This window comes from Neofelis nebulosa, chromosome 11 (genome assembly GCF_028018385.1).
Source record: "Neofelis nebulosa isolate mNeoNeb1 chromosome 11, mNeoNeb1.pri, whole genome shotgun sequence".
NCBI lineage: Eukaryota > Metazoa > Chordata > Mammalia > Carnivora > Felidae > Neofelis > Neofelis nebulosa.
In genome coordinates, this window is record NC_080792.1 from 69,866,149 (window position 1) to 69,938,237 (window position 72,089).

Here is a 72,089-nt window from a genome sequence, read left to right on the forward strand (position 1 = left end):
TCTTTCTTTCTTTTCTTTCCTTCTTTCTAAATATAAGACATATATTTATATGTATATATAAATACATACACGCACTACGGTTGACCTTTGAACAATATGGGTTCGAACTGCACAGGTCTACTTCAAAGCAGTTTTTTTTTTTATAAATATAGGACAGTACTGTAAATGTACTTTTTGTTCCTTATGATTTCCTTAATAACTTTTTTTCTAGCTTACTTTATTATAAGAATACAGTATATGGTACCTATGACAAAGGAATGTGTTAGTTGACTGCTTACGTTATTGGTAATGCCTCTAGTCGACAACTCCGTCCTATTAGTCTATTAACCAGCTCCGTAGGCTATTAGTAGTAGGTTTCTGGGCAGCCAAAAATTATATGTGGATTTTCAACTGTGCAGGGGGTCAGTGCCCCTCACCCCGGCGTTGTTCAAGGGTCCACTGATATACATACTTGTGCACGCATGTATGCATTAGCTAAAAGGAGTTAATTAAGTTAAAACCACAGTAAATCTAACAGACTTGGATTAACACGATGGTCAAAACTGCAGGAAATATAGTATTTTGAAAAAGAATAAATCCAGCCAATTACAGATTTATGTTTATGCCAGCACTGTTACCACAGTTTTGCAATAATCATTGATCAATCAGGGTTTTATGACAAAACTGTAATTTTCCTGTGTTTTGCCCTCACCTAAAAGTTTCCTCGTTTGCTTAATTCCCAGAATGTGATTCCGTAAATCTTTCCCTCCACGATATTAAGTAGATAATAAGAATGCCATGTAAGATTTGCTTATGGTTTAAACCACAGTTGCAAATGATTTATAATTAGGGCCAAATCTAAGACAAAACATTATTAAAGTCAAAACCTGCTGTAAATTGGCCCAGTCGGCTTGGGCCTTTAGCAATTTATTGGGGTTTAATGACAGTATTTCCTCTGGTGAGATCCAAGGGGTCAGCTGACAACAAGGGGAGATATTTATGAGTAAGGGGATGCTTTGGAAATCACTGGGGCGTCCCTAGTGGCATCGGCCCAAGGGAGACATCACTCCACAGACACCCTCAAAGACAAAACCTTCAGTATGGTTTTTCCAGGCAGGTCCCCCCCAGAAGAGGGGCTCAGAGTCCACCCTGCTCTCTTTGTGGCTGATGGCCTTGCGGTTTTCTGTTCATGAAGGTATTTGGGACAAGTCCGGCCATTAGTCATTCATGCAATGTGTGTTTATTGAGCAACTACTATGTGCAGGATACTGAGGATACAGCGGTTAGCCAATGAGGGAGATGCTTTCATAGAGTATCGTGGGGAAGGGACAGACAAGACCTCTTCCTGGTGGTGGTGGTGGCAGGGATGCGGGTGGGAGCTGGGAGGAAAGCTGGTAGGGGGTGAGGGATGAAAGTAAGAAGTGGGAAGAATGCTTGTAGGGGTTGGGAAGGAGGGTGAAAGGAGATGGGAGGGAGGTGGGTAAGGTCCATTTAAAATGGGGTGGTCGGGGGCACCTGGGTGGCTCAGTCGGCTAAGCATCCGACTCTTGATTTTGGCTCAGGTCATGATCTCACGGTTCGTGAGTCTGAGCCCTGCATAGGGCTCTGCATTGACAGTGTGGAGCTTGCTTGAGATTCTCTCTCCCTCTCTCTCTCTCCTTCCCATTCTCTCTCTCTCTCTCAAAATAAATACATAAACTTTAAAAAGTTAAAAAAAATAAAATAAGGTGGTCAGGGAAGTCTTCCTGGAGGAGGTGGTATTTCATCAGAGTCATGGGTGAGGGAGTGAACCATGCTCCTGGGATGGGAAAGGACATCCCAGGAGAAGAGATCAGTGAATGCAGAGGCCTGGGGAGGACAGTGTCCCTAGCAGGAACCCAGTGTGACAGAGGCAGAGTGAGCAAGGGGGAGATGAATCAGGTCCAGCTAAGGCACTGGGAGGACCTTGGCTTTCACAAGGATACAGAGGCTGCCAGGAAGCCTAGCACTTTCAAAATGATAGTTCTGGCTGCGGTCTGGAGAACAGACTGTAGGGGGCAGAGGGGAAGCAGAAAGGTGAGACGGGAGGCTTTCCTGTCTTCCAGGTGTGAAAGGAAGGTGGCTCAGACCAGAGGGTGGTGGAAGAGAGGAGAGAAATGGTTGCATCTGAAATATTTTTTGTAGTTGGGCTGACAGGAATTGTTGACGAATTGGATATTGGACGTGGCAGGAAGACACGAGTCAAGTCCGAGTCCTAGGTCCTTAGCCTGAGCAACTGGGTGTGCAATGGTGCATTTCCTGAAATGGGGAAGACTGGGTGTCGTGACAGGTTGGAGAAGGGGTGGTGCGGCATCAGGACTTTGGTGATGGATGCGTGAAGCTTCAGATGCCATTAGTGTCCCGATGGGCATGTCAAGGCGGCAGGCAGATATATGAGTCTGGAGTTTAGGAGAGAGGTCAGGCTGGAGATATAAATTTTGAAGGCATCAGCCCAAGATGGTTTTAAAGCCATGAGATCACCAGGAACTGGGGACAGATATGTAGAAGAGAGGGTCTGTGGGCTGAGTCCAGGAGCCTGTAACATTCAGATGTTGGGAGAGAGAAGCAGCACCCAGTTCAGGACATTGAGAAGGAGCTGTCATGGACACCAGGGGAAATCCAAGAGGACGCGGTGTCCTGGGGGAGGAGGGAGACCAAGGGTGAGGCCATCAACTGTGTGGAAGGCTGCTGAGAGGTCCACAAGACAGACGATGGAAGCTGTGGACACTGGCTTCAGAAACATGGTGGTCATCGGTGACCTTGATGTCGAGAGTTCTGAATTCTTGGATCGCACTTTGGCATTTCGCCAACCTTCATGCAGAGACATTTAAGAACAGCAGTATCTAAGTCGCCTTGTTTCGTGGAGACGTGCCTTTGAGGAATGTCTTCCACTGCACCCCAGCTGCCTAGGCACGGGTGCCATTTCTCCCAGGGGAACACCAAAGGAATCTGCTTCTTCTGAGCGACTAAAATTTTCCATTGGAAACACGTGGGTTCTTATTTCCTTCTTTGCTTTGGCCACCAGTTGCCTGGCAGTGTCTTTAATGTGCCAAACTGACTATTGGCCCGTTTTATTCTTTTCTATTCTCACTTTCCCTTTGCCCTGGTTACTTTGTCTACATTCTTTTGATCCTCCTCATTATAATGTATGTATTTTTCTCTAATGTATAATTAAAAAAAATTGTTTTAAATGTTTATTCATTTTTGAGAGACAGAAAGAGAGAGAGAGACAGAACGCAAGGGGGGTAGGGGCAGAGAGAGAGAGGAGCCACAGACGCCGAAGCCGTCTCCAAGCTCTGAGCTGTCAGCACAGAGCCCGATGTGGGGCTTGAACTCACGAACCGTGAGACCTGAGCTCGTGACCTAAGCTGAAACCAGGAGTCAGATGCTTAACCGACTGAGCCACCAGGTGTGCCTCTGTAACGTTTAATTTCTGTGTGTCATCACAGCAAATCTTTTTGGAATCATAAGGAGGGTAAATAATATAGCAGATGCCCAACATTCTGACCATTTCATAGAACCCACTGGGCCTTAAAAACATGCATGCATCACGGTGGAGAGGAAATGGACTGGGGTGTGGACCCAAGGGATATTTGTTCTAGCTCTGGCTTTGCCATTAAATAGCTGTGTGACCCCAGCTAATCATTTGCCCTCTCTGAGCTTCGGCTTCTCCACGTATCAAACACAGGTTATCCTTGGGGTTAGCAAACACGAGGCCTACATGCACTGGCCACCTCCCTCACATAATCTCCGGGGCAGCCTGGGAGGTAGGCGCTGTTATGATGCCCCTTCTACTGTTGAGAAAACAAAAGCTGTCTTGTCCGAGGTGGGGATTTGAACTCTGGCTGTAGGTGACCCCAAATTCTTTCTTCCATGGTCACCTGCCCCTCAGGATGAAGCACAGGCAGATGTCACTCCTTTCAAAACGAAGGGACAAGATGGCTCTTGGGATTTCCAAACGTGGACCCTTTTAAAATTCATACACACAGATGCTGGGGGTAGGGGGGGGGAGACGGCCAGAGGGAAAGACGCGGTGTCAGACGGCTGTTTGCATATGACGAGCTTGGTCTGCTGTAGCGGGTGACAAGTGGGTCACCAAGCTCTGCGGGCGAGAATGTTTTTTTGGGATCCACACTGGGCTGGGCACTCTTACCCAGATCTCTTTCTTCAATGAATAATGATGAATGAGTGAGTGAATGGCCACCCTGTTTGTTTACCCCTCCGTATGGTCAGACCAAACTCTAGGAAATACCCTGTACGTTGCATCTTTCAAAAACTCCTTGGCAATGAAGAGCCTTCAACATCCTGCCTGCTTTTCCCTCCAGAGCTCCAAAGGCACTAATAACACCCCCTATATCCCCACCCTCTTCTGCCTTTGGAGCCGCGTCTAGGGGATTTGCTGCAGCAGCAGGAACGGGCTGACAACACCATTCTTCCTGTTTCCCGGGAAAGCCTTTATTTTGCTTTGTTCTGCACTTGAAAGTGACCATGCAAAGACTGTCAAGAAAGGATCCTTCAGGCTGGGCTGTTTGGGCCACAAGGCATGTTGGGCAGGGTGGGGGAGAGGGAAGGAAGCCAGCCTTGGGGACCGGGGAGGCTGGATTGGAGTCTATCCCCACTGCGTGGTCCTGGATAGGTCATCAGCACTCACTAAAATCTAGGTTCCACTATCTCACATCAAGGAGCGGGCCTCACACGCTCCTGGGGTCTTTTCTAGGTGAAACGCACGCATTTAGGACTAAGTTCACAACGAGTGCCTTGCACGGAGCAGCGGCAGAATCAATCCTTGCTGGTCTGATTCCCTGGTCCTCTCCTGAGTGCATCTTCTGAGAGAGGCAGGAGAGGGGGCACCGGGTCCCTGAGCTGGCGACAGGGGAGAGGAGGGGAGGGCGGTGTAAGGAGGTGGTAGACGAAGGACTTCAAGATAATGAGAGATTGCATCAACTCCCCCCCACCCCGCCCCCGCCCCTAGCTGTCTCTGCTTCTGGAAGCCAGCAAAAAATAAAGCGGGGTGGGGGGGGGCAGGAGGGAGAAAAGAGGCATTTATTTTGGAGCTGTATCAGAAGCTGGAGTGTCAACCGGCTGAAATGCCGCCTTCTCCTGCGGGCTAACGGTGTGGGCGACAGCCTGCACATCCAAATGAGGGAGCGATTAGACCGCTCGCTTCTGAAGATGGATTTCTTGGTTGGGGGAGCCGGGTGGGGGCTGGGCTGCTGTAGAGGGGACGGCAACATTAGGCTTTGGCAAGTTAATTAGGGTTCAGGAGTCCAGCCAGCGGGGAGAGAGGCTGGATTTGCATAAAGCTCATTTACATAATGTTCTTCACAAATTGTGCAGCCAGAAGGCTGCGGGGCTGGCAGGGAGGGGGAGGCGGTTAGCGCCGGAGGCGGCAGCAGCCTTAGGGGGAAGGGTGAGGCTCCAGCGTCGGGGGGGGGGGCACACTCCCTCCTGCCCCCTCCCACCCCCTACCTCGGTCGTCCCGATAGATCAGTCCCAGAGGCCTCCCCGTTCCTTTCGGCCCCGCCCACCTCCAAAGTGTCTCTCTGATCGCGACCGTCCCTTGCTCAAAACCTTTCCATGACCCCCTCGGGATTAAGTCTAAAGCCCTCAGCCGGCCCTGTGGCCCGGCCCCTTCCGGAGCCCATCCTTCTCTTGTTCCCTCTTCCCACCTAAGCTCAGTTCCCCTCAAGGGCTGTTGCAAGTTTTTGCTCCTGTCGCCTCTTGCTGTCTTGAAATGGCCGTCCCACAAAGACCAGCCTCTTTGGAGCACCCTCCTGCCCCCTTGTTCCAAATGCCCTGCTCTTGGAGCGTTTCCTCCCATCCCTGTGCCCTCCTCAAGTGGACTGAAAGCCCCCTTTTGTGTGGCCAGAACTTGTCATGTGGTGTAGTACAGGGAGGGTCTCTTTCCCCATCAGGCTGGGACCCCCCCAGGAAAGAGATTTGTTTGACACAGCCCTGTATCCAGCTGGGCAGGGGCACGCAAACAGCAGGTGCCCAATAAATGTGGAGTGGGTGAAGAAAACTGGCCATCTCAGCCAGAGATGGGAACCAGGTTCCTGTCTGCCTGAAATGAGCCAGACCCATCCTTTTAATTTCTGTATCTACGTTCTTTCTCACCTTAATCACTAACCAGATGTGTGTTCGGAGCTGCGGGGGACAAGGACAAGCTACGCAGAAGGGTGTGATGGTCTCTGAGCTGGACCCTTCACTGACGGTGGCATCATAAAAGTCGGACGGACCAAAGGGGAAAGAGGCATCCCTGTCTGGGCAAACAGCATCTGCCAGTGCAGGGAGGCTGGAAACTGCACAGAACGTTTGGGAGGTGAGGGTGCGGGGGTGGGGGGTTGAGCCGGCCGGAGCCAGAGCTGAAACAGGAAAAGTTTGGGGGGTTTCAAATTCTGAGTTGAAGGGCCTGAACTGTGTGTGGTACATTTTTGTAAGCCTCTGAAAGCCTGTGATCAAGGACAAGTAACCAGTGCATCTCCTGAACACCTGCTCTGTGCCACTGAACATGTGATCGCCTTTACCCTCCGTTCACCAGTAGGTATTATTCTCCCCAGAGTTACTGCTTTGGAGGACCGGCAGGCTAGAGGTGCTGGCCTGAGCTCTCAAGGATGGGAAGTGGTAAAGGACTTTGAACTCTGGTGTCAAATGCCAGCCAGCCTCCTGATTTGGATTTATTTGTGTTTGAGAGAAATACGTAAAAGGAAAGGGAAACGAGAGAAAGGTAGAGAGTGGGGGGCAGGCAGATTGGCAGAGAGAGAAAGTGGGTGGGGGGGGAGAGAGGTGGGGGAGGGAAAGGAAGGTGGAGGCCTCAGAGGGGGGATGGCTCAGAAGATCAGAAGGAGGAAATTCACAGGTGTCAGAGGCCCTGGAGAACCCCAGGGGTGCCTCTTGCTTTAAGACGGCTGCTGTCGGATACAACTTTCTATGATGTTCTAGATCTGCCCTCCAATAGGACCCGCAGTCACTAGCCTTATGTGGCTACTGAGCACTTGAACTGTGAGGAACTGAATTTTAATTGCATTTAAATTTAAATTTGAATAGCCCTGTATTTAAATGCCTTACCCCAATTTCAGTGTGAATAGCCATTTGAAGGTAGTGACCACCGGGAGAGTGCAGTTTTAAGAAGAATCCTTTCTTAAGGACTTTCCGAAGTCCAAGGGCCTGGCTTGGGTTTTCTTCAGGTCCCTCTGGCCTCCCAGCCTGGGCCTCTGCTCTGAATCAGGCATCCCTCTCTCTCATGTTCCTGGACATCCCACCCACACCGAGGTTTAATTTTAGCTGATTTCTCTCTCAAGGACAAAGTATATATTTTTATTTAAATTTATGTCGCCTGAACCATTTCCAAGTTTTACTTTTAGAACCTGTCAATATTAGTGACATGTGGCATTTTAGGTACTTTTCTGCTGGTGGGGCCTAAATTTATTGTCATTTTATGTCACTCGGCAAAATGCACAAAATGCCAGAAGTGTTATAAACAGAGACGATTTATGTTCGGGTTAGGTGAGGTTAAGAGAATGAATATAATCCATTTTTTTTTTCTCCCAGAGACTTTTATGCGAGTGTGCAGGGCCAGCAGGTGCACATTTGACACTCGGTGGGAAGTCTTTTCCAAGAACAGGAGATGGCAGATATAGACAGGGGCCCAATTACAGCTGCTCTGGACCCATCACGCCATGACCTGCTGTGTGGATACTGGCTCCTGGTCCCAGGCACTCAGCATGGGGCTGTGTACACAGTAGGTGTTCAATTAAGGCTTGTGGAAGAAAGGATGGAGAAGGAGAAGGAGACATCAGTGGGTATTCTCATGACTCCTCCAGTCAATCTTTGGGAACCTTGTCATACCACTGCTCAAAACCTTTCAGTGAGTCCCTAGTACCCTTGAGTCTGGCTTACTAGGTCCTTCAAGATCTGGCACCTGAAGGTATTTCTGGCCTCATCTTCTCTGCAGGTTTCATGTTTTCAGTCCTTCTTGCCTTTGTACGTGCTGTTCCTGCCGCTGGAAGTGCTCCCTGATCTTTCTCCTCTTGGTGCCAGAAGCCTCCACGTCCGGGTGATGAATGAAAAGATAGTCCCCTGTTTGAGCAAACTGCTTCCCTTCCTTGGATCTCTGATTCTTCTTCCGTGGAATGGGGGAGGTGGGCTGGATGGGTCCTAGGGTCCAGCCAAAGTCCGAGAGGGTGACGGTGCTGGTCAGATGCGTCTGGCGGGCCATGAGCAGGGGGTTTAGCAGTTATTCCCTGTGGTCCTCCATCACTACCAGCTCCCCTGTGCTGCTAATTCTCTTTCCACCATCCGTGCTCTCCCTCCCAAACTCCACTGTTGGTGTAAGGTTCTGAGGGTCCTTCTTGTTCCAGCCATGGTGACCGTAACAGAAACTCGTCCCGTCCTGCAGGCTACCCAGAGCCCTGGCCCTGACCTAGTGGAAGTCTTGGGCCAGCCTGGTCAGAGATCTTGAATCTCCTGTTACAGGTGAGAAGCCTGAGGCTTGGAAAAGGGGAGGGGCTGGCCCAAGGTCATGCGACGAGTCAGTAAGGAGCCAAGTGCCGATCTTGACGTGTCCAGCATCCCGCCCCTGGTGGATGCTCAGCCAACATCTGCCCGCAGTGGGAGGGGAGGGCATCTCCGTGGGGTCGCTCAGGAGCACAGGTGTGGCCATGAGGCAAGAGACATCATTTTACAAAATGAATTGAATCGCATAGTGTGTTCAAGGTCCATCCATATTCTAGCACGCTGTTAGTACTCTGTTCCTTTTTGCATGGGTGAGTCATGGTCTGTTGCACGGACAGGCCACTATGTGTGTGTCCGTTCATCCGTGGATGGGCTTTTGCACTGTTTCTACTCTTTGGCTTTGGGACCAATGCTGCCACAAACATTTGCAGACAAGTTCTTATCGGATGCTCAGCGAGAGAAACCAGACCCAGAAGATCGACTACTGTATAATCCCATTTAAAAGAAATGCCCAGAATAAGTAAATCCGTATAGAGACAGAGGGCAGATTAGTACTTGCCAGGGTCTGAGGAACAGGGAGGAACTGTTTCATGGGTATGCACTTTCCTTCTGGGGGTAGTGCAGGCTGGTGCCCCACAGACGTGGTGTTTACACAACCCTGGGAATCGGACCCTTTCTTATGGTCAATTTTCTGTGATGTGAGTTTCGTGACTAAAAGCCTCGCTCAGGCAACTTCTCTGCCGGCTCCAGGTCTCTCTCCTTCCGTGTCTTGCTCCAGCCCTCCCCTCCTGCGTTTCCCCCACTCAGCCAGTCCCTACCCTCCTGCACTCTCTGAATTGATTTTTCTCACTCATCTTGGCAGGTTAGTGATCACCGTTCTCAGCAGAAATCCCTTCCATTTCATTACCCCTGGTGAGAAACACAGGGCGGTGGGGGGTAGTAGCATGGGGTCTGTGTTTCGCTTCCCTCACCATCTCTGCATCAGGTGAGACGTCAGGGCAGGTGTGGTCTCTGCACTGGACACCCCCAGGGAAGGAGGTCAGTGGACTCAAAGGGGGTAGAGACCCCTTCTTTGCTCTTTCCAGCCTCCAGAGCCCTGTCCCATGGCTGCTGTCTGGCTCCCTCCTTTCTCTGCCCTCAATCAGCACGGCATTTTGAGGGCTTCCCCTGACTCGCAGAGTGCATTTCTATGCATCGCTCCATTTAATCATCAACACCACATCTGAGAGGTTGGGACTGTCACCTCCATTTTCCAGGTGAAGAAGTGAGGCTGGGAAATATGGAGCCGCAGGTCTGCAGGTTCTGGCAAGGTCGTCCTGGACTGTGCCAGACTTGGCTAATTAAGGATGGCTCCATCCGTCTTCCTGCCCTGGTGGGGTCCTGGCAGAAGGAGCCTGGCATTTGGGATGCCATGGTCTGGGGTCCCAATCCCAGCGCTGCCACTCACTGGTCATGCAGCTGTGGGCAAAGAGCACCATCTCCCTGGCTCTGCTCCTTGAGCTGTCCAGCTGAGGGGGGCAGAGATAGCAGAGGACGAGCTCCTAAGACTGGGAGCCCCATCATGCAAGCCGGGGCTCCCCCGGCACTGGCTGTGGGACCCAGGGGAGGCTGCATCTCCTTTTGGGGGCCCTCTCCCCCGCCCTCAAATCATGCTTAGGAATAACACCCTGCTCTCTGGATTGTTGCAAGGGTCATGAGCTAGCTCCCAAGCAGCTTTTCTGGCATGTGAGCCAGCATTTAATAAATACTCTCAAATGAAATAATACCATTATATTTCATTGAATCTAGGAGGCTCTCACCAGGGTGAGATGTACCCTGAATTCACAGATGCTACCATGTGAAAAAAAAAAAGTGTGCTGAGAATAAGAAACACTGTCTTGTGTGAGGCACAATGCTGAGCAACTTACATGCATTTTCCTATCGGATCCTGATGATATTCCTAAAACATGGGGTCTACCTTCCCATTAGGTAGGTGGGAAAATGCAGGCTCAGGGAGAGTGAGATCACCTCCTCTATGTTACATAGTTGGCAAGAGGTGAAGCCAGGATCCACTCAAGTCTGTCTATCAAAGCCAACGTTCAGATGAAACAAACAGATATGATCATATGAGCGTGTTTTGCAACATAGTTACAGTCCTGTTTAGGGTGAAAGACAAACATCATCATCATCATCATCATCATCACGCCCACTAAGCATTTTATGATGAGGATTTCATTTAATCCCGGCAACAACTCTGCTATAATCCTCATTTTACACGTGAGCAAACTGAGGCTCAGAGAGGTAAGGCAACTTACCTTAGGTCACACAGCCAGGAAATGGTAACCCATATGAGCTCCACGGCGGACATCTTAAACCTGAACCTGAAATTGGGTGCAGGGAGATGAGCTGGAAGGACCCTGTCAATGCTTGGGGGTCTCCCAACTGCCCCCTGTCTCACCCGGGCTCTCAGCCGTGGGTCCCCTGGGCTCCCACCCACTTCTCTCTGACTGTTCTGTCCTCAGCCACTCTCCCTGCCTGGGGGGGGGGGTGTGTGGGGCTGGGGCAGTGGGCACGGGGAGAGAGTGCACAGTATGCAGATCGCTCCATTAAAATTTTATGTGGATTCAAAAATTCAGTGTTGACTCTGGTGACGCAAATAGGTATGAAAATTCTGAGGAAGGCACACTCATTGTTACCGAAATCAAATGGTTGAACGGCCACTAATGAGGCAGACAAGGAGCCTTGCTCACCCTCTGAGGATTGGGGAGACAGAGGAGTGATCGCGCTACATTATTCATACCCTCTTGTTTGAGCTTCAAATCTCAAGGAGGCTCTGGAAGGGGAAGGGAGAGAGGGCAGAGGCGGCGGAGGGGGTGGGGGGAAGAAGACCCCACTCTGCCAGCTGCAGAAGGCCAGTGACTAATTGACAACTACTCACAAAGCCCCCTTCCCTAGGGCACCCCTCTTCTAGCTCATTTGCAGCGCCGGCCCACAAGCACCTGCCGCGGTGCCCGGATCTCCCCCGTGTGGCTGTGTGTGAGTCCCGGACGGCAGGGAACTGGCTTTCCGGGCCTGGCTCTGTGAGTTTGGGCTGGTGGCTAAACCTCTCTGAGCCCCAGTTTCTTCCCCTGCAATGTTGGGGAGGCCACGTGGCGCCTCTTCTCACCTACGTGGAGGGGAGGTGGCATTTCTGAGGTTCAGATGCTGCAATGCAGTGCTTCTCGGATGCGATGCTCATGGGAGCCACTCAGGGGTCTTGCTGGATGGCGGGTTCTGATGCAGCAAGGCAGGGGCGGGGCCTGAGATTCTGCATTTGCGTCCAGCTCCCATTGGCAGACCCTCCTTGGAGAAGCCAGTGGCGCCATAAAAATGGGAAAGCGCCTTGCAGGGTCACTCTGCTGGTCTCAAGTCTTCTGCGCATTGGCATCTTCCAGGAGTCTGTGAACACACAATGTCCACCCACATCCCTTGGAGGTCAAGTGTAACTGGTTGGGTCCAGGCACCTGTAGTCTTAAGCCCCACACCTCTTGGTTCTTAGATGTAGCCCAGATTGTTGTCATTCTTATTACTAACACTCTTCTACTGTTTAGCCCCCTCATATTAACTGCCCATTTTGCAAGCTCTCCTCTCTCCTAATTCCCCTTCAGCAACCATTGCCACCATGTCATGGATGCGGAAAGGGATACATGTCTCCCTTGTCACTGAGCAAAACTGTTGGCCAGAATGAGCCTGAAGAACCAATCGCTCTCTCTGAGTGGGAGGAGAGGTTGTACCCCACAGGACTGCCCTCCCTCCATGAAGGATGCACTTGGGGCCCGCTCTCTAGAGGGGGTGGGGCACGAATGAATGGCAAGTTGCCCTGGCAATGCCCCTTCCGTTCTTTCTGAGACCGCTGCCCCATCACACGGACGACGCGTGCTCTAAAAGCAGAAATGAGACTCCCGAGGAGGCTCGGAGGTACAGCCAGCTCGCGAGGGGAAGGGATTGATCTCTGCCAGCGAAAGCTGTGTGGAATGTGCAATCCCACCGCTGACCACGCACCCGGCATAACTAATAAACAGGTTCCCCAGTACTCCCTGCATTTCGTAATTATTACTCGGCTATAAAAATCCCTTCTCTCTCCTGCCAACGTTATCTTAGTAAACGTTATGAGCGCTCACGAGGTTAATGCAGGGCTGTAAATCCGCGGTGGGTCGAACAAGAGAGACTTGAGGAACTGTTCATAAATCTACCGGAACGGCTCCCGTTTGTTTATTTAATAAAATATCATTTCCTAGAGATGCACGGGGCACTGTGGGGTTCACACTTTGGAGGGCGCGCGGGGAGGGGGCGAGGTGAGGTCTGCAGAGGACGGCTGGTCCTTGCGCACGGGCATGCGCACGGGCATGCGCACAGGCGGAGCACGTGGCTGCGTGGCGCGCGGGGGCAGCGCTGAGGTCTGTCATGGCACCAGCCGTTCTGAAATCGGTACCTGTTCCTCTTAAGGCAGCCTGTTCTCTCGGAATTATTTAATGGGCCTCGTCAATACTTGACACGGTGCTTCAAAGCCCAGGACATGTGTAATGCTGTTTGCACAACACGAACACCTCCCCGAGACAATCTTCTGGGATTTGTTAGGGGCGCTTTGCCCCACGCTGGGCTGTTAAATCAACAAGAAGTCAGGCTTCCCTACATGGTGTGGAAATGAAATGCTAAAAACATGGGCATCGGAGGCGACAGACATGGGTTCTACAAGCAGCGTCACCCTTTACCAGGAGGATAGCCTTGGTGCTCACCTCTCTGGCCTTAGTTTCCTTCTCTGTGCTGTGGAAGTTGCCATGGGCCTCTGTGCTGGGGATTAGCATCCCTGCACCTCTGTGCTGAGAATCAAGCCACTCACCCAAGGAGACAGAGAGTGTGATCTGTTGATGAGGATCTCAGAATCTGGGGGCCTGGGTTTGAGTCCCGATTCTAACATTTAACCAGATGAGTGACCTCTGTGGTCAGGTAATTTCACCCCTGGATTCTTGTGAAATGATTTTAACGTCTGTCTCTTGGGGTTCTGAGTATGATGTGAGGTACTATGGATAAAGCGTTTGTATAGGCTTGGCATGTTGTACCAGCTCGATAAATAATGGATAGATGAGGAGTGGAGGAAACAAGAGAGAGGTAGAAATGAGGGTGACCAACCCGTCTTAAACAGTCTTAAGTCTTAAATCAGTCTCAGTCTTAAAACAGGAAAGTCCCATATCTTGGGGACTCTCTTTGTCTGGGAAAAACTGGATGGCTGGTTGCCCTAGCAGGAATGGATAAGTCAGTGCTTGAAGCACTCTTAACTCCAGGTTTAATTTGGCCACAGCTATTGATGATTTAATAACAGCTGGCTGATTATGGAGGCTTCATCTAAAAGACTCTAATTCCCTAAGGCTAATTGCTGAGCGTTTGATTAACCCAGGGGCTCTCATTAGAATCACCTGAAGAGCTTTCCAAACATACCAGTGACTGGGCCTCACCCCAGACCAGGGTTTCTCCATCTCACTACTATTGACATATTGGGTTGGATTATTCTTTGTAGTGGGGGGCTGCTGTGTGCAGTGTGGGATACTGAGCAGCATCCCTGGCCTCCACTCTGAAGATGCCAGTAACGATGCATTAGTCTCCTGACAACCAAAAATGGATCCTGGGTGGCAATATGATCCCCAGTTGAGAGATGTCCTGGACCAGTTCAAGAATCTGGGGAGTGGGGTAGGAACTGAGCTTTGGTATTTTGTAGGAAGTCCCCTGTCCCTGGCTGACCATACCTTTCAGTCAGGGCCAAATTCATTGTGAATGTGGGTGGACGCTGATATCCAAGGTAAACTTCGGAAGGGGCCGGAGCTGATTTGGGGTTCAGCTCAAGATGACCGTGGAAAGAGGAGGTAGGCAAAGGCATTATGTGACAAGAGGTGCTGAATTCCGGCCCCCAAACGTCTCCTCTTTCACCTGCTACCCAGCTCAAATCTCACCATTATATACGAATTCCTGTAGGAAGTTAAAAGTGTCCATTTGGGTTCTCTTTATGATGCTTCAGGAAGGCAGGACATGACACTTTATTAGTCATTCATGACTTCTTCATGGTGGAGGCTGTGCTGGTTCACAAAACATTCTGGCATGTGGAATCATTTGAGTCTTACAGCTCTCTGGGGTATTTGCACACATTTCAGAAAAATGACCTTCAGAGAGGTTAAGCAACTTTCTCAGAGTCACACAGCTGGTTGGCAGCCTAGCAGAAAGCAAAACTCAGGACAAGTTACTGATTTGCAGTGACTAGCCTGCTTTGTCTTTTGTTTCTTCCTGTCCCTCAGAGGGCCAGACACTGGTTGAAAAGTGTGGCACCTGTGTTGCAACTTGGCCAAGAAGGAAACATTCACTGGGTGCTTCCTATAGGCTAAGCCTTGTATTTGTATTATATCCTTGAATCATCTCAAAGTCCTGGGGCAGGGATTGCCATAATTCTCCCTTTGGGGGAGAAGAAGGCTAAGGTCTGGAAAGAGAAAGCAATCTACCCAAAGCCATGCATCTGATAGTAAGTGAAGGAACAAGGACTCCCAATCAGGCTGTGGGGACAGCATTCTATGGAGACTGCTGGCTATAGAGAATAAATGAAAAATTTGATACTTGTTCAAGTTTGTCAGCTCTTGAAAATGAGAGGCGCTCCATTTTTGGTAACATTCTCAGAATTACTTAGCTCCTAGTGGAAGTGGCCACCAATCAGATGTGCCTCCCTGGCATTCTGATTAAACATTAGGACAAGTACATATTTCCGCCTTTTTTAGATTAAATCAGATGGGTCAGAGGAGAAAAAAGAAAAAGAGGGGTGTTTGTGTGTGTGTGTGTGTGTGTGTGTGTGTGTGTGTGTAAGGGGGAGGGTACAAGGTCTTCCATGTTGATTCATGGGAGTAGCCATCTTCACTTTGCTAAAAAAAAGGGGGGGGGTCTATCTTTAACCCGGAAGGGCTCAGCCCAGCTCTGCTGTGATTGGCTGCCACACACAGGAAGCAGCTACAAGTCTTGAACTGAGGCAGGAAGTGACTCTGAGTGAGGTCAGCGGGTCTCATCTTTCCTGCAAGGTGAAGGGTAGTGACAATCTAATTGTGGAAAGCGATTACAAGGATCATAATAGTACAAATTGAGAGTGAGTTTTCTGACTGCTGGGAAAGGAAACATTTTAGGATTGGTTTCCTCAGAGAAATCCATCATTTTGATTTTAACTGTGGTGGTTAACACCACGTTCACGCTAATTTTAGAAACATTCTGAGACAGGAATAGGTTGTCAGGCAGTAGGTAACTTACATTTTCTAGTCTAGAGTAGATAACGGCTAAAACATTGCCTTCAAGAAAGTTTTATGTCTTTAGAGCCACAGCAGAAATTTCTAATGTAAGCACAGAGATTCCTGGCCAGGGTAGAACTGTGTATCAGTTGGAATATTTATGTTGATTGCCACCAGCCGCAGAAGTGAGAGAGGAGGGAAAGGTGGGGTTAAGAGGAGCCACGTCTCACATCACAGAGGAGACTCGGAGGATAAGATGGGGTCCACTGGTCGGGTTAAGTGGGATGGTGATGGAGGCAGGAACAGCACCCGCAAAGCTTCTCTAATGTGGGACTAGAAGCAAGGATCCTACAGTAGGGATTAAGTAGACTGGATTCACATTCTGGCTCTGCCTCTTACTAATGGATGGATGATTTTGGATTTGTTCTTACCCTGCTTTGGGTCTCAGTTTTCCAGTCTTGTGATGGGTATGGGGGGAGATGGCCCATAAGCAATCTACTAGCTGTGACCCTTCTTGGAGTGTGTGTGTGTGTGTGTGTGTGGCACTTTTGTGACTCATCCAAGGCCCTTGGAGTGGTTTTCTATAAATGTGGTACTTCACATGATCACCTTGGGAAGAGATTTTCTCAGACCTCAGAAGTTGATGGTTGTTACGTTGACATAGTTGCTTCTCTCCCCGGGGACCATGGCTTAGGTTCTTGAGTAGGGGGCTAGGGTCAAGAGAGCATTCAGAGGCCCACAGGCCAAGTCAGCTGGTCTCTGCTCATGTTCATTCCATGTTTTGGGATACATCAGTTCCTCCCTGAATTCACAAAACAAATCAACAGTTAAACATGTGAATGTTGGTTCCATCAGCCAAATTGATCCCAAGACTTTCTTGGTGCAGTGGAAAGGCGTGGGTTTTGCAGCCAAATGGATATGGGTTTAAATGGTGGCTGGGCCACTTGCCTGTGAGCAATTTACTTAAACTCTGTGAGCCTTAATTTACCCACCTGACAAATGGGGATTATAATAGGCAACATTAGATAACAATAGAGCCAACCTCATAAGATTATTATGAGAATCAATGTGTTAATTCATGTAAAACAGTATAATAGGTATGACTTGCAGGAGGCATGAGGAAGTGTGGGAAGTATTAGCCCCACTGAGGGGAGGTGTGTGACAATCATAGAAAACTTCCCATAGGAAGTTGTACCTAAGGTGATTAAACTGGGTGTAATGGATGTAAAAAACTTAGTCCAATACCTGATGTGAATTATGTGCTCAGAGAGAAAGAAGAAGAGAAGGAGAAATGGGATTTTCTGAGGTTGATGGGGAATCTTAGATGCCTCCCAGCCCCCTACTGATTCTGATCCACCTCAGTCCTGAATCTTCTCCTCTTCCTGCTTCTTCCTCCTGCCCCATTGCTGCACGCATGCTGGGTGCTGGCCTCTTGCCCTGAATCCTACTTCAGGGGCACCCAGCAGGCACAGACTTGACAGGAAAGGGAGAGAAGCAAGCTGGAAAGAGGGACTTGAAGAAGATTGATGGCGGCATTGTTGTCATGGCAACGACAGGATGGGCTCGAGGCCCCACTGCCTGGAGCAGCTCCTCCAGCTCTTCCTGGATTCCAGAGTCTTTGAGGGGGGTCCAGAGGCCTGGGTAGGGACCCTAAGAACACAGGTGGGGCCTTAGGGTGACAGCCAGTGAGAGGGAGGCCCTGGGACCCAGGATGATATTCTGGTAGCACCTGCTAAATTGATGGACTTTTAAAGAAGACCTGTTCAAACCCCTGAATTAAAAGACGGGGAAACTAAGTACTAAGGAAGAGAGTGGTGAGGACACATGTTTCCTGGGAACCTACTGTGTACCTATCTGGTACTTTAAGCCAACTTCTAATCACTTGTGTCTCTTTTTCCACCAGACTGTGTGATCTGGGGGAACAAGGTGGCATCTTGGATAAAGGCTAGGTATCAGATCTGATTTAAATTCTTTCTCTGTCACTTACTAAGTAGGTGGCAGTGCATATTGTCTCCCTTCTCTAAGCCTCAGTTTCCTCATCCACAAAATAGATAAAGATTATGGCATATAATATTATCTGCCTTACAGGGTGGTTGAGACTTTTGAATGGCATAATTGATATAAAATGCTTCGTGTAGTGCTTGGTAAAGCATAAATACTCAATAAATGTCACATGTAATAATATTACAAGACTATTTAGAAAAAAGAAAATTCACATTTTACTGGCTAAAAAACCCCCAGTTATTTGAGTAGCTGTGGAGGGGCAAGATCTAGTTTACTTCTTGAACCATCTGATGTCCCTTTGCTTTACTTACATTTATATCTATATTTTTCTGCGTCTTAGAGAGCAGAGCCCTATGGGCTAATGGGAGCACATAGGTCACCAGTCAAGAGACATAGGTTAATAATAATAATAGTTCTCATTTATTGGGAACTTAGATGTGCCAGACTCCTCGCTGAGCTTTTGACATGAATTTTTCTAACAGCTCTTCAAGTTAGGTGCTCTTATTATCCTGTATTATGAGAGGAAACTGAGGCTCAGAGAGGTTACACACATCATTCAAGGTCACACAGCTGGTAAATGGCAGAGATGAGACCTCAGTCACCACTGGAGATTTTTACTGAGGATGGCAGGGGAAGTGTATCGGTGCTGCTGACCTTGGTCCTGAAACATTAGTGACGCGAGGGACTGAGCTGTTCCTTAGAATGCGCGTTCATCGGTGCCTCCTGCTCTGCCTCCCCCAGGACACAGGCGAGGGAAGAGGCAGAGAGAAAAGGCACAGAAGGGAGGACACAGGGAGAGAGTGAGAGAGGATTAGGGTCTTTTGGAAGGACAAAGCTCCTGACTGATCGCTAAGGGAAATAAAAGTGACTTGATATATATTTTGGATAACAATGTCGCTTTGGAAAGTGCTGTAGGGGACATTCGATCCTCTTTCTCCTTGCCACACTAGTGGCCAGTCGTTTGTTTTCCTCACAAATGGGGTCGCATTGTCCCTACCTCACAGATTTGTTTTGAATAGTCAAGGAAAGAATAGTGAACAACCCAATCATAGTGCCTGGCACCTATGAGTGGTGAGTACATTCTCTTTAGCCCTTCTCCTGGTCTCACCAGTAGCCTCTGCCCATATTTCCTCTGGCTCAGGCAGGAGACCTGCCAACCAGTCCTTGTCCTAGAATGTGGGTTTCCCAGGGAGAATTTCTGCAGCCCAGCCACCCAAGTTCATTTGTAATGCGGGCTTTCCCGGCCATAAAGCTACAAGCTACTTGGAAGAGTTAGGAACCACATTTCTTTGCATTAAAAAGTGCCTCGAGTGAGCATCGTGTTCCAATGGTGGCATGTAAATGCCTCTTTCAAGAGGGGAAATTGCTTTGAAGTTACTATTTCCCTGGCTTTGATAATAATCTGCTTAATGTCTTGTGTCAAACTAATTACAGCATAATTACCTTTTTTAATAACAGGTACTTTTAATTGGTGCAGGGTTAAACAATTCTGTTGTAAAACTCGGTTGTTTTACATTCATGGCTATAGTTTACAAAGAACTGGGACAACCTTGTAATATTAAACACTCCATAGAGCTGGGATGGGTCATGAATGAGGGTGCCTCCATGCCTCCTCTCCATGACACTGGACCCCTCTTCTTGCCTCACCTGCTCACAGACAGAACTTCATGTGCCAAACTCTTGGAAGGGAAGAAGAAGAATGCTTAGGGCTACATGTATTCACATACATCAGCTGGCTTCCTTTATAGCTGTACATGCACAGAAGCATGTGAAAGAAATATCACAATCTCCATCATATGGATGTGTAAACTGAGGCTCAGATAGGTTAAGCAACTTACTCCAGGTCACAATGTCAAATGACTGAATCAGAGTTTGAACCCATGCCCCTTGCTTCCAAATCCAGTGTTTTTAAAAGATGGTATAATCGAGCAGTTAAGAGCTTGGTGATGGGTCTGGAATTCAAAGTACTTAGACTTGATCCCAGCTCTATATCATAATTGTTGTGTGACCAAGAGTAGTTTTACACCTCCTGTTTTTTTCATCTGTAAAATTGAGATGTAGAAATGGTATCTCCTTCATGGGACTAATAAGATACTATAAACTAACATAGGCTAAGTGTCCAACATAGCAGGTGCCCAGACAATGGTAATCCCTCCTATCCCCTCTGAGCATTGCTCTGACCCTGCTTTTCTCCCTCCAGATTCCTTCCTTATAGAACCCCCAGTACCCCATAGATGTATTTCCTCACGTCTTGGCTGAAAAAGTGCACACACTCATCTCATTACTGCAGCTTTTTGCATTTCATTAAAAAACCTGACAGGCCATTTCATAATAATTTATTAGCACAGAGTCAATTTTTATTAATTACAATCATTAATTTATCAGTGTTCCCGTCATCTGAAGTTTGGTCAGAAGTGAAAGGCGAGAAGCGCAGAGAGAAAAATGGGGAGAGTGGAAGTTGCAGGGATCAGGATCCAGTTGGGTGGGGGTGGGGGTGGAAGGGGTTGGTAGGCTCAGTGGGATGGGAGCCACCATCTTGAATGCAGAGCCCAGGAGGGTGGCAGCATCTAGCATGGGAGAGCAGGAAGGAGTCTGGCCATCCAATGATGCTTCCTTCACTGATGCAGAAACAAAGGAAGTATATGAGTGACATATGGTAGGGCTTCACTGACCTCAGGAACAAAATCGTCTAAGTTCTGGCTTGCTCACTGAACTTGGGTTTTCATTTTTCTAGTTGATGTCTGCCTCTCCCTCCAGGTTGTAAGCTCCTGGAGAGAAGTGACCTTGTCTTAGCTATCACTTGGTCTCCAGAATCTTGCAGAGAACTCAAGAAATACTTGCTGAATGGATTAGCACATGAATCATGTACCCAGCCCCTGCCTCTTTTACAGAGGCAGACTCTAAAGCCCAGAGGGGACGTCTGAACCACCCAAGGTCACACAACTAATTGATAGCCTAATCAGACTCAGGAATTAAACCTGCTGGCCTTTTCATACCTTGCATGTCTCCGTTTTTGTGTTTTGGTTTTTCCCTTCCAGTCTAGCCTTTGTGCTCTTTTTTTTTTTTTAAGAAAAAAGGTGAAATGAAAAGAAAAAGTATGGATTGAGAACAAGGATGAGGCTAACTCCTCAATGAGGGGCAGAGTTTGTTTCTGTCTGGGTCCTAGTCTTGCTTCAGCGAGTCTTGTCTCTGGTGCCCACATCTTAGCTCAATGCTTGTCCTTCTCTGGGCAAGTACCTGCTCAAATAGTTTTACCACAGAATCATTGGGGGTGCTGGGGAAGCACTCACATGTGGAGTCCACCCTGGAACTGTGACCCATACATACCATTAATGCTGAGACTGAAGTATGGGAACAGCTGCTCTTGGTCCTGACTGCACCGAGTCAACTCCTTGGGCTACTGCTCCTACATGCCAGATCTGGGTGGGGATGCTTCTCCTATCCTCTTCCCTTTCTGCTCTTACACTCCAGGATGGAATCTGGCAGCAGTGTCCTTCTCTCTTCTGTGTCCCAATCCCAGTATACCAGAGCAGATGACTGTCCTGTTTAAGAAAGACCTGGGGCCCCAGGACCACACAGACTTTGGTTTGAGTCCCAGCCTAGGGCAGGTGCTGTTGCTGTTACTGTGCCTCGGTTTTCTTATCTACAAATGGGCCTAATAATAGTGTCCTGCTCCATGAATTATTGTTAAGACTGAATATCAGTGCACATGCCCCAGCTAGGGGTGAAAGTTGGTGATAGGCATGGAAAGCTTTCTTCAAGAAATGGTAGCATTGCTATGGCCTTGATAGATGAGTAGGGATTAGCTAGGGGCTCTGTTAGGGATGAGCTCGAAGACATTCCAGAAGAAGGCGATGCCATACACAGAGGCATGTGGGTAAGAAACAGCATAGTATATGCAGGGAAACTCAAGCATCTTGATATGCACTGAGTGTGAACTGTATGGAAGAGAGCACTGAGGAGGATGGCAGGGACCAGATCATGCTAGAACTCTCCAGGCCATGGCAGAGTGAGTGCCTTTTGTTCCGAGGACAATGGGGGGCCATGGGCAGGTGTGAAGTACGGGAGGTGGCATGATGCTAAGTTATGGAATTCAAATATAAGAGAGAGATTTGAGGATGAAGTGTGGAAATAGCCAGTGAGGAGTCTGTAACAGCTATCCTGAGTGAGAGATGACAGTGGCTTGGTCAGAATGGGGGAAGGTTGGTGGCCATGAGGATGGGAGGGAGAAGTAGGATTCAAGAGTTTTTAAGAAAAATCCTTTGTTGGGGATCTTCTCTGTCTACATCCCATCCTCAAAGGTCAAACCTAAAGCGTGGCCTCTTGCATGAAGATGTTATAAGTCACCAACCTTCCTGAGCTGGGGAGATCTCCCCTCTGCTGTCTGTAGCTCTCAGTTATGGCATCAAGAGATCATGACATGTCTAGGTCTTGTCCCTTCCGAGAAGAGTCTGTGCCAGCTATATTCTGTTTCCCGACACTTAGCTCAGGGCTTGGCCCAGGCTTGGCATGAGATGAGTAACCACTGGATGGAAGCATCAAGTAGTGTTTATGCCTTCATCCTACACCTTGCTTCCTGGATCCCAGGACCTGGAAAGGATATGAAATACCTCATGTGTCACCCTTCAGAAACCTTGATGGTATCCACTCTGTCTCTTGCCCAGAAAGTAAACCTTCTTGATGGTATTAGTCTTTCTCTTCATGAACAGCTTAAAAAAAAATCCCAGGACCCTAGCTCAGTTCATCCACCATGACCCTATCTGAGCCTCAGTTCACTTGTCTGAAATTGAGGATGCCCACACCAGTCTTGCCAGGTGGCTGTTTTCCGAATCCCTTTAACATGTGAGCATTCCTCTGGATGGAAAGGGAACTCCGAAGGAGCAAGCTCTCCTTTCACAAATGATTGCAATTCTTCATGCCTGAGCTGTGGGATCCAGCAGGATTGCAGCAGGAATTATGGGGCCAAGCTGTTCTTGGCCAGGGAAGTGGCATGGGGCAGAGGCTGAGGAGGGTGTGATTCAAGATTAATAACCCAGTTATTGGGGACACTTTGTTCTGACCTGAGGATAGCCATCACTAGCCAGGCTGGGGACAGATGGTCACCTGCAGATTCAGCCCCTATGGGGTTTGTTGTGGTACAGGGTTATCAGCCAGGAGCAGGGTCAGCCAAGTGGCCTTTGCAGGTTCCATTGGTGGGGGGCGGAGGGCAGAGGTGGTCCAAGAGCTCCATGAGGCTTGAGGCTCCCTGGGGTCCAGGGAAAAGGCAGGGACCCTGAGGAGAGGGGTTTGCAAAATCAGAACAAGGGTTTGTGCTTGGAAGACGTGAACAGTGGGTGAGATCGTGGGTTTTTAGTTGGATTCATGAGCTAGGTTCAAATTCTGGCTCTGTGGTTTTGAACTCTGGAATTTTGGGTAAGGAGTTTAACCTGATCTAGCACAGTTCCCAGCAGCTGGCTGGCTCTCAGCTCATAGCAATGGGCATGACGAACACATTCAGTGAGTCACACAGCAAGTTAACAGCTATACCAACCTCTAGGTTTTCCCTGGAGCACACCCATAAATTGTTAAGAGGCATTTATCTTGGTGGATCCTATTTGGGTAATGATGTCGGGGCAGGAGAAGAGAGAGAGGAAAGAAGGAGGATCCTCATAATGTTGATGTCAGGAGTCAGGACAGACACTTCCCTTTTATCAGTTGATGGAGTGGCAGTGTGCTTTGTGCTTCGGAACAACGGCTGGACATCCTTTTCCTGGCTGCCCTCTCATGGCTGGTGTCTTCGAGGGGCCAGGTGTAAAGCTATTCATGACATGTTGTTCCCTACCCTGGAAAAGTGTCTGGACCTTACCTAAGAGATATAAATCTGTCCAGTTCCAAAAGGTACAGAAAGTGAGGAGTAAATTATCCACGTTGAATGACATATACATTAGACACAGATACACCTAGTCTATATCTAATCTCCATATCATCTCCCTTAGCATATATCTCACGAACCTAACAAATGGAATCCATGATATTTTCTGGGAGTGAGGCTCAGGTGCACAAAATTGAGTGGCCCCTCTCTGCAAGGACTCTTGTTTGGAACTACTCCCCTCCGCCTTCCACCCTGATACTCCTCCTCTCAACACACATTGGCACTCAACCTGGTTTATATGCCCCCCAACCCACTGTCTGGCCATTCGTACATGTTTGCATCTTTGAAAAGTACACGGTGCATGTGCTTTTGTAAATTAATGGAAATGGTTTTGAATTCTCTTTCCGGCTCTTACTCTTGCATCTTTTTTGAAGCCTGCCCGTGCTGCTGCATATAGATCTGGCTCATTTCTTCTGACAGTTGCAGAATATTTCCTAGTTCTTCCACCAGGTCTGGCTCGCCTGGTTCTCAAGTGAAGGAGCCCTGCAACTTTGTCAGCAGGACAAGAATGCAATGAACACCTTTGGTGTACCTTCTTGCCTATGGCCCCAGGCTGTATGACCAGCAATGGGCTTGCTGAGCTCTTGGATATCCACACACTTAATTTCACAGAGTCTGGCCAGACTGATTTCAGATGGTTGCATCGTTCACACTCTCTCCAGCTGTATAGGGGAATTCCTCTTTTACCACATTTTTGCCAAGACATGATGCTATCCTTCTCTTTGACTTTTGCCAGTCAAATGGGGATAATGTGCTACTCCTTGGTTATCTCGATTTCCATATCACTTGTCACTGATAATTTTGAACACATCTTTTATGCTTTTTAGCAATTTTCTTTCCTTTTCTGTGAATGATTTATCAACATATTTTGTTCATTTCACTATTGGATTTTCTAAGGTGTTCCCCCCTCCCCCATTTGTAGATTTCTGTGTTTCCTAGTTAGCTATTCTTTCCAAATATCTTGTTTCACTACATTAGCCTTGTGCTAATGTTGTGCTAACTTTTTTACATGGGAAAGTAATGAATTTCTTCCTTTACCACTGTCTTAATCTCTAATATTGGTTGTTTGCAAGAAATCCTACCCCTCCCACTGAAGGTCACAAAGTATTCTCTTGTATTTTCTCTTTGCTTTCTAGTTTTTCCTTTCTATGATTAGGTATTTAATCTATCTGGACTTTTTTTTGTGTGTGTGTGTGTATGGTGTGAGGTAAGACTCCACCTTGATATTCCCCCACAGTGATTTAATGTTTTTTTCAATAACATTTACTTAATAATTCATCAGTTTCCCACTGTTTGTGATCCTATTCTATCTATCTATCTCTATCTATCCATATCTATAATCTATTATCTCTATCTATCCATCTGTCTATATCTATATCTATATCTATATCTATATCTATATCTCCATATCATCTATATCTATCTATCTATCTATCTATCTATCTATCTATCTATCTATCATCTATCCATATCTATCATCTATTATCTCTATCTATCCATCTATATCTATATCTATATCTAATCATCTATATCTATCTATCTATCTATCTGATCTCACCTATCTTTGTGCTCTCCGTTTTCTTCCATTTGTCTTTTAAAAATATAAAGAAATTACACAAAATACATTACATATAAATATAATATATATTAAAGTATAATGTATTAATATGGTTGTAATCAATGACAGGGAAAGCTGAGCATCTCAACAAGGTTACAGCAAATCAGGCCTGCAAAAACACCTTAGAAATGACTTCACCTGATCACGTTGCATCACACGTGGGGCAATTAGGCTCAGAGGATGGAAACTCCATGTTCAAGGACATAGTCAGAAATGGAATTCTTGTCTCCTGATCCCCACTCCCACTGCATATTTGTTCCATTTCATGACACCTGAGGGTGATTGGACGTGAGTGCCTTTTAGGGGCAAACACATTCCAGGCCTTAATGTTAGATTGAATACCAAATACCTTAACATTTGAAAAAATGACATTTATTATACCGAGTTGTAAACAGAGAAAAAATTACAATAGAACCCAGTGTAGATCTTACATAAACGGCACCCATTCGGTGTAATGACTCTGAGAATGTCAGTGCTAACAAGCACATAATTGGCACTGGGGAGATAATTTTTGCCACCTTATGCAGAGGGGAAACTGTTCTGCATAATGATTTTACCTAGGAATATTCTTTATTTAACAGACCCATTTGCATACCCTCCCAACTTTCTCGAGTTAATACAGAATGCTCTGGAGACATTGCCAAGTCTCCTCCAAAAGATGTCTGCTTCTTCTTTTTTTTTCTTTCCTTCTTTTCCCTCCTTCCCTCCTTTCCTTCCTCCTCCCTCCCTCCCCTCTCTTTCCCCTTCCCTTGACTCCCTCCCCCTCCCTTCTTCCCTTCCTTCCTTCTTCTATCTCTTTTTGTTCATCCCTCCCCCTCTCTCTCCCTCCCTTTCTTTCTTCCTTCTTCCCTCCCTCTTTCTTTCTTTCTTTCTTTCTTTCTTTCTTTCTTTCTTTCTTTCTTTCTCTTCCTCCTCCTTCTTCTTATTCTCCTTGTTTTCTTTCTTTCCTTCCTTTCCTTCCCTTCTCTTCCTACCCTTCCCGCCCTCCCTCCTTCCTCTTTCTTTCTTTCTTTCTTTCTTTCTTTCTTTCTTTCTTTCTTTCTTTCTTTCTTCCCTTCCTTTCCCTTCCCTTCCTACTTTTCCCTCCCTCCCTGCCTCTTTCTTTCTTTCTTTCTTTCTTTCTTTCTTTCTTTCTTTCTTTTCCCTACCTTCCTCCAACTTTATGGAGGTATCATTAACATATAACATTGTGTGTTTGGTGCTTCCTGAAATGAGCTTCCATTTCTCAAGCATGCGCTGTGCACCAGGCACCATGCTCCCTGCCTCGTGTATATTATGTACATTTACAGATAAGGATCCTGAGGTTGGACATTTCTTAAGGGCCAGGTTCCTTTCTATCCCGTCCATCACCATATTTCCAAGATCTGGCGAAGGACTCCAGACACAGGAGGTGCTCAATGTCGTTGAATGAATATGTGAGTGACTGTCATGTCTATCCTATGAGGGAGGGGTTTTTGTTACTATAAATTGAAATCACTTGTCTAAGGTAAAAATGCCAGTCAATGGCCAACTGGGATTTGAACACAGGTCAACCTGACTCTGGATATACTTACTTTACAAACATAGCCCATCTTCCCTTGATAGAACAGAGTGTCTAGTCTCATATTATTATCCAATATTATCCAATATCCAATATCATCCAGCCACGTGTAGCTTTTTAATTTTAAACTCATTAAAATTAAATAAAAGTTAAAACTCCGATTCTAAATCTTAAGAGCCACATGTGGGCTACTGTGCTGGACAAGGTAGCACTAACATTTTCATCAGTGCAGGAAATTCTACTGGACCTTAGCACATTTATATTTACTCTTCTAAGTGTCAGCTTTGTGTCGTGCTGTGTCTTAGACCTGTGTATACATACTGTCCGTACCTACTACTATTTGAGCTCTGGGGTCACACAGGCATGGATTCAAATCCTAATTCAGGATTTGACTTTAGGTGTGAGTCTTAACCTCTCCGAGTCCGGGTTTTCTGTTCTGTAAAGTGGAGATAATACTAGGATTTAATTTATAAGGCTGTGTGAAGATGAAAGGTGGGGACACAGAAAAAATTTAGTGCCGTCTCTGGCTGTGAAGATTAAAGATAATGATCCCCATCCTACAAGGAGAAAGCTGGCATTCAGAGAAGTGATAGGCATGGAGAAGGTTGCAGTGCCCTCAGAGGTAGTGCAAAGGTTACAGGAAGTGGCTAACAGGTTAAGACATGGGCCGCTGGCACTGGAGCATTCCTAACTCCAGAAGAAGTCATCGTGCTGCCCAAATGTTTAAAGAAAATACTCTATTAAAAAAAAAGAAAAGCAAAGCTTAATCAAACAAAAGGCAGGTTTTGTTTTACATAAGGGAGAACTAGGCCTGGTGAGGGAAAATGAGTGATTTAGGCTCACCTACCTGCTTAATCTCAGAACTGGAGTAAAATTTCAGATATTTTAACTCCCAGTTTAAAGCCCTATTTTGCCCCCTGCATTTCAGTGATGGCTAATAAAGAACTGCATTTGGGAAGCTAAATGCCAGGAATCCAGAAGAAACTGTTTTCACTGAGAAAGAGAACGTGTTGTTGTGTGTGTCTGGAAAGAGCTTCGGCTCTATCAAGCGTATCTTGGGTCCGGTTTTCTTTGAGTTGGCTCCATTCTTGGGGAAGGAGTTTCTCTCTCTGTGGACAGCCACAGCGCTGCAACTCCATTTGATTTGCCCCTCTCCTTCTCCCAAATAGTCTCTTTCCTGAGAGATGTAGCCAAAGTCACAGGACTGGCTCTCATAGGATAACTTGAGTCATGTACCTACTCTTAAAATAATCACTGCGACTTGGCTTTCATTGGATGGCTTGGGTCATGTGCCCTTTTCTAAGCCAATCACTGGGACCTGGAGGAATAAGAGTCACCCCGGGAGCCAACCAGAGTTCCAGAGACTGAAAATGGAGGAAGGGTGGGTTCCTCAGGGAATATAAGAACCCTGTTCCCAGAGGACAGAAGAATGGATGTTGGGTGGTCAAGAATAACAGGTGTTTTCTGCACATTGTCCAGGTCACTGTTTACAATTGCCCTGTCTGCACACTTGCCTGGAAGTGTCTGATTTGCCACCATCATGATCTTTATCAACCACAAGAACTTAAAGACTCATTAAAGGAGACATTCAATTCCGTGCACCCATGACTATCAGCAAGGATCCTGGGTAGCTGGACAGTCCTGAGCTCACAGAGGTGTGGATGGGGTGGGGAGGGATGCCATGAAAAGTGTCACCAACACCAGCAGCCAGGAAAGCATTTCAGCTGTGCTCAGGCCTTGTAAGATGAAGCTTCTGGCTCATCAGGTCACTCACTCCGCAGGAATCAGCAGCTCCCTTTGGGAGATGTGGACAACTGGGAAGGCTTCCTGGTGTTGGTGACGACTGATCTGGGCTTTGAAGTATAAGTGGGATTGGTGTGGACCAGACGGTGAGAAGAATATTAACCATGAGATGAAGTGGATTGCTCAGCAATGTGCAGAGCAGGAAAATCAGCAATTCTGGGCGTTTTCTTTTCTGCTCCCCTCCTGTACCTTCCTTCCATTCTCCCATCAGGGACTATGCAAATTAGTAAAAGGCTCCTCTTCTGGGTAGAACCTATTCCTGACCAAGATATGCAGCCTCAAAGTACACTGGGAATTGGACTGCAGCCTCTACCTGGCCCACTGGCTGAGCATCCTTGAACAAGCAATGACTCAGACAACTGTCCCCAGTAGTCCCCTTTCTGTTTCCCCTTTCCCTCCCTCCTTCCTTGCTTCCTCCTCTATACCTTGCAGTTCCTATTAGGCAGGTCCTGCAAATCAAATCCGGCCTTTTCCCTCTTTGGCCACCCAGTTGCCTCTCCCCTGCATTATCTTGGACCATTTCAACAATCCCATGGCAGGGAAACTTTGACCTCCTTTTCCTTCCTCTAAGAGCCCCCACCTCGGAGGCTGCCCAACCCCTCACCCTGTCTGAATCCACCTCCAATTCCTCCCTGGCTGAAGGGCTTTAAGTCACAAGCCCAGACCCCCCTCCCCCCCCCCCCCCCCGACAGGCTTGATTTGGCTCCCTGCACATCTGGGCCTCCCATCTGGCCCCCGCGCATTGGCTGTGCGGGTTGCTTTATGGATATAATAAATATTACTTCCTTAATATGATTTCACTTAGGTTCCCAGTGACTCACTCAAGCAAATCTTCCATTTAACACATGACTTTCTCTTCAGAGGGAGCAGAGAAAATATTGTTATTGGAGGAGGCATGGCCGTGAGGGGCTGGGGGGGGGGGTGGGGAGTGTGTCCACCTAACCTCAAAGTCTTCAGCTGCCTACAGGCCTGGCCCTAGCAAGACCTCAGCATCCCAAGGATCTGGCTTCACCTGTGGGCCGGAAGATTTCAAGAAATGTTCCAGCCACACCCAGTAGGGACAGCCACAAAAGCACTTCAAGTGCCACATGCACACTGCCCAGTGTCACCTTGGATCTCATCTCCCTTTGTTGGTGTATGGGTTGAAGCCCAGTTATGTCATTCATCTGGATGGGGGAGAGGACCAAGCTTATCACCCACGGTCAGTTTGTCAGAGGCACACAGATAGCCATTACTTTCAACAGATAATGGAAAAATTACAATTTGGATGTAGATTTATCTCACCTGATGCTGAAAATGGGAAAGGATGGGACAGCAAGCCAGAAAAAATGCGTGTGGTCTGTTAGCGACACCTACTGGTTGAGTGGGCCATAGCAACCCAGCTCTACCTGTCTCACTACCTCTGTGGGGCAGGAGGAGTCAAGCAACAATGTTTATTGTTTGCATACGTCACACACGCACCAAATCCTCACAGTTGTTTTTAAAAGTCGGATTTATTGAGGCATGACTTACCTGTCATAAAATGTATCCCTTTAAAAACGTACAGTTTGCCAAGCTATGACAAATGTGTACAGAAGTGTAACTACCAACACTAACAAGATACAGAATATTTTCATCTTAGCAGAAAATTCCCTCACACCGTGTTACAGTCGATCCCCTAAGCCCAGCCTCAGCTTCTAGCAAGAACTGATTAGATTTCTGTCTTATAGTTTTGCTTTTTCCCAAATGTCACAGAATAGAATCACACAGTACATAGCCTTTGTGTCTGGCTTTTTTCCATTTTGCCCTCATCCTTCTCTGATTCTTCTACATTGCTGACATGTATCAATGGGTCATTCTTTTTTTTTTTTTTTTATTGCTGAGTGTTTCTCAATTACATGGATACATCATAGTTTGTGTATCCATTCTCTTGTCCATCTCACAATTTTCTTTTGAAGTAATATATCATCCCCACTTTAAGGAGAAAGAAATTGAGGCTCAAAAGAGTGAAGAGAGTGAGGGAGACCCAAGGTTGCTCAACTAAAGAGGACTGATCGCAAATTCTGGAAGTAGTTATACTGTTCCCATTCCTTTTCCTCCTAGTCAGCTGAATGACTTCATTCAATGAGGAATATGCGACTGGCACAAAGCTTGTGTTTCCTCTCCCTCCTCTCTCAGTGAATGCATGATAAATACATAGGGAAGGACCACCACGACTGGGAAGGATCTGTCATCAGTTGTCTGAGGGTTGTGCTGGAGGGACTAACTAGCGATCACCCCATGTGTTCAGCAACAGTGTGTGAATGCTTTGCAGAAGGGTACTGGTTGCAAGATTCCCACCTTGGAGTAGGAAGTCGGATTACATAGTCTCTTCTTTCTTGACTTTCTTATTACTGGAAGAGTATCTGGGGGGAGAAAAACAATACACATTCTGTTTCTCTGTGTAACATTGTTATTTCTCTCCCTGATCCTCAGTTTTCCCATCTGCACAATGGGCATACCCTCCCTCTGAAGCTGGGGAGGGGATCGTTTGAGGTGACCTACAAGGGCACAGCACAGGGAATACCACCAGTTCCCCATCCCGCGTCTTCCCCACTGAGCTGTATCAGGACAGAAAAATTTTTTCCAGCTCAGTTTCTCTGCATGGGTGGCCCTTTCTCCATGGTGCAGGAGACATGTCCCCAGTTTTCTAGGAACTTGGAGGATGTTGGGGACTCATTCACAGACCCTGCCTTTCTCCTGCGCAGGCCTCCACCTGACAGATGAATTACAGATCAATGTTGTGTGCATTAATTCTTCCAAGGCATTCCCATTGGCCAGGGGCCGTATTTCACGGCCAGAGAATTGCTCTATTCCTGACTTAACACAACACCTGGGCTGCTCAGTGTGGTGTGTGTTCCACCTAATCCCTCTCCCCAGACTCCACACTTCTCCCAAATCTGATGAGCTGGCTCAACAGAGAGTTGTGTTGCTCCACGACCAGCCGAGCAGGGGGCTGCATTCTATCCCTCCTATTTTCCACCTTCCGCCCAAGCTTTGTCAGAGGCCGGAGCTGCCCTTGTCTGGCGACTGTGTCTGCCCCCACCTAGACTGGTATACCACGAGGGCGTACAAAATGGAAGCCAAGGGGCGCCTGGGTGGCGCAGTCGGTTAAGTGTCCGACTTCAGCCAGGTCACGATCTCGCGGTCCGTGAGTTCGAGCCCCGCGTCAGGCTCTGGGCTGATGGCTCGGAGCCTGGAGCCTGTTTCCGATTCTGTGTCTCCCTCTCTCTCTGCCCCTGCCCCGTTCATGCTTTGTCTCTCTCTGTCCCAAAAATAAATAAAAAACATTGAAAAAAAAATTAAAAAAAAAAAACAAAATGGAAGCCAAAGCTCAGAGACATATGGATTGCCAGAGCAACATAGCAGCCAGATCACAACAGTTCCTCGCAGCCGACATTGTCCTCTGTGCAGGCAACTTCTCCACGCTAACCGTGGAGTCTTGCAGAAACCCCATGAGAGAGATTCTACAATCATCCCTATTTTTGAGACAAAGACACTGATGCCCAGAGAGGTTAAGTCACTTGCCCAAGGTCACACAGCTCAGACGTGGTGGAACGAGGGTTAGTCCGGGTTACCTGGCCCCAGAGTGTCTGCTCTCAACACTCCTGCTGTGCTACATTTGAAGGATCAGTCCGCACAAGACACTGTGCTGAGCATTGCAACAAAGACTGAGATGGGTAGCTAATCCACAGGAGACCAGCATAAAGCTAGGTCGAAGGTGTAAGTGCAGAAAAGCAATAGCCATAAGCAAGCCTTGAGGGAATAATTTCTAGGAGGAATACAACATCATATGATTTGAAATTTGGCTCCTGTCCTGTGTGTTCTGTGGTCCCTGAACTTTCCTTTTTTCCCTTTTTGTTGTTGTTGTTGTTTTTTGATGTTTGTTTATTTATTTTGAGAGAGATGGGGAGAGAGAAACCGGGGGAGGGTCAGAGAGAGACAGGGAGAGAGAGACCATCCCAAGCAGGCTCCCTGCCATCAGCACAGAGCCTGACGTGGGGCTTGATCTGACGACCAGGAGATCACCACCTGAGCTGAAATCAAGAGTCGGGTGCTTGACCGGCGCCCCTCCCTTCGATCCTTCTCCTGTGTCTGTTTATCTGTTTCCCACTGCTGAGCCTAGAGCAGGAGTTTAATAACGGTTGTATTAATAAATCAAGGAAAGAATGACAGCTTAAAAAAAATGAAAGAAAGGCTCAGAGGAAGCAAAAAAGGAGGCAGCTGGTTCCAGTCTCCTAGAAACCTCGAAAGAGACGAGTCTGGCCTTTGCCAGAAGTCCCTGGAGGTGTGAGGGTGGGTTGGGCTCTAGGGGGCGCAGATCTGGAAGGGGGTTGGAAGACTGTTTATGGCCTGCCCTCGGGTAGGTAGGGATGCTTCTGCAGCTGCCTTGACTTTCGGCTTCTTCATTTGTCAGGGTGAGATGTTCACCCCAGACCCTGGCACCCCAGGCTTGCTGTGAGCCCCTGATGGATAGCCTTGCAGAAAACGGCTGCTCCTAAGCATGTGGGGCATAGAGTCCAAAGACTCCAGTTGGTGTCCTGAAGTCATCGTGGGGTTTCTGGGTCTCCGTCTGCCCACCTGGGCACTGTTGACTGCAAACATCTGATAGATGAGTCAGTGACCACAGAACTTTCTCGTGTGGCCAATGCTCCTGTAACATACAGAGTGCGGTGTGGTGAGAGGGAAGCCGACGCTTCAGGAGACGTTGCCTCTGGCTCAGACCGGCCCTTGGCTCCACAGGCAACCTCATGGAAGCCATTCCCTGGCAGAAACCCTCCCTGGATCTCCACTGAACCCAGAATGAAACCCAAAGCCTTCGCCAGCACCCCCTGGCCTAATCTGCAACCCCCCTCCTCCCAGACGTGAAGCTCCGTATCCATTTCCCTTCTGTTCCTCCCTTGTTTGTTCCCCTCAAATTTGTTCCGACCTCATGCCTCTGTGCTTGCAGCTTCCTTTCCTGGAATGGCCTTGCCCAGGCCTTCAAAGAAGTCCCTCCTATGCTTCCTTCAGGCCCTACTCCTGCTCCGGAGTCCCCACATCACTGTTCCTGAGCGCTCCACCGAAGAGGTATATCCCCCCCATCTTAAGCTTTCCGGCTTGTTGGTTTACTCGTTTACCTCTATTTTGCCACGAAGTCAAGGACCACAACTACCTCCCCGAAGGCCTTAGAAGCGTTGTCACTGGCTTCGGTTCCTCACGGGTGAATTCATCAACGAGGTTTCCTCTCAGCCTCGGGCCCCCCGCCTCTGCAAAATCGGGAAGGGGACTCCGCACCTTGGAAGGGGTCCCCACGCCCTCCACTCTCTCCCCTGTCAACCTTCCCCGGGGGGGGGGGGGTGCGACAGGCAGTGACGGGCCTTGGGTGGCCCAGAGCCCCCTGACGAATGAGGCTGAATCGGGCGACGCGGCCGGTTATTGATCTGAGCAGGTTGTCAGTGAAGGGGGAAGTTGTAATTGTTCCTGTAGTTTCATTGTAACCACCAGCCCCGAAGGGAAATTAAACTTTGCAGCTAATGGGGCTATATGATCCTTCAACCTTTGATGTATTGAATCCGAGCAAGGTCCCCGGAATACTGAGTGGCTGCTCAGAGCATCATTTTCAAGCAGAAAAGCTGCCTCAAAGCTGCCATTCTTTTTCAGCCTGGGGAAGAGGTGGAGCCCGAAGATGCCTGTGTTCTCACATTCCATCCGTTTCCCTAAGAGGCTTAGAAAAATCTCCAGGAATCAAATCGGGAGGCTTTCGATCAGGAAGGAACCTCAGGGCGTAAGCACCCACCTCCAGCCCCACTTCCTCCTATTCACGCTCCGCACAGAAGCCTGTCCTGCTCCTACCGCCTGATGCGAGGATGTCACATCCCTGCTTCAATACTGCCAGTGCAGCCCCCTTGCCGAGAACTCCACTCCTCAGAGGGGACCAGCAGCTTCAACGGCCCCCGGGAGCTGGTTGGAAATGCAGCCTGTTGTGCCCCACTCCAGACCTGCTGACTCAGGAATCCGATTCCAGTGTGCAGACAAGTTCGGGAAGCACCGGCCTGCAGGGTGGATTCGAAGCTAATTTTCATGGCATGTGAGCAATTTTGATCTGAACAGATATTGGACTATTAAGGATTGAGGGTCCGGATCTATGCAGACTTTGGGTGAAACCTTGACTTGGCCACTTACCAGCTGTGTGGCTTTGAGAAGTTTCCTTCCCTGCTTCGAACTTCACAAGGCTATTGTGAAAATTAAATAAATTTTTTACAGGCAAAGTGCTTGGAGGAGGGCATGATATATAGTAAACAGAGGTTCCCTTCAGCTCCTACCATAAGCCTGTGTGTAGACCCCTCATTCTTACTAAAGTGTAAATGACTGATATAACCACTAGTCAACATGTTGATGGTTCTTACACAGGCCCATTTTTTAAGAGGAGGAAATGAAGCTCAGAGACTTGAAGCAAATGATTGGAAAGAGGCAGAGATGGGATTTGAGCACAAGATGGCCTGACTCTAGAATCTAGGTGCTCGACTAATGCATGCTTGACTTGATTTCTCAGCCAATTGCCTGGGAGGTAGATTTACAGAGAGAAAAATAGGGGCCCAGAGAGAGGAAGTGGCATCTAAGATTCCCAGCTTATGGATTGTAGGGCCAGGAACTACATTAACTCAGAGTTATCCATTCAACCTGAATTTCCTGAGCATACCTGTGGGGAAGCCACTGTGGACAAAACAGGCTCATTTCCAGCCTGCAAGTTCTGTGGGTGGAGACCAGGCTCCTTCTTACACAGTGCGAGGGTGCTGGATCTCACTTGCAGATGCCCTGGGCACTTGGAGAACTCTCCCACCGCTCCCACCTGCTCTGCTGCCTGCTGTGCCCCCGCCAGCTCTCCCTCCTGTGCCCTTACCCCTCCACATGCCCGGTCCCAGCATGCCACATCTCCTGGGCTTGCGTCCAAGCTGAGTAGGAGATGGGACATATTTTATCCTGACGCCATTTCTCATCCCATCATGGACTTACAGGAAATTACCATTTGTCCCCAGCCAGCTCTCTCCCCTTGTCCTGTCTCTTGGGAGAGGGACTGTGGATGAGCCCTCCCTGGAGACTCCAGTGACGGGAGGGGGGAGCTGATTTCTCTGGGGCTGGTGGCTACCGAGGTCCCAGGAATGGGGACACAGGCAAGATTAAGACAGAGACCAGGCCAGCTGGCAATTCACCCGGCTCGGGGCCAGGAGGCAGGATCGCTGGCTTTGCAGTCTGGGTCTGCCGCGCTGTTTTCAACGATCTTGGGCAAGTCATACAATCCCTTTGGGCTTTTTTGTATCCTCACCTGTGAAGTGACGGACACCTGAAAAAGCGCACTGCAGATGAGGTGACTCCTAGGTCCCCGTGTGCAACAATTTCCTGTGCTAAGATACGTAAGCATCTTTCATAGACACGTGCTTTACAGACCACCCGTGCTCCAGAAGGTCAGATGAGGGGCTGAGCGTGCTGGGCTGCAAGGATTAGGGAGGTCTCCAGGAGGAGAGGGAACCTGCGCCCCTCCCACCTCACCCCCTCAGATTCCATTTAAGGACCCGCAGCATGCCTGGCATCTTGTGCTGGCTGTTCTATACCCCATCACATCCTTTGTAGAGCAGCACCTCGGTGCCCTGGGGGTAGGGACAGTCCCAGGTAAAACCCAGTCTGGCCATTGAGGAGGTGACCTTCCGGTAGATCCAGGTCCTTCCACTTGTCAGCATCCTCACATCTACGGTATTTGCTTCTCATTGCCGCCGTGACAAATGACCACAAACCCAATGGCTTAAAGCAACACACGTTTATTATCTTACGGTTCTGGAGGCCGGAAGTCTAAAATCGAGGCATTGGCAGGGCTGTGTCCTTCTGGAGGCTGCGGGGCAGATCTCAGGTCTTGGCTTTTTCAGCTTCTAGAGGCCACCTGGGTCCATGTTTCTGGGCACTTACCTTTGATGACTCTGCCCTCTGCTGCTGTTGTCACATTTTCCACCACTCTGAGCCTCTCGCCTCCCTCTGATAAAGACCCCTGTGATGATAAGATAACCTTCTCATCTCAAGATCCTTAATGCATGCAAAGTCGCCTTTGACATGAGGATGAGGACGTGGGCATCTCAAAGGGAGCCATCGATTCCCACCCCAACCTCTGCTGGCAGTGCTTCCCATCTTCTGGAAACAGGAACTGAGAGACGGAAGTGGCTGCCACAAAGTCAGCTACCATAAGTGGCCAGACTGGGGTTTGCACCTGGGACTGTCCCTCCTCCTGATACATGGAGAGGGCTCTCTGGGGAGGGTTGGATGGTGTCGTGGGACAGGGAGTAGAGAACATTCTCGATAAAGGCTGGGTGGAGGGTTTGGGGGAGTAAACCCTGGTTTCCCCCTTGCGTTATGATGAAATCTTCTCCATGCATAGCACAGTGCCTGGCATGTAGGTACATAGTAGGTGCTCACTAAACATCTGATGAATGAATTGGCATAAAGAAGAAAGCATGAGACATTTCACCAAAAGAAAGCAGTGTACGTAGGTACATAGTAGGTGCTCACTAAACATCTGATGAATGAATTGGCATAAAGAAGAAAGCATGAGACACTTCGCCAAAAGAAAGCAGTCCCTTCGCCAAAAGGGACACCATAGCCATGGTGTCGGATTGTGAAGGGTCCTAAGTGCCAGAACAAGGAGGTTAAAAGTCACTGTGAAGACAGTTGTGGACTAATGGCAATAGGTGATATGCATGTGACATTTCAGGGAGAGGAGTCTTGTATTATCACGCAAGGAGACTAGAGTCCAGAGAGGTTGGGGTCTGGAGGAAGGTTTAGAGGGCCGCTGGAGAAGTCTGGTGTTCAGCCAAGCCTGGATAATCTTGAAGTAGCCAAGACAATAAAAGCCGGGAGAGGGGGAAGAAGTAAGAGCTACGCGATCGCATTGGAAAAAAGAGATTCCAGTTTGATCACTGATTGGAATAATCATAGTTATGAAAGACTGAATGCCTAGTATGTATTATAAATTGGACTAGGCACTTTTTCATACATAATCAAACCAACCCGTAAAATCCAATTTAAAAATGTCCATTCTGGGGCAACTGGGTGGCTCAGTTGGTTGAGTGTCTGACTCTTGATTTCGGCTCAGGTCAAGATCTCGTGTGGGTTCGAGCCCCGCATCGGGCTCTGCACTGACAGTGTGGAGCCTGCTTGGGATTGTCTCTCTCTCTCTGCCCTTCCCTTGCTCATGTTTTCTCTCTCTCTCTCTCTCTCTCTCAAAACAAATAAATAAACATTAAAAAATGTTTTGTGCCTGTTTTGTGGATGACACCAGAGAAGCTCTGAGAGATGAGGTGAGAGGCACCAGTGTGAGTGCAGCCAGGATGTGGCAGCACCGGTATTTGAACTCTTGTCCCCCTACAGCTAAACTGGCACGTGCCTCTGTGGCATCACGTGCCTCGTGGTGGGATGTGCTGAGGGTGACAGGGTGAGGACACACCATGGGCAGTTAGTCCCTTCTGGGCATATGGAGGAAATATGGTGGGCCTGCCATGATGACAGCTGGGGTGAGGCTTCTGGCTTGGAGTAGGGGTGGGTGGGATGTTCGAGATGACCTCACTGAGTCTGAGGAGCCCGGGCAGGTCCAGCGGATGACAACCCCAAGTTGGAGAATCTGGGTCTGGAACTTGGGAGAGGAGCTGTAGCTGGAGATGAAAATCTGGGAGTTGTAGCAGACACAGTCGGTACCCCAGCCGTATCCCTGGGGCTTCACCTTTGTAAAGCTGGCTGGGCTGAATTCCAACAGCCTGAGGGCACTGCTTTTGGCTGGCACCTGTCCTGCTTGGCGCCTGCTGGCTAGAAGTGCCTGAGAATTAACACTCTCCAGGAACAACCTTCAACTAATGACTGAAGGGAGCTGGCCAATGAGTGGCCCCGGCCTCCTGGCTCCTCAAATGGGATAATCCCAAAGAGCATGTTCTAAACTGAGTCCCAGCGTTCTCCAGTGGGGTTAAGCTCTGGTTGCCCACAGTGGCACCTGCCTTGGTTTTGTACCGTCAGTCGGCTCTCTTCCCTTCCCTATGTCGCTTCTGCATCCCCCATCCTGATGTTTCTTGGGGCCACTGAGTAAGCTGTCTACACTCAAAACTTTGGCTCAGAGCCTATGTTTATGGGAGAATTCAGACCAAGATGGGAGTCCACCCCCCTGCCCCAGAAGGGTCTGGAGACAGGAGAGAAGCGAGTTCAGAAGCCAGAAGCAAACCTTAGGGATGTGGGTGCCTTTAACACATGGAACTGAGAAGGAAGCTCGGAGGTAGAAATACAAGAGGAAAGGACAGGATTCTGGGGGACGGGAAGGAGGGAGACTTAGCTGTGTTGGTCAGTAGTGGCAAAGCCACCCAAGAGGTTAAGGATGAAAACTGGAGCCTTCTTCCGTGTAGCAGTCTTATCACTAATGATCATTTGCAAAACAGTTGAGGTAATGATGAGACCAGAACTAGATTTCTAGAAGTTGAAGGAACAAAATATAAGTGTGTATGGTTACTTTCCAGCTAGTGTTTATTATGCACATTTGATGTGTGGTACACTTTCCGATTTAGATCACTGGGTCTTTCGTGTATTCCTAGAAATCAGGAATGATGCCCATTTTATGGATGAGGAAAATGGAGCTCATGGTGGTTAAGGTGACAAGCAAAATCACTAGCCAAGGAAGAAAGGAGACACATGAGAGAGGTGGGGGAAGAAGTGAGGTATGGAGTTACCGTTTACTGAACGTCGATCTTCTCTGTGCTATCCTTGAAAATTACTAGCTGTGTAATCTTGTGCTTATTACTTAACTTCTGTGTTTCTATATCTGAAAAATGGGGACGTTTTTAGTATAACCACATGGGGTTTGTATGAGGACTTAATTATGTAGAACATGTAGAATTATGTAAACATGTAGAACAGTGCCTAGTAAATAGCGAGCATTTCATAAGTTAGTAATTACTATTTTTATTATTAATGTTAAGATTGTTATTAATAGGGCTGCTGTGACCTATATATACATTGTTGCCAATTTTTATAGCAGCTAAAGGTGGGCATCATCCTCAGTTTACAGATGAGATAAATGAACTTCAGAATGTTACCCAAGCTCACAGAACAAAATGGAATGGAGCATGTATTTGAATCCTTCTCTGCCTGGTTCCAAAGCCCACTGGTTTCTGTTGTGTCAGGACTGGGCAGAGTTTTTCCAAGTTTAAAGTGACTTATTATAGTTTGAAGGGAGAACAGAAGGAAGAAATTGAAGACAGAAGAGAATAAGCGGAGACCAGGTATGTCTACTATTGTAGGTGGGAGAGTGTGACCAGAAGGCAGATTTACAGATTTACCCTGGCCTTATACAGACAGGAAAGAAGGAAGGAGAAGAAGTTGAATTTGGCATTTCAGCAACAGTGCATTGTGGGTGAGAATTTTCCTGTTCAGGACTTTTTGTGGTCCTAAAACAAATTAGTTTTCATGTTTTTAAGCTGTGAGGGTAACAGGAAAGAAGGGGGAAGGGGGGGATGATTAAGGAGCAGTGAAATATGACCTGGTTATTGTGGGCATTATAGCCAATAATAAAGACAGGGGGAAAATCATGCAGGATCCCACAGGGACCAGGGGGAATGGCTCAGCCCACCTTTGGGATAGGTTAGCTGTGTCCTGCTTCTTGCTCAAAAATTGCAAATCTTATTGACTCAAAGTTCAAGGAATACCATTAAGGGCAATGTAGCATGGTAGAAACATCAAGGACTTGAGTCAGATAATGTGGATTTGAAGCCATATTCTGTGAATTCCTGGCTATGTGTCCAGTCATTCCCTTCTTTGAGCCTTAGCTTCCTCATCTATGAAAAGGTGTTAATAGTATCTTTCTCACAGGGTGGTTGGGCAGATTAAATGAGGTTATATTTACAAGTTTCCTTGGAATGTAGAAAATGCCAATTGTAGATATTAACAAAGACATAATCACTATTTAGGCTTTTCCCAAATCCTAACGCAAGCTAAAGTGATGTCTCTCTTTGCACCTTGTCCTCATGGGGAGACTGGCAGAACCCGTACTGTTTTCTCCACACCTGCTTTTCATGAATCTGGACCTGGACTAAGCCTGGCCTGAGCCTTGAAAACACTGGGATCCCTAGGAAGACAGATTGTTGATGGTCTACCTTCTCTCAAATACTGTCTAGTTTTCTAAACTTTTTGGGACAGGGGTCCCTCAGGGGAAGCCCTAGTCAAACACTGTGTGGGAAACTCTTGCTTTAGATGAACCTCCATGCAAGAGATGTGACTATGAGATAGTGGGTGTGGCTTTGTGGGAGGTTGGGCCTCTGGTACACCTCATTCCACCAAAGGGAGAGATTATGGCCCTCTGGAGGAAAAAGTCCACACTAAGATCTTAGTTTTCTTTTCTTATATTTTTTTCTCTTCCTTCCTTCCTTCCTTCCTTCCTTCCTTCCTTCCTTCCTTCCTTCCTTCCTTCCTTCTTTTTCTTTCTTTCTTTCCTTCCTTCCTTCTCTTTCTTTCTTTCTTTCTTTCTTTCTTTCTTTCTTCCTTTTTCTTTCTTTCTCTCTCTCCCTTCCCTTCCTTTTTCTTTCTTTCTTTCTTTCTTTCTTTCTTTCTTTCTTTCTTTCTTTCTTTCTTTCTCTTCCCTTCCTTTTCTTTCTTTCTTTCTTTCTTTCTTTCTTTCTTTCTTTCTTTCAAAATTAATCAAATGAGTTTCACTCTACATTGACCACAAGCATTAAGCTATGCAAGGGTCGGCTTAACTGAGCACGCCACCCGGAAACTGTCCGTGGTGCTGAAGTCTTTGCATTAGCACTCTCACCTTGTGGAAGGGAGCCCCTCTCTGGCTCTGGTTCATGACCTCTACCTCTGAGAAATCCTCCTGATTTCACCTCTCTGTATGACTTGCAGGTTATTACACATGTCTTATATGTTCCAGAATAACCTTTAACCATCTACCAGCCCTGATCCTTGTCTATTCTCATCGACCAACAATTCCTGTCATTAGCTTTGCCTGGAAAACGAATGGGCAACTTGAATCCCATGCTTGGTTCTCAACTTCTTATTCCCAACCTCACAGGTGTGCTCTACTGCCACATGTCTGGCAGACTTCAAACCATATTTAAAGAGGGCTGTATTCTGTACAGAGGAGAAACATAGGGTTGCAGAAAGACCTGAATTGAATTATAAATTCAATATTGGCCAGATGTGTGTCTTGCACAGATATTTTAACCTCTCTGAACCTCATTCTCCTCATCTGTACAATGGGTAGGGTTGTTGAGGAGGTAAGAATTAGCTATGTATAGTACGATTAGTGGATCAGATCCTCCTAGGGCTCCATAAACAGGAACAACTCATGTTAATAACAAGGGATATTTCAAGACAAACATTTCCTTTTCACTTTTTTTCCTCAAAAAGTGCATAGCTTGTTAGCTTTGGGCAAATCTCTTAGCTTCCCAGTGCCTCTGTTCCCTCTTCCATCTTGGTGGTGATGGTGGTAGTTTTGGTGGTGAAAGTTTCTTTAAGAACTTTAGGATTGTGTGGAGGATTCAATCTGCTGAAAAAAATTGAGTAAGATGTAAAGTATACAGTGCTGAGTGTCACTTGGGATATTTCACCCTTTATGGGCCAGCAAAAGTTCATTTTCTTCATGAACACTACCCATCACCTTCTGGTAAGCCTTTAGTGCAGACTCCAACCCCCAATAAACCTTTCCTTTGTGCTCACTGTACATCTATTTTTGCACTTACTACCCTGTATGGTAATAATTTGTGTTGTCATGGCTGTTCCCCTACAAATAAGACTGTGTAATTCTTGAGGATGGGATCCATTGGTAGCTTCCTGAGGTGCGTGTTCACTCCGTATTTATTTGGTCATATAGTATTGATTTATATTTAAATAAATGTTTAGGCAAATACACCTGGATTTGACTGAAACCAAATACACATGGCAGACTTAACACTAAACTGGCAGTCAGATTTTCATTTTACTACGTGGCCCTGGGAAACCCTCTCTCCCTCTCCAAAGGCTCAGTTTTGCTTTCTGAGAGATGATGGAGTAGGATTTGATGAATTGCAAGGGGACTTCCAGCTTTTAAAATTCAACACACATTCAGTGAATATTTATTAAGCACCTGTTGTGTGCTAAGTAGTAGGAAGCCTGGTGAAGGACAAGACATGTTCTTGACCCCAAAGAGTTCTTATTTCAATGAAAGCGGAGAGAAAAACCATCAGAAAAGTACAGTACCACATGGATGTGTAACGTTCTAGGACTATTTATAACTTGTGTCAGCACAAGTGGCTATGTCTGTCCAAAAGACAGGTACTCAACCCAGCCTAGGGAAGTGAAGGATAGGAGGGCTTCCTGGAGGAAGTATTCTCCTAGATGACGCTTAATAAAGGAGTAAGAGTTGGTTACTACAGACTTTTAGAAGGAAACCTGAGGGTGAGTTCTAAGTGGAAAAAGAAGGCCTTGGAGATGCCTGAGTATAGAGAGGGCAGTACATATTTGTGGAGCCACTAGCTGAGGCATGGAATTTGTGTGCAAGGAGGATGTAGTGGCAAAAGGCCATGCTAAAGATTCAAGCAGTGTCCAGAGGTCAACACAAAAGTTCTTTGACTGTTATCCCAAAGGAACAGAGAGGGGTTTCAGTCAAGAATGCCTGTATTCTCAGACTGCACTGCAAAAAGGACCCTAGTTGCGGGGTAGGTATTCCATGGATATTGGATGGGAGTGAGGACAGGCTTGGAGATCAGTAGGGTGAATGTTGTGAGAATCCAGGGCCGGGGGCTTGTAGTTAGGACTGGGGTAGTGATGGTGGGGTAGCGTGGAGCAAAGTGAACAAAATCGAGAGGCATTTACGAAGTCCTGTGTACTGACTGGGTGCAGATGGCAACAGAAAAGGAATCAGGTTCTCTAGCCCGGGAAACTAGATGTCTGGAGGTCCATTTATTGAGCAGAGAGCACAGGAATGGAAACACATGGGCCTGGGTGTGGGTATGTTGCTTTCTTCCCATTTTGGGCATTTTGATTTTGAGAGGCCATGGAGAATCGTGGTACGTAAGTACGTAATGAAGGTACGTAAGTCCGGGGCTCAGAAAACTGGTTTTGATGGAGGCTAAAGATAGAGTTAAGATATAAATGTCCTCTCCTCCCATTCTCTACCCCAAAGGATCTTTTCCTTCCCTGAACTCTTTGAGCTTGTTGGTGCCACACAATTAGGCACTTAATTGCTTTCTAATTGATATGTGCCTTAGGCTGTCACACCCGATAAATTTGCAAGCTCCTTGAGGGCAGAGGGCTCCTTATAGTGCCCTCCCAAGCCTCTCCCTGGGCACCACGGGAGATTTATGAGATATCTGAATGGGGGAGAGGGGAATGGTGAGCTTGTCAGTCATTGATGACCACTCTGCACCTCAGTTTCCCCATCTGTATGATGGGAATCGCCAGACTTCCTTCAATCCTTCTGCGATCTCTTAAGATTTCTAGTTTTGTTAATTCCTCTGTGGAGCGGGAGCAAGAGAAGGAGACAGGACGCAGCTCATGGGACTTCTATAATGCACCCACCCCCCGCCCCAGCCCGGTCTGGTCCAATGTCAGGATGTCTAAGCAGGAAATAGAAATAACCTCAAAAAAATAAGAGGAGAAAAGCGAATTGTTTCTCTCCACTAGTAGCAGGCGTTCAGCAAAACAAACAAGCCTAACGGAATGCTTTGGCGATTATACAGACAAACAAATCACTTTCCCAAAGTGCTTCTTGGGGGAATTACGGCTCCTGGAAATGAAACACAAACAGATTATTAAAAAAGAGCTCCCCGTTGGGAGAGAAACAGTATTTACAAGAGAAGATGTGCCTAGCCGGACCTCTAATTGCCGTTCATTATCTCATATTGATTTAATTAGCTGTTGCACTCGGGTCTGAATTGCCTGCCGCCCGCAGCAGGGGACCAGCAGAGAGAGGGGGTTCAGAGTGACCGAGCAGGCTCCCGCCACCTCTTCCCCTCCTCCCCGCTTTCCCCTGGAACACAAGGGTCAGCGTGTGGGGTGTCACTGTGGTGGCAGAGTGGTGGCCAGCGGCTGGAGGTGGCCAGCCACGTCCAAAGCTTTGCAGCCTGCGATGTCTCTCGTGCACTTCGACTGGGGTGGCTGTGAGGAGCTAATTAGCTGCAGTAATTAGAGAGAGCGTCTTCATAATGTGGAATTAGAGTGGCTTCGTGAAAGCACCGGGAGATATATGGCCCAGGCTGGCGGTGGTAATGGGGGAGAAACAGGCAAGGGGAAGATGAGGCGGCCTCCCGCAAGGTCCTCTGGTCTCCGTAGGGTGACTTTTCTACCCCCTTCTGTAGGGTCGCCCCTCTCGTGTTAGGCTATTCAGCCGTTCGTGGCCTCTCCACCCCTCTGCGACCCAGAGACTCCGACTGAGCCGAGATTTCCAGATGAAGAAGAAAGGTTATTAGCGTTTCTCTCTAGTGGGCGTCTGGGACCAATTGTTTTGAAGATTTGGGGTTTATAATTGCAAGTGATTAATGGAAGAGTTGGCAATCAGGTTTAAAAGGTTGCTAATCGCTCTTTTAACATAATTGTGTCCGAGTGAGAGCAGTCTGTGTGCACGGGCTTGGCATGCAGAATGCACAATGTGGGGCATTAAATGGTGTCCGTGTCTTTCCTCCTTCCCTCTGTCCGTGCATCTAATCTTGACTGAGAACCCACGAAGCTCCTGACCCTGTGCAGGGTGCTGGGGACAGGGCTGTGCATGAGACAGAGCCCGTGCCCTCGAGGGGCTTACTGTCTGGTCGGCTTGGGAACACCGAGTTCCCTTATCCGGTCTATTTGTGCCAAGACGACTGAATCACCCTATGCTTGTTGGGGAATTTATGGGAGCTTACTGTATTGTCCAGAAAGAGGAGGCGGGGTAACCTTGAATTCGGTAAGAATCTGCTCACTTGGAAGTGGCAAGTAGGACACCCGTATGTATGTGCAGCACAGTCAAGAACTAGAAGGAAAGAAACACGGTCTTGGATAGGCTGAAAAAAAAATATTCCAAGTCAATGAATTAAGTTCCTGGACTGCTAGGAGAAATCCTCAGACCTCCTCACTTAAAGCCTAATAACTTTAATTTTTTTAAATGTTTTATTTACTTTTGAGAGAGAGAGACAGAGTATGAGCAGGGGAGGGGCAGAGAGAGAGGGAGATACAGAATCCGAAGCAGGCTCCAGGCTCTGAGCCATCAGTACAGAGCCCGATGCAGGGCTTGAATTCATGAGCTGGGAAATCATGACCTGAGCTAAAGTTGGACATTTAACCAACTGAGCCACTCAGGTGCCCCTCAAGCCTAATAACTTTATATTTACACACAGTTATAACAATCCTGGTAATCTGATTTTCCTTATTACAACAGGTGAAACGCAGTGATATATGTAATCTAGATAGATAGATTGATTGATCAATTGATCACAATTTATAAAATATGCCCTGACAGAAAAGGAAATTGAGGCTTATAGAAATTGGGGTTTACTCATGGGTACATAATCTGTAAATAGGTTTCAGTCTCCAATTCTCATATTCTTTGCAGTGGACACATGGTAGTTCCTGAATTTCAGATATTAAGACCCCTCAGAGTTTATTGTATTGAGGATTGACAAATAAGGTTTGTCTTGCTCACAAATGTTGCATTTCTTAGTAATGAATGTTTGGAATGTTGCCTTGAGAAAGCATTCTAAATGTAGATGTGGTCTACAGTGTGTGTGGGGGATCAGTGATCAATTAGTAATGTCTGCTTTGACTCAGGGAGGGGATGCAGGGGTATGGATCCCACAGATTTGCCATTCTTGCTAAAATCTCATCCCTTTATCTTTTGGGAATGAAACCAGGGTCTCAAAGAAGAAGAGTTATTTGAGCAAGGATTTAGTCACCTGCATTCCTCGGTTCAGTTCTGCAAGGAAAATAGGAACCATGGCTCGGGCTCTTGACTGGGAAGGGCAGGCGTACACACGTGGTGCATGCAGAGAAAGGGTTCAGAGAAATGGTGAAGGCAGGGCATCACAGAGGAGGAGGCTCTTGGAGGACTGAGCTGATCTGGGCAGCTGAAAAGTTTGAGAGCAGGTAGGTCAAGTGGGGGCACAGCAAGAGCAAAGGCAGAGTCAGAGAGGAGGTGCGTGCATGACATTCATACACGAGAGTTAAGGAAGAGGCTTGGAGTGGATGCTAAGTTAGGAATGGGGGGAGGCAGAGATAAAGCTAAGTATCCCATAAGAAAGGGCATCCTTCACCACTTCCAGTCCCATTGTAATGATCACAGCGTCTTGTACACACTGGGTGCTCAAGAGGTGTGAAGTCTGCCTCCAGTTCTCCTTTTCATGCCATTAATTCACTCAACAAACTTCAGTGGGTGCTGGGCATGTACCAGATCCAGGCTTGAGTGCTGTGGTTATGCAGGGAAATGAAAAAGACATCCCTTACCGTCTGGCAGGAGAGGCCACGTGGCCAGAGAAAGAGCCCTGGGCTGGGCATCACGAGACCCAGGCTCTGGGCGGGGGTAGCCCCAGATTTGCGTTGTGATTCTGAGAAAATCATGGGCCATGCCTGAGTCTGTTTCCTCCCCCATAAATGGTGAGTAAACTTGGAACACCACAAATGGAGCCCCGTCTCATCCCGGCTGGAAGTCCTCCAAGGACTGTCTGTCACACTCAGGAGCCAGTATATTCGAAGGCCCACTCCGGTGTTCCTGCATGACCTCCACTGGTTCCAGGACTGCCCACCCTGATTCCTGAGCTTTGAGCTCATTCCCACCTCCACCAGTGCCCCCTCCACCTTCCACCTGGCTGGCTCCTTCTCCTCCTTTGGGCCTCACTATGAGGGCCACCTCTTCCAAGAAGCCTTCCCTGACTACCTGACTACCTGTCACAGCCCTCTTTGTTCCATGCAGCACTTACCACACTTGGCAGGTGTCCGTTTACTGGTTGCTTACCTCTTTTTTCCTCCGTCATCCCCTGTTAGGCTGAGGGCGGTGATCCTGTCTGCCTTTTCCCCATGGTGTTCCCCCTGCCTAGTCTGGCACCTGGCTCTGGTTGGTTAAAGCTACCAGAAAGCTGATTTGGCTGGACCTTTCCAGAATCAGTGGTGTAGACCTCTTCACTGGGATTCTGGAAAACATGAGTTCGTATTCTAACACCCACCAGCTGTGTGACCTTGAGCTAATTCCTTCACCTCTCTGGTCCTTAGTGTCTTCATCTGTAAAAAGGATGTAATCACTGTACCCACTGCAGAGTGCTGCCTTCGGGATGAAATGAGATTAAAAAAAAAAAAAAAAAAAAAAGGCCGGAACTCCAAGTCTGATGTTCAGAGCTACCCAGTGTTAGGCTATTTAAGATTGCTGTGCTCAGTGTTTCCGAAGAGCAGAATAGGCTGCTTAGGGTGGTACAGGGGCAGGCACGGCGGAAGGTCGAAGAACTTCAACTATTGAGCTGAGGGCAGGAGGTCAGAGCAGACCTCCAGGTGCCATCCTGGCCTGCGCATCAGCCTCTCGCCGGTTCCGGGCTATAAAGAAGCCAGCCCCGTGGAGCTCTGATTTAATTAGCTCCGTGATATTGCCCTATCGATCACTCATTTCAAGTCTGCCAACTGGGGGATGAGCGCTTTGCCCATCATGCTCTCACTTATGGGAAGGAAAAGCAGATATCGACTTGTTTATTCAAGCCCAGCTGGGGAGCCCCCCGAAGCACCCCCACACCCTCCTGCGCCCACACGTATTAGAGTTTGGATAAATCTCTCTCTTCTGTGCGCTCATCAGCAACCCTTTTATCCTTCTCCCTGGGCTCTTCCAAGGTCCTCCCCCACCCCCATCACCTCTTCTCCATTTGAATTAGCTTTAATATCTTTTTGATGGAAAAAGCGTTTGCTTTATCTCCGGTGCTACCTCCTAATTGTTTCCCCGGCATCTTGGGGAATACCTCATTAATGGGTAATGCCTCCTCATTCCTCCTCTTCCAGGGCAGCTACAGCTTTTGGGTTTGTTTGTTTGTTTGTTTACTTGTTTTCTGCCGCTGATGATGCCTGGCCTGGGGTTGGGGGACTCGAAGTTTACTTGGGGCTCTTCTTGCTCTTGTCCTTCTTGTTGACCTGTTTCTCTCCATCCTTTCCCTTCCATTTTCCTTTCCTGGTCTTCCCTCCCCTCCCCTCCCTCCATCTCCTCCCCTCCCCTCCCTCCATCTCCTCCCCTGCCCTCCCCCCTCCCCCCACCTCCCCCTTCCTCCCTCCCTCCTCTGCTTCCCTCTTCTTCCTTCCTTCCCTCCTTTCCCCCCCCCTTTTCATCCTTTCCCTTCCTGCTTCCCTCCCTCCCTCCCTCCTTTCCCTTCTTGCTTCCCTCCCTCTCTCCATCACCCTCACTCAGCCTCTCCTCTTTCCCTGGAAACAGAGTTCAGACTAGCTTAAGCATGAGAGCTTGGCAGGAAAAGGGAATGTACTGCTACAACCCAGAGGGGTAGCTGGGATTTAGGTGCTCTGTGACTGTCTCCACTATAGGCCATGTGTGATTCCTGGTTCCCTTATCCTCGGAGCCACAACATTCAGAAGTGGGGGTTTCCCTAGATGTGTGACACACAAGGTGAGCCCCAGGGACCCTTGGTCAGGGGACAGGAAGAAAGGGACTCAGAGCTCTCATAAGTTGGGAAATGCTGCACATTATCTAGGGGGCTCTCAGAAAATCACAGAGCACACTGGGAAAGTAAAGACTCTGAGACGGCCCCTGGGAATGAAACCTGTTGAATTTTGTTTCATCCGAAGATTTCTGATCTCGTTCACTTTGCCAAGTGTTACAGGGAACTGACTCCCTTGGGAAGTATTAGCCTTGTCAACCAGCACTCTGTCCCCTCCTCCTTTGGCATCAAATCCTTTCTGTGTTCTGTCTTCTCAGAGGTTCTAGCTTCCTGAAGAGGACCTAATGACTTCTAATTTGTGCCCAGAAGAGATGAGTTTGAGACTCTTTTATAGAATTATCACGGTCGCCTCTTCTGAGCTTGTCTCTGGTTGTGTGGTACTGAAGGGCAGGCAATCAGGGGAGTAGACACTTGGCAGTCAGATGCAAATTCAAATCCCAGCTCCACCACGATATTGCCATGATATTGTCTTCCCGGGCCCATTGCTGAGTCTTCCTGGGCCCATGGCTGAAACTGTTTGGTCTCAGTTTACTCATCTGTTAAATAGGATCATGACGCATACACCATAAGTACCGCTGGATCATACAAGAAATTCTCAAGATAATGTGCATGAAATGCACACCTTCGGGAGGTGCTCAGTACATTTGATATGTGTGTGTGTGTGCGTGTGAAGGAAAATTTCACATAACATAAAATTAATCACTTTCAAGTTTACAGTTCAGTGGGGTTCAGCACACTCACAATATTGTGCAACTATCACCTCTAATTTTAAGGTGTTGTCATCATCCCAAAAGGAAACCATGTCCCGGTGAAACAGTCCCTCCCCACACCCTTCCCCTTAGCCCTTCGCAGCCAACACTCTGCTCTCTGTCTCTATGGATTTACCTACTCTGGATGTTTCATATCAGTGGGATCCTACAAAAAGTGACCTTTTATGTCTGGCTTTTGTCACTGAGTCTAACTAATGTTTTCAAGGTTCATCCATGTGGTAGCATGTGTCAGTGCTTCGCTCCTTTTTTGTGGCAGAATCTTGTTCCATTCTAAGACTATGCTATATTTTGTTTGTTTGTTCGTTCGTTTATTTATTTATTGAGAGAGATACAGTGTGAACAAGAGCAGAGGAGGGGCAGAGAGGGAGGAGAGAGAGAGAACCCTAAGCAGGCTCCACAATCAGTGTGGAGCCCCACACGAACCATGACCTGAACTGAAATCAAGAGTTGGACGCCTAACTGACTGAGCCGCCCAGGTGCCCCTATATTTTATCTGTTCATGGCTCAGTATATTTTTATTGGAATTACTTCACTCCTTTTGGTAACTGGTCAAGCTCTACTCAAATGAATCTGTAGGAAACACACTGTGATTAGAATTAAGAGAGTTAATAAGAGATGGTGGGATGTGGTTGATAGAGCTTGGGACTGGAAGTCAGGAGGCCCAGACTCTGCTTTTGACTTTGCTACGTGACCTTGAGACTCTCCCTTCCCCTCTCTGGCTTCAGTCTTCTCACCTTTGGTCAGGATGCTTTACTGGCTACTTGCTTCTCCAATGTTCCACAGACCTAGATATCTCTGGACTTTCCAATGGGGTCACTCTGTCCGAAAGAAACTCATCTTAGGAGTATCAGAAGCCTGGATCGTCAGATTCTCTATTCACGTGTCAGGCCTGGAGTGATACAGGCAGAAAGGCCTGTTTCCAACTGTAAAACCAGGAGGAAAAGTGTTGAATTAGGCTTCAGTTTTATGCTCCTGTGAATTACATGCTAAGTGTAATGGAGCTAGCATTTCCATAGCTTTTCCTGACTGGCATGATGATGGGGCTGGGATTAGTCACACTTGATTTGAAAAACCAACGCTCATGAATCGAATCCATTTGCCAGCAGCCTGGTCAACTGCTCTCCAGGAAAACAGTCGCGTTGAATCTCGTCGTGATACCCGTGAGCACTCGGGATTTGAATGTTCTCTGTGGTAGCTTCTCGGCAAGACATATGTTGACAAACCAAAAATGCCTGCATTTATTTCTGCTAAGACGGAGCAATTGGTGAATGGAGTCTAATTAGAAAGTAACGAGTGCTCTAGCATGGGAGCCCCACTCCCTGACATCAGGACTGTGGTCACGAGATCTATGTTGCGAATGGTAGTGGAGAGAAGAGGAATCTACTGTGCTTGCTCTCTGAATTCAGGGATCTGGGCTCAGAGATAGAGACCCCACAGCTGGACCACAGAGGAAGGGTCTACTGGCCAACTGCTGTCTGTGGGCCCAAAACACACATCTCCTGGGTGTTGCTGGGCCAATAGCTGCCTCCTTGAGCCACTTATGAAAGGTAGCACCAGGGACTAGACTGCACGCTCTAAGAGGGAAGGAACCATGTCATGTCACTCATTTCGCTCGCTGTTACCTCTCCGGTGCTAGTGAAGGGTGTCACCCATAGTAGGTACTCAATAAATATTTGTAACTTGCCCCAGAGGTATGAAGCTGGAATGTGGTAAATGTGGGATTTGAACCCAGGCAACCTCAGACTAGAAAGTCTGGGCTTCCCACCTGGTGCAAGCTTCCTTGTCTCTCATGTGTCATGTGGTGTTGTCACTGTCTTGTACTGGGGCATGAACTGCTGAAGGAGGAATGCTGTCTTCACTTTTGTATCTCTCTATCTGTATTAGGTGCTCAATAAATTCTCATCATATTAAGTTGGGTAAGATCTCAGTGAGCCAGGGCTGTCTTTCTGCTTCAGGAGGGACTGGAGTTTTAGACAGAAGGTGAGAACTATTGTATATCTCAGGTCCCAGTGCAGAGCCTGACATACAGTCAGAGCTTATTACTGGTGGGGTAAACAGAAATGTCCATATCAACCCCATTCAACCCGAGAGAAGGAACCACATTGCAAGAGGGGCATTTAAAAATGTCGCCATGGGAGATACATTGCCTGAGAGCCAGTCATAGTTAAGACATGCTCTCATCACCCCCAGAAGGGTTGTTTTGGATTGGGTTGCCAGGACACAGATTCTGCAATGGAAAGTCGCATGTAGAAAGGTTGCTGGGGACTGATCTTGAGAGGTACACCTGGAAGGAAGGAAGGGAGGGAGGAAGGAAGGGAAGAAGGTAAGGGGGAAGGGAGGGAGGAAGGTAGGGGGGAAGGGAGGAAGGAAGGGAGGGAGGAAGGAAGGGAGGAAGAGAGGGAAGGAGGGAGAGAGGGAAGGAGGGAGGAAAGTAGGGAGGAAGGAAAGAAGGAAGGAAGGAGGGGATGGAGGGAGGAAGGAAGGGAGGAAGGAAGGAGGGGATGGAGGAAGGAAGGAAGGGAGGAAGGGAGGGAAGGAGGGGGAGAAAGAGGGAGGAAGGGAGGGAAGGAGGGATGGAGGGGGAAATATTGGTAAAGACAACACCTTGATCCATCATGCGATTGCTACTGAGGGTTCCCTCAGTTGATCATATGGGGAGCTCTGGAGCTGACATACATCTTCAAACTCGCCCCAAATTGAACTATGGGGCTGGGCCTTTGTATGCCCACATAGCCAGTCATGGTCATATAAGTCAGAATTGTGACTTTGGGCAAGGTAGTTCCCAATGATGGAGGGCATCTCGGTGAGGGCTGCAGTCATGAGCCATCAGCAGTTGAGGGTTGGGGGGTGCGTCAGTCCTGAGGAGTATGTCTCTCCAGGGATGGTGGCTCACTGTGTCCCCCAGCTTCTAAGTGGCAGACCCGGGATGTAAACCCTGGTTTCTGAAGCCTGGGTACACTTCTGCTCTATCAGTGGACTCATCCTGTGATAGCCAGACAAAGCACACCTGTCTCCATCACACAAAAGAGCACAAAGCAGTGCTTGAGGTGACTAAAGGGGAGTGGAATGGCTGGCAGGTGTCTGGTCTGGGCAGTGACCATTAGCAACTAAGGGACAAAGGGAAGTAAATGCTAGCCTGTGAACAGAGTAAGCGGGATGATCTCAATTTCATGGGCAGGGCTAGAACTCTGATTTCCAAGACTGCTATCACATTTTATAAAAAGGGAAGGGGGACTGACAATTATTGTACCTCTACAGTGTGCTAGACACATCATGATAGGTGTTACTGCCTTCCTTTTCCTCTCTTCCTCCTCCTTCTCTTCCTCTCCCTCCTCCTCCTCTTCTTCCTCTTCCTCCTCCGCTTCCTCCTCCTTCTCTTCCTTTTCATCTTCCTCCTCCCTCCTCCTCTTCCTCCTCTCCCTTGTCTCCCTCCTCTCCCTCCTCTTCCTCTCCCTCCTCCTCTTCCTCCTCCTCTTCTTCCCTTCTTGCTCTTTTGCTCTTCCTCTTCTTGCCCCCTGCTCCTCCATCTTTGACTTTTCTCATGTAATATCGTCACAACCCTGGGATGTAGCAATCATATATACCCAACTTACATAGGGATACACTGAGGCTCTGAGAGTGGAGTGGTTTGCCCAAGGTCACACCAGTGGTGAGTGGAGAATGAGGAAGAAGGAAAGCCTCAAAGCAACTTCCTTACCCATAGTTTCAAAATTAAGCATTGGGTCTTGGAGTTTTAAGTGACATTTCCAATAAACTAGAAAGTCTGTGGATTCTCAGCTATCCATGACTCAGCCCTGGGGGAAGCCATAAGAAATCCTGTGATCACCAACAGGATTTCTGTGGACACAGTCATTGCTTTTCAGACTGCATTCCGGATGACAATGACTAGGCCCTCATGGAAAGGGTGGCAGTGGGTGGGGTTTTCCAAGACCCACTCATAACGGGGTTGCAGAGCATCCTAAGAGGTGCTCTGAAGCTTGACACAAGACTAAGACTTGTTTTATTCCATTTTTATCTTCCTTCCCCAGCAAGGGAAAGTTTTAACCAATGAACAGGGTAAGGGAATCAGTGGATGGAAAATTAATAAGAACTTCATTAAATATCAAGGGTGAGGGGATTCTTTGCCAGAGCTTGGCAAGGCCAAGGGTGGAGCCTAGTTGAGAAGTGCACTCAGAGAGGCTGACTAAATTTGGTCACGGACAGAGTCTTTGTCAGAGAGAGGTCCAAACTTCTGGGTAAGTAAACAGAGGCTCAGAGAAGATGTCAGGCTGGAAAGTAGCAGAACAGGTTCAAACCTGGTCTTTAACATTTTCCCTGTGCTCCGTTCACAAGCCTTGATGCCCTGACACAGAAAGCAGATGGAGGAAAATATTTCAAATCCTACATCTGATGAGGAGTCAGTATCCAAAATATAGAAGGAACTCATACAACTCAACAGCAAGAAAACACAAGCAATCTGACTGAAGAGTGGGTAGAAGATTTGAAGAGATATTTTCCCAAAGGAGACATTCAGATGGCCAGCACATACATGAAAGGGTGCTCAGTATCATCAGGGAAAAGCAAATCAAAACCATGATGAGATATCACTTCCCATCTGTCAGAACGGCTAGCATCAAAAAGACAAGAAACAGCAAGTGTTGGTGAGGATGTGGAGAGAAGGGAACCCTTGTGCACTGTTGGTTGGAATGTAAATTGGTGAAGCCACTGTGGAAAAGAGTATGGAAGTCCCTCAAAAATTTGACAATAGAAACCCCAGGTGATCAGCAATTCTACTTCTGGAGATTGATCCGAGGAAAATGAAACACTAATGGGAAAAGATACATGTTCCCTTATGTTCATCGCAGCATTATCTACAATAGCCAAGATATGGAAGCAGCCCAAGAGTCCATCAATGGGTGAATGGTAAGGAAAATGAAGTGTGTGTGTTCATTTCCCTTGTCATTCATCCACTGATGGACATTTGGGCTGCTTCCATATCTTGGCTGTACATGCAAACACACACACACACACACACACACACACACACACTCACACACACAATGGATTATTATTAAGCCATAAAAAAGATTGAAATCTTGCCATTTGTAACAACATCAATGGGGCCTTGAGGGCATTATACTAAATGAAATAAGTCAGAGAAAGATAAATACTGTGTGCTCTCACTTATACGTGGAATTTAAAAGCAACATAAACAAAACCAATACAAGCTTCTACCAAGCTCCTAGAATCTTAGAAAAGATTGTTGGTTGCCAGAGGTGGGCGTGGGGGGTGTAGGAATCTAAAGGCACAAACTTCCAGGTGTACATAAATAAGTCATGGGGGCGTCATATACAGCATGACAACTATTGTTAACAATACTTTATTGCACTTTTGAAAGCTTCTAAGAGAATAAATCTTAAAATTCTCATCACAGGGAAGAAGATCCTATAACTCTGCATGGGGATGAAAGTTAACTAGACTTATTGTGGTGATAATTTCTCAACATATACACATATTCAATCATTATGTTGTATGCCTGAAACAATATAATGCCATATGTCAATTATACCTCAGTGGGGGGAAAAATCACAATTCAAGAGAGGAGAGAAATCCTGGAAGACCTCTGAGAGGTGGTGAATTTTCAGTTAGACCCGAACTCACAAAGGGTATCCCCATCTTTTCACTGAGAACTCTTTCCAGCTTCACTGTCATCCATTTATTCCATCATTATTCTTTAGGTAGAGTGCCAGAAGCTGAGGGCACAGAGGAATATTAGGGAAACAGTTGCAGAGAGATGGATAAATAAGTAAACACACCAATAAGTGTGTAGGTGGTAGGAACCAGGAAGAATAGGAACAGTTGATGCAAAAAAGAAAACCGGGGTTGAGAGTGTGCATCTATTCCAGAAATTGTCTTGCAGATGATTTCTCTTTCAGAGGCTCCTGGAAAACGTCCTGCTTTGTGGAATATTCTTAAGAGAGAAGTGAAGACACAGTCTCTTTATCAAAAGTGAGCTGTCACATTCTCTGGTTAGATGTCAGAGCATCTCTTCTGGCTGTAGTGTTCACAAGAATCATAGCCAAATGCCATTATTTGCTCTGTGCCAGCCACCTGACTGTTTTCATCCCTTGGAACTTTCCATTCACCTGATAAGGTAGGCATAACTCCTTGTTCCACTGTACAGATGCAGAAACTGAGGCCCTACGTTGTGATTGAAGCTGAGATCTGAGGCCAAAGTCCACGTTCTGGTCTACTATGCTCACTATCACCCAGAGGACCAAGGGCTTCCCTTTTTCCTAGCAGCATGTGGCCAGCGATGGGCCCAGGAGGTGTGTGCCCTGGAGGATGGGTGGTGGTGATGGCAGCTGATCACCAGACCCACAGCCCTCGGTGTACCTGTGTACTCTTTTCAGAAAAATGTATACATACATAACCCTTTACTGGCTCCAAGATCCCTCTAGGGAATCATACATTTCAGGTCTGCAAGCCACTCTCTGCCTGGGTTCAAGGGCACACTTGCATATTTCATGCAAGTTTCCCTTACTAAGGTACCCAGGCCCTAAATTCCCAAGACTTTTAGGAAAGGGAGGCTGATTTGCATGGTGGTTACAATCCGGGACGCCTGGGTGTGCTCCCTCCTCTGGCTGTCCTAGCTATGCAACCCTCGTGCCCTCCCCACCTGACCCTTTAGTTCCCATCTATGTTAAATGGGGGCAATGCTGCTTAATAAACATTAAATGGAGCCACACAAGCACAGCACCCAGGAGGCACTCAATTCTTTCTTTCCCCCTTTTGTTCTCCCACCAGGACTGGAGTGAGGCACATGGGGTTCTTCTATTTCATGTCTTCTGAGTATGGAATCGTTGCTCCGAATCCAGAGGCACATTCTGAAAATAGCTCCTAATACAGGCCTTTTCCTTATCCCCAAGAGAGGCTGGCTACATGCTGATGTTTTGTTGATTTAAGAACTCGGTGTGCCTGTCACCTCCATGGCACTACACGTTCTGAAAAGTCCCTCCCACTCCATCCATTAATCACCCTCTGTAATTAAATAACACAGCAGCCTGTAATTAGGGTATTGCTGTGTCAGTTAAACTGTTGACTCCTGGGCTCTCCCTCTGGCCTGTGAGCTTCATGAGGGCAAGGGAGATGTCCACTTTTATACACAGCTGCCTGCCCCGTGCTTGGCACATAGAATATTCTCAATAAATGTTGGCTGAATAAAGGATTTGAGTGAATGCAGGGGCTCATGGCCAGGTTTTCCCAGGTACACCAAGGATAGTGATAATGATGAAGAAGAAGATGATGATGGTGACGATGGTTTTGGTGACCAAGACGGTGGTGATGATGATGATGGTGACGATGGTTTTGGTGACCAAGACGGTGGTGATGATGATGATGGTGACGATGGTTTTGGTGACCAAGACGGTGGTTTTGATGATGATGGTGACGATGGTTTTGGTGACCAAGACAGTGGTGATGATGATGATGGTGACGATGGTTTTGGTGACCAAGACGGTGGTGATGATGATGATGGTGACGATGGTTTTGGTGACCAAGACGGTGGTGATGATGATGATGGTGACGATGGTTTTGGTGACCAAGACGGTGGTGATGATGATGATGATGGTGACGATGGTTTTGGTGACCAAGACGGTGGTGATGATGATGATGGTGATGATGGAGATAATGGTGATGGTTGGTGAAATCTCTGTGTGGTCAGTTTCACCACCTAAACGAATACCCTCTGAATTGTTTCTGGCTGTGATATTCAAATGCTCCCAGGTAGCAACATAAAATGCTTTTTTTTTTTTCAAAAACTGAAAAAAAAGGCATGACATCTAAATGCTGGACTTCATTGCTGGTAAGATTTATAAGAAAGGGCCTCTTATTCACTATGCCCCAGTCACCTGGCTCATCTTCCTGTCCAGCAAATACTCCATTCCCTGTCCCATCTTGGGGCTTTTGTGCTTTTGGTTTCCTCTGCCTGGAGCACGCTTCCCCCTCCCTGCAAAAGGGTGTCGGTTCAGCATCACCTCCACAAATAAGCCTTCTTGTCCACCCCATCTAAAGGAGTGCCACCCCATACTACAACATCATTGCACATCGCTATGTTGTCTTTTTGGCCGTCACCCACCCAGCTGGAATCATCCAGTCAGTTTATCCTATTCTTTGTCTCCAGCTCAAAAACATGCCCCAGGAAAGTTGGGCTTTGTCTTGATTATCACTGGATAAGTGACTGGCAAAAAAAGTAGGCACTTAATAAATATTTAGTGGAATGAAGTCCTGAATACATGAGCTTGTATCCCATGTCACATGGGGATGCCCACGTTGTTGCCCATGGACTCTGATTCTCTCAGGCCCAGATAGGAGATGCCACGTCCCATTTCCAGTCCCCTGAGTCACCGAGTGTCATGCCTGATAAATGGCTATCATTGTGGGAAGGCACCAGACCTCATTTCTTGGCTAGAGCTGATACTGCCTTCTGCCAAATGTGGGTGAGGGAGCTTGGTCCACCTTCTGAAGGACCAGCAGGAGGTGGGTGTCCCAGCCCATGTTGTTTCTGGAAAAACAGTCCAGTTCCTCCCTACTTGCAAAATCTACTGTCACCCTTTTGTAAAGATGTCTGAGAAAGTGTAAAACCACATTTCTCAGGTCTGGGGACGCAATAGTTTGTGCAATTATAACTCAACACATCACAGAAGTCAGATTGGTGCTCGTTGCCTGCATAATTCATCACTGATTTTCCTGTCAGGGTCTAAGACCTTTCATATCCGGGAGACAAAAAAATTAAGTTTACATTGCTCGATTAAAAATTCAGAAGTTTAAGGGCAAGTAAAAAGGAGGATGTGAATTGTATCATCATTAAATAGACAGGGATAAATAAAGCATTGGAAGAGGAAACATGAAAAAAAAAAAAACCTTGCTGGTAACTTGTCATTTCTCAGAGTTAAGAATGTCAGTAGAAACTTCATTAGTTTCTTGTCTTTAATGGTCAAGATTCAGGGGTTATGGCAGGATGGGAGGTGAGAGGCTTTGGGGCTCAGCGGGTATTCTAATTCTCCCATTCTTCCCTTCCTTCCTTCCTTCCTTCCTCCCTCTCTTCTTCCCTCCCTCCCTCCCTCCTTCCCTCCTTCCCTCCCTTCCTTCCTTCCTGTCTCCTCAAATTTTATTCAATACCTCCACTCTTTTTTTTTTTTTAATTTAGCATTTATTTTTTGAGAGACAGAGACAGAGCACAAGCAGCGGAGAGGCAGAGAGAGAGGGAGTCACAGATTCCGAAGCAGTGCTGATAGCTCAGAGCCTGACATGGGGCTCAAACTCATGAACCATGAGATCATGACCTGAGCCGAAGTTGGACGCTCCACCAACTGAGCCACCCAGGTGCCCCTCAACCTCCCACTCTTTACAAACCACCCTGCGAAGTCCTAGGCCTACGAAGTGAATAAACTAGAGTCCTATATTGGTGAAGGACCTGAAGGTTATTCTGAGAAAGGTCCATTATAGCCTAGAGTGATCAATGATGTGATGGTAGAAACAAGGAGGGCTATGGGTGTCCAGAAGGGAAAACTGATCCAGCCAGGGAATAGTCTGGAAGATTCTAAGGGAAAATGATGTGTAAGTTAGTTCTTTTTTTTAATTTATTATTTTTAAAGTTTATTTTTTTATTGAGAGAGAGAGAAAGAGAGAGAGAGAAAGTGGAGGAAGAGCAGAGAGAGAGAGAGAACCCCAAGCAGCCTCCACGCTGTCAGTGCAGAGTCCATGAGGAGTTCAATCCCATGAACTGAACCGTGAGATTGTGGCCTGAGCAAAAATCGCGAGTCAGCTGCTTAACCGACTGAGCCACCCAGGCATCCCTTGAGTTGGTTCTTAAAGGAAGCATAGGTATTAGTCAAGTGATGGGCAGGAGACAGAATGAAGAAAAACACTTAATGTAAGATTGAACAACATGTGCAAAGGCTCAGGGGCACGATGGATGGGACATGGTGTGGTTTTGCAGAATGCTTTGATGGGATGAATGGAGGTGTCGTGAGAAGGAGGCAGGGCTCAGGTCATTGAGGGCCTTTGGAGCTCCATGAAGGAGCTTGTACTTAGCTCTCACCAGAAAGTTCCTTGAGGGGGAGGAAGGGGGTAGTGGTATTTTATAAAGGATGGTTGGTCAAGTGAAGACTCCTTGGTAAAGTGAGTTTGAGCAGAGAACTGGATGGAGTAAGGAAGACACAGGCCAATAGGACATCAGGGGAGATTCTTTAGGTAATGGGGACAGACATGCCCTGAGGTGGGACTGAAGGGCATGTTGATCAGTAGTTAACATTCTCTTTCCCAGCTAGGCTACACCTATTCAATTCAGCGTGTACTTTCTTGAGCACCTACTATGTGGTGTCGTGTCTCAGAAGGCAGGAGAAGTAATGGAGTCTACCAACATCTACCCTCAGGGGGTTCACAGATTGGCAGGTGAACCAGACCCACATTAGAAACAGCCTGATGGCCCCAGGGAGGTACAGACAGGGCTAAATAGAATAGAAATGAAGGAGAAACCTGTTTGGTCAGTGAAGGACTTGCCCTGGATTTAGAAGGCAGGTGGAGGGGCGCCTGGGTGGCTCAGTCAGTTAAGCGTCCGACTTCAGCTCAGGTCACGATCTCACGGTCCGTGAGTTCGAGCCCTGCGTCGGGCTCTGGGCTGATGGCTCAGAGCCTGGATCCTGCTTCCAATTCTGTGTCTCCCTCTCTCTCTGCCCCTACCCCGTTCATGCTCTGTCTCTCTCTGTCTCAAAAATAAATAAACGTTAAAAAAAAATAGAAGGCAGGTGGAATTTCTTTAGACTCTCTGTTTTAGTAGCATAAATACTTGAGACAAGTATGCAGCTTGATAAATTCTCACAAGATCAATGCCCCATGTAACCAGCAGCCTGATCAAGAAACAATATAGTCAGCTCCCCAGAAGTCTCTGGAGACCCCTTCCAGCCTCTTCCAGGGAACCCCCAACCTGACTTCTCACAGCACAGGTTAATTTTGCCCCTTTTCATGTACAGTATGCCCTCTTTTGTTTCTGGCTTCTCTTGCTTAAGATTATGTTTGTCAGATCCTTCCGTGTTGTGTGTAAGCGTATCTCATTTATTCCCACTACTGTGCAGAATCCCAATGTGTGAATACGCCACGATTTTTTTTCCCTTTGGCCTGCTCTGCTGTTGTTTCTTTTTTTGGCCCTCCCAGGTGGTGCCGCTATGACATTCTGGTACATGTCTTTTGGTGAACATATGCAGGCATCTCTGTTGGGTATGATCTGGGAGTAAACTTGATGGGTCAAGGGGTGGGCATATGTTGAGCTGTGGTAGACGCAGCCAGACAGGCTTCCAAAATGGTTGTACCAATTAACACTCCCACCAGAAGCGTGAGAGTGTTGAGCAACGTAGTCTCACTAACGCTCCATATATTCTGCCATTTTCATTTTGCTTTATTTCATGTTCATTCTTGTGGGGGTGAGGTGGTATTCCATTGAAGTTTTAAACTGCGTTGCCTCAATGACTGGTGTAGTTGGGCATGTTTTCATATGTTTATTGGCCATTTGTTCATCTTCTTTTGGTGAAGTGCTCCCCCCACCCCCACCATTGGGTTGTCTACTTCTTTCTTATTCACTAGAAGGTGCTCTTTATATATTATGGATATGAGTTCTTGATGGAATATACTATTGAGAGGATCTCTCACACTCTGTTGGGGTGGTTTGCATTCTCACTCTCTTAATGGTCACATTTGATGGACAGATGTTCTTACTTTTAATGTAGTGCATTTAATTTTTTTTACAGCAAGATGTAATTTTCTCAAGCTTATTGGAATGCAGAAAGTAGGCTTTTCCAATGCAGGGAAGGTTTTGAGCACAAGTGGGGAGGTGGGAAGATCGGAGCCTTGGAGGAAGCAAGCACCATCTGCTGTGACCCGACACTCAGAAGCCGTAAGAGTCTGGGGATGGGGACGGGACTAGAGGCGGAGTTGGGGGATCACCATGAGGGCTTTGTAATGCCGCACTGTGGAGTTTGGACTTCCTGAAGCCCACAGAGGGCTGAAATTTTGAGCAAGGGCTGCCAAGACTAGATCTGGTATTGGGAATATTCATTCAACAGCAAGTGCCTGGTTGCAGGTTGTGGAGTGAGGGAAAGCCAGGAGAAGTAGGGCTGGTGGGAAGTGGGGAGTGTCCAGCCTGGACAGACCTGGGGCACCTGCATAGGCAGGACTTGGCATTCCTTCTCCCTGGGGTTAAATGGAATATGGGGTGTGGGGATACATTCATGGATGATGTATCCTTAAGGATAATGTCACAGTCCTCTCAGGACCTGACTCAGTCTGGCGTGTTTGCTGTTGAATAACAACAAGTCAGAGATCAAGCAGATGATTCAGAGGGTCACAAACCAATCCTCCATCTATCAGCCCTGAAAGCCTTGGAAAAGATGGGGCAAGCCTGCCTAGGCTGTGTCCTAGAAGAGCCCTGGTTCCCTGAGGTAGAAGACAGGGCAGAGAATTGGGGGTCATGGGCAGAAGACCTGAATTACAGGCTTAGGTCTACCTCAGCTCACTGTTGTGTGTCCTTGGGGGAAGTCCCTTCCCCTCTCTGGGCCTCAGTTTACTTGTCCACGGAGAGGGTTGTGAGATACAGATGAGCTCATGGACAGGAGATTATTGGTGGCTAATACTTCACATATGTAAAGGATTACTGGGTCTCTCCATACCCAGGAACTATAAAGTTAGCGCACTTTGTAAGCCCTGCAAACAACTGCACAAGAAGCAGACTAAGGGGCCAATAGTGCTGGATCTAACCCAGAATCGAAGATGTTCATTACCAGCATTCCCTTAGTTCCTAAGGCACCAGGACTTGGCCACCAATGCCAAACTCTCCTCTTTGAAATCTGAAAGTCATAAATCCCAGATATGAACGTTGGAAGTATAGATTTTAACTGTTTAGTTCCTTTAAAAACATTTAAGGTGGCTGACAAAGTAGTAACAACAACATCCCTTTAGTACATCCTCAGGGGAAAACACCATGCTGGCCACCATGGTAAGAGATGTGCTTGGAGGTGTAGGCGGAGTGGGGCTGTGAGCTGAGGCATAGGGTGGGAGATAGTGTGGGGGCTCAAAGGGTCCGTGACAGCAAGTTGTGTGTGTCAACTTGTGTAGGCTCTGGCACTTGGTTATTCAATCAAACACTAATCAAGGTGTTGCTGTGAAGGTATTTTATAAATGTGGCTCACATCTACCAGCAGCTGATTTTAGATAAAGGAAATTTTCCCTTGATAATCTGGGTGGGCCCCACCCAATCAGTGGAAGGGCTTTAACCAGAACTAAGGCTTCTCTGAGGAAGAAGTCTTGTCTCAAGACTGGAACAGCAGCTCCTGCATTCAGACTGATGAATTGTTCTACAGACAGCTTTGGGCTTGCCAGCCCCCACAACTGCATGAGCCAAGACCTTGAGATAAATTTTTTGATGTGTCTAGATCTGCATGTAGGTCTAGAGACTGGTCCTGTTTCTCTGGAGACCCCTGTTGGACAAAGAGCCCCACATGAAAACTTAAGGCTGGGGTTGGTGGAGGCAGCAGGAGATGAGGACCAGACTCCTCCATGTTCCCCTTTTGCCACTGCAGTTCTAAAGGCCTTTCTACTCCCCAAACATGCTGAATGTGCTCTAGCTGCCAGAGCTTGGCACCTGCTTCTCCTTCCATCTGGAGACCTCCTCCCCCGGGGACATGCATGCCCTGTGCTACTATACCACTGCATCTCTGCCCAATGACAACTTCCTGGAGAGGCTCTGCCTGACTATTCTGATCTAAAGTAGCCACCGTCATCATCCGTCTTTACTCAGATTAATCCCCCCCCCTCCCACCGCTGTATATCACTACTTGCTATCTTATACATTTCTTTTAATTGTCTGTCTTGCCCACTGAGATATGAGCTCCCCGACACCAGAGACATTACTTCTTCATTTCTGTGTTCCAGTTCCTAGCACAGTGCTTGGCACGGAGTGGGCAGCTAGTGGGCTCCAAATTGTGGTGGGTTTTTTCAGTACTGTGCCAAGTCATTATAAGGAGTTTATACCGGCTTCCACCGACCAATCTCCTTTTGACAGCCGCGGACTCCCGGAGAGATGCCATGGGGGGAACTCACAAAGAGGTGCCAGCGAGAAACAGCTTGGAGGCGCTTGACAATTTTCCCTTATCTCCTGTGATCCACGTTGCCTGGCCAAGTTGTTCACGAAGGAGGCCTTATGATGCATCTCAAAAAAGCAACCACGGCCTCTCAATCACTCAGCAAATTTTGGAAGGAAAAACAGATATCAAAAACGAAAGTGCGCAACGGTAATATATGATATCAGATCCGTCATTCTTTACAGCAACATGGACGATGGCGTTTGGCAAACAGCAGTTGCACCCAAAAGATAGACAGGCAGTTTTGACATGTCTTGCCAGAGAAGAATTACCCTCCCCCCCCCCGCCCCCCCCCCCCCCCCGGCCCGATCACAAGGAATGACAGAATTACAAACAAATCAATCAGGCAGAGAACAGAAGCAGTGGAGACTCAGGGCTTGGGTGGTAATAGCAATATGGAGTGCCAGGTACTAGGTATCAGTGTATTCTTGATCATGGGCAAGTGGGTGGCTGCCCAGAAAGGAGAGGTTGTGGGCCCTGGGAGGACTCATGAGCCTCCAGTACCTAGGCCACCGATCTGTCCATGGTTCTGAATCCCACTACTCAGCGTTAATTAGTGTTGGAGAGAAGTAGGCACAGGGGATGGTTAGCAGCCATTTATTTCCATCTGAGAATGAGTCTGTTGTGAACCGATGAAGCTGGAGTGAGGGGGACAGATACTCAGAAAGCAAAAACACATAAGTCTACAAAGTCTAGTTGATAATATAAACAAAAGAATCAAGTTGTAAGACAATAGGGAGGGGTGGGGATTGTGATGAACTAAATGGCACATATCTCCTCTGAACAGGACACCTGCCCCTCAGTTCCAATTGTTGGAGACCATGTGTGAGTGTGAGAACAGTGTTGCCAATTGGAATATATAAGAGGAGCTTTAAACCTCTTTTATGTGCAATCTCCTGATTTTAAAAATGTTGGCAGCTAATTCAAAAGTATTCTAGACTAGCCCCTTATTTTAAGACAGAGGGCTTGAGTTCCAGAGAGGGAAAATGACTTCCTCAAAGCGGGTCAGCAAGTTGGTGACAGGATAAGGCCTAGAATCTCAGTGCTTGATTCCCTGTTCATTTACTGTTCCCTTCCCCCTAGCTTGTTTTTCTGTTTGACAGAATAAGGCCTTTGTCTGAGCACTGGATCTAGGAAAGGCAGGTGAAAGGATGGAATATAGAGGAAGATGTTTGGTCAAATCAGTCCTAAATTTTGCAAAAGCATAATATAGCCAAAATTATTTCAACATATCAGCTCCAGCTGAAGTGCCAGACCTAGGAGAGAGAGGCTGAGGAAAGGAAACAGCAGGATGGGAGGTCAGGGCTGCCTTTGCAAAGATGGGTGCTCCCTCTGGACCACCAGCAAGTTTCTGGGTTATGCATTGGGGAGCACCTCTGGGCTCAGTGCCAAACACTTCCCCTCTTCCTTTTATACCAATCAAGCTTTATAATAAAAGATCCTGTAACCCTTGTTCTAAATCCCATTAATATCAACCTCTCTTCGTAGGCATTCTCTGCACCAGCAAAACCAGGCAGACCATGGAGAAAAATTAGCCAGAGTTTCCTGGGTCTAGCCAGGAGCCCCACCCCTCCTTAATTTCAGCCTCATCCTCCCCTCCCCTGATCTGAGACCCCAGAGCCCTCATCCTCCAAAGCTGGATGAATCTTTCTCTCAGCAATGCTGGGGACACAGTCTACATTAGGCGAATCAACAAGGCCATTTTCAAAGAGACCAAATAGGAAATAAGAGGCCCCATTGCCTAATGGGACTTATCAATTATGATCTAGGGCCATATTTCTTTGAGGGGTGATTGTTTCACGGAGTCTGACATCTCATATAGCTTTAAATTACTCACAACCGGGACGGCTTACAAGATAGCAGTAAAATCAGGAGAGGATTGGGCAATGTAATTATAGTATGGAAATGATGTTGATCACTCAAGCAGGGAGCAGACCTTGAATCGAAAACCCTGCTTTGTCTCCCCACCCCCTTCCTTCCACTGTTCCTGCTTGGGGCTATAGAAAACACAACACCTGGGAAACATGGGGGTAACTTCGCTCCTTCTGGGAACTTGGAAGTTGGCCAGGTCATACGGTAGGGTGTAATGAGCCATAGGGCCGGTGTGGACCAAAAGATCAGAACCAAGGACAGATCCCATAGGTCTTGGCCATTAGGATCTAAAGGTCAGGAAGACAAGAGTCTGCAGGAATTGCCCACTGCCCAAGTTTATGAGGGTAACAATTTCCCAAACCCTTAACATATGCCAATAGATATATTAGCATCTTGGATTATAGAGATTTTGCTTTCCTTCTTTCCTTCCTTCCATCCATTTCTTGAGAACTGTTTCCATGCGAGGCACTATGTAAAGCTTCAAGAATACAGATATGAATTATTTCAGCTGTTTAATGAGCATATACTATGTATAGACATTGTTCTAGAATCCAGATAGAGAAAGACTTACTGCCCACATTGTTTATTCAAATACTTATTGATCATTGACTAGTTTGCAGGACGGATAAATTGATCCTCAAGTTCATTTCCCCTTGTTTCTGAGCACACAGGTAAGTTACATTTCCCTGCCTCCTTCAAAGTTGACTTGACTGAATTCTAGCCAATAGAATGTGAGAGGAAGTGAGTTAGGTCACTCCCTGGTTCATAAAATCCTCCTCCATGTTATCTTCCATAATTTTCCCCCAGTCTTCCAGGTGGGTATCAACACCCAGGGTGACCCTAGAAGGCCACTTGTTGAAACTGGCAGGGCCATCAGTATACTGGGTCCCTGAATGAACAAGTGGAGCATAGACTCCCCCACCCCCAAACCTCTGCTGACTTGAACCTGCATTGTATCATCAGGTGAGCAAGATATGCCTGTGCTTCCTGAGCTGCAGAAATAATGGGGTTGTCAGTTACAATGGTTAGCTAGATGCTCTACAGGCATTGGGGGCATAAACATTCATTTGAACCTTTCCTTGGCATTTACAATGATCCAGACAGCATACTGAGTGCCAGGAATATGGAGTACGGTTCATTCATCCAAGTATTAGACTCTGAGGTTATAGAGATAAATGATCGATGGATAATAATTAATTGATTCATTCTACAAACATTCATCATGTGACTAGTATGCCCCAGTCTTGGTGTTAAGTTTTGGGGACACAGAGAATAATTTATGCAAACATGGAATGCATTTCCGTCATGTGCTAGGCACTGGGTTAGACAACTGAAGATAAAAACAGGGTTCTTATCCTCAGAGGTTTCATCATTTGGTTGAAGAGCCAGGTTATGGTCATGCACTGTGAAAAGTGCTAAGATAGAAGTTTTTATGAGATTCTTCAGGGCCTGCTTGGGGCTGAGAGAGAAGGGGAGGGATCAGGGAAAACTACAAACAGGTGAGAGTTTTAGATCTGGGCTTTGAATGATAATTATAGGCTTTCTAGGCAGAGAATAAGTGAAGGGAAATCTAGGCAGAGAGAACAACATGTGCAAAAGGGGTGTGTCTTGGGGTCAGTGAAAAGTTTCACATGAATGGAGCTCAAAAACATACGATAAGGACAAAACTAGGTGAGCAGAGCTTCAGCTTGAATCTGGGGCAAACGTTCTTACCTTTATATGTGCAGGGTACATGTTATTGGAGCTGGGACAGTGGTAGACTGTGTTAGTTCCATCCTGAACTTAGGTGAGAATAGACACTGTCTTATGCTGCTCCCACCTCCATGGGCAGGGACTGTCTTGCTCTTCCTTTCTGAATTTGATATTTAATGAAGATGCAACTTTATGACATATTCCACTTAATATTATCCCCTTTTTATGAATCAGCAAACTGATAATCAGAAAGGTGTAGTGAGTTACCCACTCAAATCACACAGCTGTCTGACCCCAGGGTTTGCATTTAAACCTCCAACTAAGGTCACATTCTCAATGTGCTGGTGGCCCTCGGCGGAGCGGGAAACCGGTTTTCAGTCCCAATGATGCAGAGGTTTTGAAACTCTCCGGGTTAACTGTCTATTTGGCAAAGGCCAAGGAGCTTCCCCTCCCAAAAGCTAATCGGAACTAGCTCAATGCTGAGCTCATGTGCGTGTGTGGTAAGGGGCATAAGGGTGTGGGGAGTCTTAGCTGAGCCAGGACTAGTCTGAGCTATGCTGGGAAGGAATAAATCTCTTCATGAGCCAACATTAATACAAGCTTGGCAGGTTCTGGGCAGGCCCCCGGTTGATTATGCCAATGGACGCCGGGGAGGGGAAGATTGAGCTGCTGGGGGTGGTGTGAATGCACATCACACAGGGTAATGCCTTGAAAATATATAGCATCTAAGCATGCAGGCAGCTGAAGGCGGGGCAAAGGGGGATGGTGGGGGGGGTGGCATCTGTTTGCAATTACGATTACTAGAACCCACCAAACAAGGCTCTCAGAAAGGGTGTCTGGGGCATCTACTTTAAGTGATCTGCAGAGGTACCAATCATTCTTTCAACATGTATTTGCTGAGTACCTACTTTGTGCCAGGCACTGGAGGCACAGGGCTGGACATCTAGACACAGTGCTGCCCTCATGGAGCTCACAGTCTGGTAGGGCAGATAGAACCAAACAGGCCATCATACCAATTGCATAAAAAGTACATTAAAGAGAACAGGCAGTGGTAAAGACCTATGATGCTTGGGCAGAGGTCATGGAGGACTGCCTGGAAGAGGTGACATTTGAAATGAGAGCTGAGGGATGAATTACGGTTAACTTGGTGGAGCGTGCATGTATGCAGCAGACGGTAAGGGACAGAGGAGAAACGTATACAGAGGCCGTGAGGCAGTAAGGTATTTGTAACTTGTAAATGACAGAAAGGAGGCTAGAGTGGCTGGTGCACGGAGAGTCAGGACTCAGACAGATCTGAGATTTAGGCAAGAGACGAACCGGGCTTGACCTTGTGGGCATTGCAAATGCTTGAACTTCATCATAGAACAACAGAGAGCCATTGACATTTCTAAAGCAGAGGAGTTACTGATCAAAATCTCTTTTCTCAAAGTCTTGCATCAAATCCTCACTGTAACCTGGTGAGATTACAATCCTCATTCTAATTATAGTCCTCACTATTTGTGTGAGAGAATGCAGCTCAGAGAGGTGAAGCGATTTGTCTGAAGTCACAGAGCAAGAGAATGGCACACTGCACCTGTTGTATCACAAAGACAGTAAGTGGTTCAGTACAGATTCCCTAGCCTAACATTCTAGACTTTTGGCTCAAAAGGGAAGATTTGGATTCCAAAATGTGAAGAGAGAACTTCCATCCCTGGATATAACTTCAGTGGGGATTTGACAAAGGTCGGGAGGCTTTGATCAGAATTTGGGAGCCATGGGTGTCTGTGTCCTAGAGAAAGAGCCCAGTTCCTCCATGACCTCCATGGAGGCCTGGCTTGGGGATGGGCTAAAGGGGATGGTCTGAGGATGCCAAAGGTCTGCAGAGAGCCAGACATCCCCAGCAGGCAGAGAAGAGAAGGTGCCAGAATGGGCTGCTTGCTCTAGGGTGTGGGAAGCTGAGGAGGTGCCTTGAGTATCAAATCCACTGGAAATTCAAAAGGAAAATAACCAAAGCCAAAATAAAATGCAAGACCTTCCTCCCCCTGGAACTATTGTACCAGCTCCAGTATGAAAAGAACAATCCAATCTATTTGCCATACCTTTGCAGGCTCAGATTTGGCCAAAATAATGGTAATAATGGAGATTAAGGGCAACAATACATTCATCTGGCAAATGACTAGGCACCTTCCTTGAGCCTAACCCTGAACTAGGCATGGAGGATAGAACAGAGAGGAAAGTGGAGATGGAGTTTTGTTCAGAGTAATATTAGTTATGCTTTCTTGAGAACCTTCTATGCACCATCATAACAGGATGAGCCAGGAACACATCCCCTTCTTGAAACCTCAGAGCCACTCTATGGGGTTGGTACCTGTAGTAGACATTGCAGGTCTTGTTTACCTGGCCAGTGCACTCAACCCCCAGCTCACTCAACCCACGAGAGTGCTCGTGGCTGATGGTTCACAACTTCCCACTTTCTGGAGACTTTTTCCAGAGCTACCTTGTTCAGAAATGCCTGGGGAGTTACACACACCCAGGGGGAGTCTGTCATCAATGGCTGACTCTTACAGGAGCTCCCTTGGTTTCCTGTAGGACCATATTTTGGCATCACTGGTGCTCCAGAACTCCCCGTGGGATCAGACAGAAACTGGATTTTAATCAACACCACATCTTTGCTTGGCTCCTTCTTCTTTGCTGTCCACCCCCTCTCAACCTTACCAGGTTTTCTCTAGAGCACTCTCACAATTAATCTCTTGCACCAGGGTCCTCATCCAGGGCTCAGGGATGGGACTAGGGTGAGGCAAACATGATGCTTTGGGCATAAAATTCAAGGAGGCGCCCACTCACAGGGGCTGACCTTGCACTTGTATGAGCACAAGAATGAGAGCTCCCTTACACTTTGCATCCTGGACACCTGGATTTCCCCATCTGCATCCTGCTTCCAGTCCCAGTCTTAGGTTCTCCTTTTAGGGAACACATCTGAGGACAGTGTCTTTATTGCACCTAATCCACAGTTGGAGACATGAAGCTGAGCAGACTAAGAAGTGTGTCCAAGATCCCACAGCTTGTAGGTGGTAGGACTCAGACTGTTTGTAATCCAAGTTTATATATGCTTTTCCTATGATCTTATGGCCTTTGGGTCAGTGTGTCCAGTTATCTGGGGAGCAGAGACTCAACGATGAGACAAATCGAGGAGAGAAATCCCAGATCTTAGGAGAGACCTCCAGTTTCATTTGGTGTCGCTTCTGCCTCCAGCATCTAAGATAGTTGCTATGACCTTTTTAAGGATGAGATAAACAACACCCAGGAGGTCAAATATCCAGACCTAAGTAGCACTCTGAGGGCTTAACTCACCCTTCCAAAGCCCCCTGGCTGGCAAGTTCAATCAGGACTTGAACATTAAAAATGTCTCTGGCTTTGACATTCTGAGATCATCTTGAAGGGTGAGCAAGATATGGGAGAGGCAGGTGGTGGGTGGTAGAGACAGATAGTGCCACCGGAGAAGACTGGCATTTTCCAAGAAGGGTGAACCTGGATATGACCCAGAGTGATGGGGGCTACCCTCCATATCTGTAAGCCTCGGTGTATGAGAGTGTATGTTGGAGTGGGGTTTGTGCTCTGCCTGGCACCCACTCATGACCTCACAGCTGCCTTGCTGTTGAGTTCTGACACATATAATTCTCAAGGAAAATCAGCTCTCCTTTATGATCGTCTGTTCCCCAAACAGAACAGTTGATTGTGCTATTATAATGGCTGCTTAAGACATCCCCTCCTTTTTTTTTTTTTTTTAGTTTACCTTCTGAGCTGGAGCATTGGTCATGCCTGCCATGTTGGAATTACAAAAATTGAAATGCAAGAAGGAATAAATTTAAATGTGGTATGGGAGAACTGGATGTGTGTGAACGTGTGCCAGTCATGTCCCAGCCCAGACTTCAGTTTCTTCCTCTGTGAAGTGGTAAGAGGAGGGAACTGTCCAATCTTACTCCTTCTGTCTATCCTCTTAAATGATCCCATCTCCCACAACTATGCTCTTCCAGATATGCAAGGGATGTGCACCAATGGTGGGGAACTAAGAGGGGCAGATCCTAGAACACAAACTCTGAGAACTCAGAAATGAAACAGATACTTATACACCCCACTCTCGGGATATTTTAGGCTGCTGCAGGGGTTTCTCTGAATGAACTTCTCTGTGCCCAGCTTCCCCATTCTCTGCTTCCCTACCTTCTGACCCCACTCCCTGCCCCCATTGCTCTGGGAACTGTTTCATTGGAAACTTACTGTCTAGGTCACTGACTCTTTTAAGGCACCATCCATGGCCTTATGCTGAACTCACAAAGAGAAGAGCTCCCCAAA